This window comes from Bidens hawaiensis, unplaced genomic scaffold, assembly GCF_021521415.1.
Source record: "Bidens hawaiensis isolate Kalapana, Puna unplaced genomic scaffold, B.hawaiensis_p1.1 tig00000599_1, whole genome shotgun sequence".
Classification (NCBI taxonomy): domain Eukaryota; kingdom Viridiplantae; phylum Streptophyta; class Magnoliopsida; order Asterales; family Asteraceae; genus Bidens; species Bidens hawaiensis.
In genome coordinates this window covers 339,568-411,656 of record NW_027491036.1, presented here as the reverse complement: position 1 = coordinate 411,656, position 72,089 = coordinate 339,568, and positions in this window count along the sequence as shown.

Here is a 72,089-nt window from a genome sequence, read left to right as displayed (position 1 = left end):
TAGTTAATGCTTGAACCCACTATCGCCAACAGCTTGCACGCAAATAATGAAGTGGTAAATCTCAAACCTAAACTTCAATACATCAACGAGTATGACCCTAACGAGACATATGGATGAACTTTTCTTCTAGTAAACAAGGCGCAAGGTGATGGACATACTCTCCAATAGCCGAACAACCTCTAATAATAACTTCGACCGTGACAAGCCTTAAGTTGAATGAAACCCGAATAACCTTATCCCCATTATGCCTTCTATTTCCTCCTAGGAACAATGTTTAAGCAACAACGTATTTCTATTCTCGAAGTACCTTGTACCGACAACTGAGGACTAGATAGTTAACGTGAATAAGTCATGTCAGTTGGCTTCAGACAACTCATCATCAAAACCCTCCTCAGATCTGTAACTCACAAGGAACGACGAGTAACCATCCTTCCAAGTATTTATATGGATTCATATTGGTATATATTAGATGGAAAACATATACTCATATTTTCTTGCCTAAAGTGGAGAAGAGATATTTACCAGTTACACTTGACACTAAGAAGATACAGTTTAATTAGGATTGGTAATGAGAACCACCGAAGATGTGCTATTAGTGTGGTGAGTTAGCTGCGGTAAACCCTATATATAAATGCTAACGGTATGTTGATGTTGGGGACATCACTAACCGACTTTCCTACCTTGAGCATAGTTATATTCGCTTTAACCAAAATATGTATTCGCACCAAAGTGGAGAGACAAGAGCTACCTTACTACCTAGAAATGATTCGCTCACGTTAGGAGAGATATTTTCGAAATATGCCACGTTAGATGTTGGACTTGAACCACAATGCCCGCTAGAGCGGAGGGCAGGGGAAATCGTGTCATTGTGACTGATGATTAGTATTCCTACATAAGATACATTAGATGCCCATCTGACCTAATGACTAAACCTGCTGACTGAGCTAGTTGATGATGTCTTTTCTTTCGATACCTGGAACTAGTTAAGGCCAGTCTCAATTAAATAACCCATTGGATATGCTTTCTACAGTTTGTTAAACGTCGTTAAAGTTGAACAACGTCTCTCATTCTTAGTATTAGAGACAAACTCTTAGGCTAAAACCGTATCATGTACCTTGAGGCCAGACAAATACAAACATAAGAAAACGTCTGACTTGTTTCAAACAATCAGAATACCTCATTGAAGATAGGAGCTATTTTCAATGATCTCCATTATTAATTTATCCTGAACTCCTATCGGATGCAAAACCATTTGGGGTAATCATAATTCGTTTGCCTGGAAACACACAATCCTCTGTAATCATGGGTATTAACAATAAAGAGGAAATAAACGAACCTTTGACCATTTCTTTCAATTTCAAATATGGCAAGTCTTTGATATTTCCTGAATATTTAAAACGATCCCTAATTTTGGACTTCATTCAGTTAAAATGATTATATCACCGACTTTTTTGGTTCAAATGACATTTTATCCCTTCCGGAAGGTTAACTCCAATGTTTAGGAGTGGAAGAGCTCGTCCTATTTTTGAACCTTGATAAAGCATCAATTATCAACGAATGCATTTGACAATCACCTTGGATTTTTTTTCTTTTGGATCACTTAAAGTAACTCTTTTGGTATCTCCAAATCACGTGATCTTAGAAGTGGAAAAATTTTAACTTGAACCAAATTACTTTGATGTGAATTATGGTACGAGCAGTTTCATCAACTCTTTTTTTCGGGACAGCTGTCCTTCATCTCCACGCCATGAACCTCAAAATTTATGTTGAACAAAATCGTTTCACGAAACTTTACTACATTAACTATGTTGAGTAACGATCCAATATGATAAACCATACCCCCGTGATTAAAAGAGCGCTAGCTTCCATAGTTTAAGCATAAGCCAAAGGACTTCTAAATCGTAGTTCAATTTGGCACGTAGTATATTTTCTTAATGGTTCCTCATGTGGAATAGAGGAAACTCAACCTTGGCTAATCAGCGTAATAGTGATCTGAATCTTATGAACATTTTTGGGATGTTGTAACCTAATAAAAGCTTCCTCATTATTCAGTTCCATGAACTCAAATTACCATATTGACCAAATAGGAAACGAGACGTATTAGTATTCTTCGCTCGATAGCCGGACTTGATCGGTAAATGAAACTCTTATATACAAATTCATCTTTATGAACCACCATCTCCTTGAGCTATAGAAGCCTTATTTTCTAAATCATTAACATTTGTATCACTTCCGCAATGGTAGCCGTACCTATTACTAAGCTTACCTGGAAATGAGATTGAACTATTGAGACTCAACTCCTTTACTACTTTTGAAATTTTGCCATTTCTTTACATAAATGGATGCTTATATTATAACGGCTTCCCTAAACTCTTATAAATTCGTAGTTGAATGCATCAACTTTTACAAATATTGATCAGATATTCGTATGACAAACCTCCAGGTTTATTTTATCTTAATATCTCTAATCAAATAAATACTTGAATTATTGTTTGGTTCCCAACAACATTAAACTCGTTATCCTCAGCACTTCCTATTTGTTTATACTGTCAAGTATTCAGGCGCTTTCACTATCAAGAAACAATGGTTATAGTTTCCGTATAACATAATTAAAATTTCGAGTACAAAATTTTTTCAACAAGGGGATGATTTGACAAATGGAAAATTTTGCTTAAATACGAGTAACACTGCCTAAATATTAGTAGCACAAACATATAGACTGAAAGTCTACTGACGTACTAAATGTACAGTTAACAAACATATAGACTGAAAGTCTACTGACGTACTAAATGTACAATGAACAAACATATAGACTAAAAGTCTACTGACATACTGAATGTACAGTGAACAAATATATAAACATGATGTCTACTGAATTAACTAAGACCAAAAACATAGACGAAATTCGACTGGTGTACTTAGTAGCATATCAATTTTTGGGACGAAAATTCTTTCAACAAGGGGATGATGTGACACTCGGCATTTTTAGGTTAACTCCTTTAACTAAACACAATTAAATCTTGTGGACTATGTCTGTAAACTCAGTTAGTTCGGTTAACTACGTTAATGAACCCTCATGCATGTAGTGCCATGTATACGTACATTTAAGTTAGTCGTGTCGTTGGTGACCTAACTGAGAGTATCTAGTTATTGCTAATTAGAATAATATATTTTTCACACACGTTATAATATATGACAGGTTATAATATATTTGTCACACATGATATGTTACATGTATTATATGTGATGGGTGTAATTATGTTACATGCTACATGATTAGTTGTTGTATTTTATATGTTGCTGTAAGAGAGTTGAATAATTAAAATAACACAACACATGCTATATTACATGACAAGTAACTAAAAGAACTATTACACAACATATGGTTACTAGGAAATGTTTATATTAAAATGTAACATGTCACATGTAATAAAAATGACATAACCTAAATTTTAATAAAATTTATTATGCCTTAATGAGTGTGTAAATGATGAGTTAATAAAAATGAATGTTATATTTTTCTTTTTCTCTTCCTTTGGGACGTCCATTTCACACAAACATACACACACATCTTATTTTCTCAAAATCTCTCTAAAAAACCATAAACAACTTGGTGAATTTCGAAGAAAGAGTATTGGATTTTGAATCAAGCAATTGGTAAGTATATTTTAGTATATACTTTTATTCATATTTTGATTTTGGTTCATGAAAACCTAGTATCCAAATAGTTGAATTTGTGAAAATGAACCAAGAATAATCAAGGTTGATTGTTAAAAGAAATGTTGTGTTTTGTTATAAAAGAAAAGATGGAAACCTTTTTGTAACTAAATATTATTTTATGAATCAGTAAAATAATGAAAGACATGATATTTGATTGTATAAAAATGTTCCTTGATGATTAAAGATCATAAGGATATAAGAATCATGATTTTTGTGACTTTTGGTTTGAATCTGCTTGTTGACAGATTCTGTGTTTTAGATTGTAGATTGAATAATTTGATGATACGTTGGTCTTTCTGATTAATTTTTGATATATGATTAATTCCATTGAATCTAGTTTTCAAAAAGTCAAGAATCAAAATTTTTGGACTTTTTTTGACTAGTTTTTATTAATTTACAAAATCGGGTTGCAATCCTGATTGAAAGAGAAATTTTCTGAGTTATGTTGTAAATTGTATAACATGATATTTTAAATAGATATGGGTGTGATTCCACTTCTGGAATGTTATAAATCGAAGTAGGAATCTAACCCAATTGGTCTTGCATCAATTGGATAAATATAGAATTGTTGGCAAATATTTGTGTTCTGTTGTGTTAAAATAGAGTCTGAAATTAGGTTGTTGTAGAGTATGAATATTCTGTATATTTTGTAAATCTAAAAATTATAAGAAAAATATATGTTATACCTAATACTTGAAGGAATATGTGCGAATTATTTGGTAATTTAATCACAAGTATTGGCTGGTTGGAAAAATCAGTTTTTATGATTGAAAACTTGTTAAGGATGATTAGAATATTGGTTAGTAAAAATAATTGTAATTTGTAATAGATTGATTGTGGTAAATTGAATTTTGACTTTATGGGTCAACTTAGAACTATTTTACTAAGTGGTTAGTCTTACTTCTGAAGTGTTGAAAGTGGTAAAAGTTAGACTTAGTCATAAGATTGTATGAAAAGTTGCTAAGTGCACATTACTTGATTGCTGTTAAATTGTGACTAGGAACATCATGTAGTTATTCTAAGTCTAGAATATTGGTCAAAAGTCACCAACGAATCGACGGTCAACCTTTTGGACCATCGGTCAACATTTTGGTGATATGTCAACATTTTGGTCAATTGTCAATAAAACTCAATTTTTAGTCTTCGGTTATCAAGACTTGGACTTTTTAGTCAACGGTCAACAACTTGGAACTTTTCATCAAAAGTCAAACGAAAAGTCAAAATTTGATCAAAGTCAATAAAAGTCAAACTTTGGTCAAAGTCAACAAAAAGTCAAACTCTGGTCAAACTTCAAATAAACAAGAGAATTGTTTGGATACTAAGGGTTATAGGAATCGTTTAGCAAATACTTATAGTGCTTGTATGATTTAGGCACTAGAACAACTTTCACTTAAGCAGTTGACTTTCAATTTGAACCACATTCGAGGTGAGTTTCACTACCCCACTTTTTACTTACTCCTTTGGGGGGGGGGGGGGGAAGCATGTAACATACAAACTTTTTGGATAATTGTAGACTTTTTAATACCCAATGTGTACATAGTGCACTTAAACTGAAGTCCCCCATTAACAATGGACCGTTAACAATTGTAAATTGGCTCGGTAATGAAAGGTAGTACTACTGGGTTTGACGAACCCCTCGGGGCTCTCGGTTGAGGGAGTCGCCGGGCAAACAAACTAACAAGCCAGCCTCGGTCACAATGGAACCTACACTAATGTAACTTGATTGCTAGCAAAGTTCCTTAATGCAGTCTTGCAAAGAAAGTTACCAGAAAAGATGTCCGATCTAGGGAGTTTCACGATTCCCTGCATCTTGAGTGATGATACGGTGGTTTATGCGCTGGTGGATCTTGGTGCCAGTATTAACCTCATGCCGTATTCCATGTATCGCAAGTTGGGTTTAGTTGAACCACGTCCTACCCGGATGTGTATCCATCTTGTTGATCGTTCTGTGAAATACCCCCGTGGGGTGGTCGAGAACATGCTTGTTCGTGTCAACAAGTTCATCTTCCCGGTGGACTTTGTCATCTTGGACATGAACGATGATGATAGTGTCCCACTTATCTTAGGCCTACCATTCCTTGCCACCGCACAGGCGTTGATCGACGTCTGCGAGGGTATGTTGATTTTGAGAGTTGGGTATGAGAACGTAACCTTTGACGTTCGACAGTCACTGATACACCCCAAGTCTGCTGATGACTCCTTATACTTCATCAATACCATCATGGAACATGTTGGGGAGTTTTTCAGCGAGATCTGTGGAGGATCTGCCTCCGACCCACAGATTCTCAACAGGGAGATTCCGAAGATTGAGATGGTTGCCATGACTGATCAGTCGCTGGATGACGACACTGAGTCATATAGCCCTGAATCTGGCATGTCTGCTGAGATCATACGAGATGATCTAATGGGCCAACCTTCCGTCAAGAGTCCCCCTTCTTCCTTAGAGCTTAAGGATTTGCCTGCCCATCTTGAGTATGCATTTTTAGATGAAGAGAGGAAGCTACCGGTTATTATTACATCTGCTTTGATGGAGGTTGAGAAGGAGAAGTTGTTGAGGGTGCTATGAGAGCACAAGGAGGCGATTGCATGGAAGATTATCGACATTAAGGGTATCAACCCTTCATTTTGCACTCATAAAATCCTCATGGAGGATAATTTCAAAACTGTCGTTCAGCCGCAACGGCGGCTTAATCCGAAAAGGCAAGAGGTTGTGAAGAAGGAGATCAATAAACTCCTTGATGCGGGGATCATTTTCCCCATTTCTGATAGTGCTTGGGTAAGTCCAGTGCAAGTGGTTACTAAAAAGGGTGGCATGACTGTCGTCACCAATGAGAGGAATGAGCTCATTCCCACTAGGACTGTGACTGGATGGAGAGTCTGCATCGACTATCGCGGACTGAATGATGCCACCAGGAAAGACCACTTTCCTTTACCCTTCATTGGTCAGATGTTGGAGCGTTTGGCAGGTCAGCAGTACTACTACTTCTTAGATGGTTTCTCCGGATATTTTTAGGTTCCGATAGCTCCAGATGACCAAGAGAAAACCACTTTTACCTGCCCTTATGGAACGTTTGCCTACAAACGTATGCCGTTCGGACTGTGTAATGCTTCGGCCACATTCCAGAGGTGTATGGTCGCCATTTTCCATGTTATGATCGAGAACTCCATGGAGGTGTTCATGGACGATTTTCTATTTTAGGGAGTTCCTTCGATCGTTGTTTGTTTAATCTGGAGAGGATGATGTCCCGATGCGTTGACTCCAACCTAGTTCTTAACTAGGAGAAGTGTCATTTCATGGTTCGCGAGGGCATTGTTCCGGGGCATCGGATTTCCAGTGCAGGGATGGAGATTGACCGAGTGAAAGTCTAGACCATTTCTAATCTTCCCCCGCCCACTTCTGGGAGATCCATCCGGAGTTTTCTATGTCATGCCTGGTTCTACCACCGGTTTTTAAGATTTTTCTAAGATCGCGAGAACCATGACCAAACTTCTGGAGAAGGATTCTCCATTCATCTTTTTTGAGCAGTACATCGAGGCGTTTGATCTTTTAAAAGAAAAACTCGTTAATTCCTCGATCATGGTTGCTCCCAACTTCGTTACCATTCAAGTTGATGTGTGACGTGAGCGACTTCGCAGTCGGAGCGGTTCTTGGACAGCGGAAGGATAAACACTTCCATCCGATTTACTACGCTAGCCGGACCTTAAATGGTGCACATGAGAGTTATACCACCACCGAGGAAGAGCTTTTAGCTATGGTGTTTGCATTTGATAAATTTAGGTCGAATCTAGTTATATCCAAGACGATTGTGTACACGGACTATGCTGCTATTCGATATCTCTTCAGCAAGCAGGATGCTAAGCTTCGTCTTATCCGATTGATCCTTTTGCTTCAAGAGTTTGATATTGAGATCCGTGATAAAAAAGGGGCCGAGAATGTGGCGGCCGATAATCTTTCGTGTCAAGAGGGAGCAGAGTTAGGAGATTCGGGGGTCAGGATGATGACCGTTTTCCGTTAGAGAGTCTCACGTTCATAACGACACAGGAAGAGGGTTTTACATGGCTCGCTGACTTCGCGAACTATCTTATTAACGGGTACCTCCCGAAGATGCCTTACCAGCAAAAGAAAAAATTCTTTGCTGATGTTAAGTTTTACCTGTGGGATGACCCGCATCTTTTTCGTATTGGTGCTGATAAGCTGATTAGGAGGTGTGTAGATGTTAAAGAGAGATGGTAGATTCTGAGCCATTGTCATGTAGGACCGACAGGAGGTCATCACGGTGCAAGTTCGATGGCGAAGAAGGTGTTTGATTCTTGATTCTATTGGCCTTCGATTTTCAAAAATGCTCATGCATTCTTTAAAAACTGTGACCGATGCCAACGTGTCGGTAATATCTCAATCCGGAATGAGATGCCCCAAAGTGCGATTCAGGTTTGCGTGGTTTTTGATATTTGGGGTATTGATTTTATGGGCCCGTTCCGGTTGTTTAGAGGGAACAAGTGCATACTTGTAGCGGTTGATTACATATCCAAGTGGGTTTGAATCCAGAGCCATGCCCAATAACGACACCCGAGTTGTAGTATGATTTTTGAAAAATCTTTTCTCGCGTTTTGGAGTGCCGAAAGCTTTGATCAGTGATCAAGGTACTCACTTCTACAATGCATAGATGATGAAGGTGTTGCAGCACTATGGGGTCACCCATCGGCTTGCGACTGCCTACCACCCACAGACTAGTGGACAGGTGGAAGTGAGTAATCGGGGAATGAAACATATTCTTGAGAAAACAGTTGCTTTGAATCATCGGAATTGGTCTGACAAATTAGATGACGCTTTGTGGGCCTTCCGTACAGCCTACAAGACTCCGACCAGTTCCACGTCATTTCAGATGATTTATGGGAAGGCCTGTCATCTTCCTGTTGAGTTGGAGCATCGTGCTTCAGAGGGTTAATCTTGATTTATCTGCCACGGAGGGCACTCGTTTCCACCAGTTGCACGAGTTAGAGGAGCTCCGAGATCAAGCGTATGCACAGTCGTTTAGGTATAAGGAGCGTAAGAAAGAACTGCATGATAGAAAGTTGAAGGGAAATAAGCAGTTCAAGTGTGGGGATATGGTTTTATTGTATAACTCCCGGTTGAGGTTATTCCCGGGAAAGTTGAAATCCTAGTGGTTGGGACCGTTCACAATCACTGAGGTTTTCCTGTATGGCACTATTGAGATATAAGATCAGAGTGGGAAGTTTAAGGTGAATGGTCACAGATTGAAACACTACGTAGGGGAGCCGGTAGTTGATCAGACAGTCGAGGTGTTCTACCTTGACTTATTCACCGAGGCATAGACGTGTTGGATACATCACTCGGGAAACAGCCCGAGTTGTAGAGTGTGTATTATGATTTTCTTTATTATCTGTTTGATTTATTTTATTTTTGTTAGTTAATAAAAATAAAAAATAAAAAAAGTATTAAAAAAATAAAATAAAATAAAATAAAACCAAAAACTCAAAAATATGTTTATTTCTTATGTTTTTTGCTTTCTGTTTTGTACGCCGCTACATGCGAGCGAGTTTGAGTTATTTAAGGTATTATTATGTGCATGGTAGCTCTGATGACGTTTTCGAACTGGTTCTCCCGAGGTTCCGGCCTCGAATGAAATGCTATACGGTCGGTCGAATGATACACAGCTGATTAATATTATGCATATAAACCATGGGAGTAACCCGTTCTCTGTTTTACTTTTTGCTATTTTAAGTTTTAATTTTATTTTATTTCTTTTCTTTGTTCTCATCGAGGACGATTTTGTTCTAAGTGTGGGGATGGGAATTTATTTTACTTAGTTGTAGAAAAAAATTTAAAATTTAAAAAAAATTTGGTTTGTTCTTTCGCTGAAAATTATGTCGGCTACTTAAGTTCGAGGGATATATACTTGTTTACAAGAGAAAATGTTCGGTTTTTTAAGTCATTGGAGGTCTTTATGATCAAGTTTGAAGACTAAAACTCAAGGCCTGACCCAAGTCCACAAGATCCAAGCCTTACATGATATTATATTAAGATAATTAAAAAAAAAAAACCCTAGAAGCACCTAGCTCTTTAATATCTGACCGGAATTGGAAACCATAAAGAAATAAAGTTTGTTATGTGTTTGCACGGCTAGGAAGGAAGGAAGCAAAAGAATTTTGTCTCCTTAAAAGACAAAGTTTATTTGGTTTATGTGGTGGGAATTAATCCCACGGCCAGCAGCAACAATTCAAAAAAAAAAAAGAAATTAATTACTTCTTGGCAGTCCGATCGACCAGCTTAATTCAACAAAAAGAATCATTTTTGTAATTGTTGAGCCAAGGAAAGAAGGAGAAGGCTAAAGAGGACTCAGGACAACAGCTAGGGTGGTTATTCATCATAAAACTCAGCCATAATCGATAGTAAAACATTCATAAACTTTATGTTTTTGTTTATGTTCATAACTCTTATGATTTGATCTTTAAAGTTGGATTGTTTTGCAATTAAGTTAGAGATTGAGTTGTGCTTGATTAATATTGATTGTAGGATGAGTTTGATTATGAATTAGTTGAGTTATATGATGGTTATAATAAGTATTTTCTGCTGTCGAAAAATTACGAGTAGCTAAACTTGTTTGTTCTACCTAGGATAGATGATTATTGTTAGACTAGTTTAGTGGATTTTTTAATCAATATGACTTTATTTGCTATTGAGAGTTTGGTTTAATATTGAATTAGGTTGTGTTTTGTGGCTGTGATTTTATTAATTATATTCATAAACCCCTTGCTTTGATTGATTGAATTAGTTTTGATTGATTGTTGCTTGTTTGACTCTTTACTTTGTGTTTAGAGATTGTTTGTGGGGCGTACAACCGTAGGGTTTAGTTGGGTATGTTAATTGAGTAAATTCAGCGGGTAGTCACCTTCTTAGAGACCGAGAGGTGATAGAAAGTAAGGTCGTCTCATAGCTTTTGCTTGTTAGGATTAGGATCGCGCGAGAGCGGGTTCGGTTCTTGTCGGGTTTGGGTTTGCGAGCGATAAGTTGATCTTGTTTGACTTAAACCAAATTGTTCCTCTATCCTTGGTTGTAGTATTCGTTTCGATTAGGGTCGTGTGTCGGTGAGTACGAGAGGAGAGTCGATATTAGAACACCTTAGCAATTTGTTTCCCGGTTTGTTCTTAAAATCAATTAAGTGTAAGTTAGGGTTTGTTAGTGAGACCGAGAGGTGATCTTGATTTCTTGAGCGAACCTTAGTTGTGTCATCCTTAGATACCAGTGTCGTGAGATCATTCAATCCATTAGCTTGTTATACCTTCAATATGATTCTTACCTAGGTAGACGTTTTCTCCATTGTCAGTCACAGTCGTTGAGTTTCGTAAGTTTTTTGTTAAGTTAAGTTAAGTTAATTAATCTAGTCAAGGTAAATTAGGTCAAGTAGTTTAATTATTTAAAATAAATTTCATAAATATTATTCTTAGGAAGGTCTTGTCTAGCGTTTAGTAGTCATAGGCGTTTCACGTGTCTTTGTGTTCGATACTCAGATTTCTTAGATGTATACTACTTTTGACTGGAAAACTTGCCGATTGTGTGTGGAGTCATTAGGAGTTTCGTTTTATAAATTTAAAGCTTAGTTGTGAGTTCCACAGAAAGGGCATCATTAGACACACATCAAGTTTGATACAAGCAAAACGAGAGAGAAACTATTGCAAATTTTTTCTAGACATCTGATTCATGTTTTTAGGCTTAACTGGTCACCAAAACGGATACATAAGGTAAATACGAGTACAATGGTACTATAAATGTATGTTTTGATTCAGTTTCAAGGGCTTAAACGAACAAAACCTTAACAGACTATTGATGTATAAATTGAACCCTAAAATTAATCATTATAATCAATTAGTTGATTAGATTTTGTTTTTGATATAGTATCGATGACATTGATGAAATTTTTTGAGTAAAAACATGATGCTATATTGATTTAGTAATTCAAATTGCTAATTTGACTTTTGTGTTCTTCGTAATTTTGACTTTGATGAATTTTTGTCAAAGTGAACATTCATTTGTACAGATTCGTTTATTCAGTAACAAAAGAGTTTCTCATTTGTGTTATTGTTGATAACGAATGTACACATTCATTATGATTCTTAATGAATAAGGGTCATTTGTTATTTTATATAACAAAAGAGGCTTGATTCTGTTAACGAATGTGGTCATTTGTTTAAAATGAATGAAGTCATTTGTTAATATTACTTAATGAATGATATCCCATTCGTTATTCATTAAGGTATAACGAATGAGAACAATGTTGATAAGTTTGATGAGAATGTTAAATGATTTCACCAAGTGTGAAAATATTTTATTTTTTAAAGTATAAATACGGTTTAACTTGTTCGTTTTTAAAGATATGGCTGACGATATGCCAATTGTTCAAGTGGCTGGGGTAGACCAAGAACAGCAAGTAGATCAACCTGCTAATAATCCTGAAGCTCAACCAGTAGAAGAATCAAAAGTCTTCAAGTTATCTTATGATAAGAAGCTATTATATCTATGTGTTTTGAAATGAAGATTTGTTTTGGTGGGTGAGGTTTGGCCACATTATAGCGTTTCTCAAGCGATCGATAATACATTATGCTATTTCTACTGATGTGCCTATTTACTTCAGTATCATTAGACCTTTCTGGAATACTACTAAGTATATTTCAAACCAGAAGCACACCGAAGTCGAGATTCAGGGGAATATGATCGTTGTTGATATAGATGTAATACAAAAGGTGTTGCAGTTCACTGATACCGACGATGATCGATGTGAGTTTGACATGGATTTGATAAAAGGATTAATTGGACGGTTAAAGTATATAGGCCATTTGGAAAGGTTTCAGTACAACAACGTTAATCTTTGCAAGCATTATAGGTACTTGTAACACGTACTTATACATTGCTTTGGTGGACACAAAGGTGGATTTAATGAGTGCAAGGTCATGCTTCAATCGGCTTTTGTTGCTCTTGTACTTAACAAGCCGTTCAACTTCCATGAACTGGTGTCTGATCACCTGAATAGGAACTGTACTACTCGTCACCTGAAGAATAAGTTTTTAATGTATCCAAGATTCTTACAGTTTATCATTAATCATTTGGAGCTGAATCTGTTGAATGTTCAAGAGAATTATGAAGATATAATGGTTCTTTGGCATATGAGTGGAGATACAATGAGGTGAATCAGAACTTATCGTGGACAAACTATTGAGAACTAACCTAAGTTCTAGAGGTTAATTGGTCACGTTGCTCCACCTGATGATTCGAATTCCGAACGCGAAAGTGGGAACGATGGTGGTAGTAATTATGGTAATAGTGGACCTGGTGGTCCAGGTGGTAAGAATCACGATGCTCCTAAGCATAAACTTAAGGGTAAAGCTATTTAGGTAGATATACCGTAAAGAAGAGCCCCCATAGAGGTTCAGGTATCGAGATACAAGAACCACAACAAAAAGATCCAAAGGTCGTGGTATCTAGTATTGTCCTAGAGAGGAGATTGCAAAGTTGGAATCCGAGTTTTGGTCGTTGAAGATGGTGGGTTCCGAAATTGAAGCCTACACCACCCGTTCTCACGAGTTAGCTGTGATGTGTCCACGGATGGTAGACCCGCCGAGTAAGAGGATCGAGATGTATATTGATGGGTTAGCACCGCAAATTAAGGGCATGGTGACGTCTTCCAGACTGGCTACGATTCAACAAGCGATCCGGTTAGCTCACAAACTGACGGATCAAGTAGTGACCCAAGGTGCGTTACCACCTAGAGGTTCAACCACTAAAGCCCGTGACAACCCGAGCACTGACAACAACAACAACAACCCGAGAATAGAAAGAGAAAGTTCGACAACGTCAGGTCCTCATCCTCGAACCCCCCCACAGCAACAACACTACCGTAAGCCCGAACTCACTCGGAGCTTCAATTATCAGGGTCACAGCAATAACAACAACGGTAGCGGGCAGGGTTCAAGCGGCTATGCTGGGAAACACCCGAAATGCAACAGGTGCAACTATCATCATGCTGGCCCGTGTGACCGTGTCAAGTGTCTGAGATGCGGAAAAATGGGTCATCAGGCCAAGGAATGTAGGGGAGACCTAGCGGCAAAGGGTGCTCCTAAACCACCTATGACGACTAAAGGGTGTTTCGAGTGCGGTCAAGAGGGTCATTTTAGGAAGGATTGCCCCAAACTAAAGCATAACGAGAGCAATGGAGGCAGCAGCAGTGGCGGAAGCAATGGTAACGGTAGAGCTTTCGTCATTGGGTCGGGTCAAGCCCGCAACGATCCGTATGTGGTGACTGGTAAGTTTCCTGTGAATGACTGTTTTGCTTCTGTTTTGTTTGACACTGGAGCTGATAGGAGTTTTGTGTCGAAAGCCTTTAGTAAACTCTTAGACTTAACTCCAACCCCGTTAGATGCTAAGTTTCCTGTTGAATTAGCTGACGGTAAGTCTATAGAAACAACTCATGTTCTTGCGGGATGTAAGTTGAAACTGTCGGGTCATACTTTTGTTATCGATCTCATACCTTTTACGCTTGGTAGTTTCGATGTCGTTGTCGGCATGGACTGGTTATTCGAGAACCGAGCGGAGATTATATGTCACGACAAGATAGTCCACATCACTACCCCTTCCAGCGAGATCATTTCGATTCAGGGCGAGAAGCGCTGCATGACCACCAGCGTCATCACCCTCATGAAGGCACATAAGTATCTACGAAAGGGTCATCCGGCAATATTAGCGCATTTTGTCGAGAAACCCGCGGGGGAGAAGCGAATCGAGGATATACCGATTGTGTGAGATTTTCCGGAAGTTTTCCCGGAGGATTTGCCTGGACTCCCTCCTATTCGACAAGTCGAATTCCAAATCGAATTGACCCCCGGTGCAGCACCCATAGTCCGAGCCCCGTATCGACTCGCACCGGCAGAGCTTCAAGAATTGTCCACTCAACTGCAAGATTTTTTGGATAAAGGTTTTATCCGACCTAGCTCATCGCCATGGGGAGACCCTGTCTTATTTTTTCGAATGAAGGACGGGACTTTCCGCATGTGCATCGACTACATAGAACTGAACAAGGTGACGATTAAGAATCGTTATCCCTTACCCCGAATTGATGATCTGTTCGACCAACTTCAAGGATCGAGTTACTACTCGAAGATCGATCTGAGATCTGGTTACCATCAATTAAGAGTGCGCGAAGAAGATATTTCAAAGACGGCTTTCAGAACACGGTATGGTCACTATGAGTTTTCGGTTATGCCTTTCGGCTTAACCAACGCACCAGCCGTATTTATGGATCTCATGAATCGAGTATGCAAGGCGTACCTCGACAAGTTTGTGATTGTTTTTGTTGATGATATTCTCGTCTACTCCAAGGACAAGACCGACCACAAAGAACACTTGAGGTTAATTCTGGAATTACTAAAGAAGGAACAACTGTACGCTAAACTCTCGAAATGCGAATTTTGGCTTCGAGATTCATTTCTTAGGACATGTGATCAACGAGAATGGTATCCATGTCGATCCCGGTAAGGTTGAGGCCATCAAAAACTGGGAAACACCTAAGACTCCGACTGAGGTGCGGCAATTCCTAGGACTGGCTGGCTACTACCGGCGTTTTGTCGAGGGATTTTCAAAGATTGCTCAACCCCTCACCGCTTTATCTCTTAAGGGTACTAAGTACAATTGGGGTGACGCGCAAGAATCCGCTTTTCAACTGTTGAAAACCAAACTCTGTAGCGCCCCTATTCTAGCCCTCCCCGAGTGAACAGAAAATTTTGAGGTACATCGTGACGCATCGATACAAGGTCTCAGTTGCGTGCTGATGCAACTCGAGAAAGTTATAGCCTATGCCTCTCGACAACAATGGATTCACGAGAAGAAATACACGACCCATGACTTGGAACTCGGAGCTGTGGTGTTTGCTCTTAAGATATGGAGGCATTACTTGTACGGTACCAAGTTTACCATTTACACCGACCACAAGAGTATCCAACAAATCTACGATCAGAAGGAGCTGAACATGCGACAGCGTCGTTGGGTCGAGCTGCTTAAGGATTATGATTGTGCCATCAAGTACCACCCTGGAAAGGCCAATGTAGTGGCCGACAACGATAAACCCAGGCGAGTGCGAGCATTGCAACTTACGATTCATGCCAACATACCCGATCAGATTCGCGATGCGCAACTCGAAGCCTTGAAAGATGATAATCTTCCATCAGAACTCATGCGGGGCATGAACAAGCAACTCGAAACCAAATCGGACGGGGTCCGATATTTTGAGAACCGGATTTGGGTTCCACGATACGGAGAGTTGAGAACTCTAGTGATGGACGAAGCACACAAGTCCCGATATTCTATCCACCCTGGCTCAGATAAAATGTACCATGACTTAAAGGCACTTTACTGGTGGCCAAACATGAAAGCCGACATTGCCACCTACGTGAGCAAATGCTTGACTTGTGCAAGAGTCAAAATAGAATATCAGAAACCATCTGGCCTGCTACAGCAACCGGAACTTCAAATGTGGAAATGGGAACACATTTCAATGGATTTTATCACGGGACTACCAAAAACACCGACGGGATGCGATACCATCTGGGTGATCGTTGACCGATTGACTAAGTCTGCACACTTCTTAGCGATTAAGGAATCGGACAAAATGGAAATACTGACTCACATCTACATGAAAGAAGTGGTGTCTAGACACGGAGTGCCTGTCTCAATCATATCTGATCGAGATTCTCGTTTCACTTCGCACTTTTGGAAGTCACTACAGAGCGCACTAGGCACCCGCTTGGATATGAGCACAGCATACCATCCTCAGACGGATGGACAAAGTGAGCGCACTGTTCAGACCTTAGAGGACATGTTGCGTGCATGCGTGTTGGATTTCGGAAAAAGTTGGGAACCTCATCTGCCTTTGGTAGAGTTTTCGTATAATAACAGCTACCACGCAAGCACTAAAGCAGCGCCGTTTGAAGCGTTGTACGGACGGAAGTTTCGATCACCTCTCTGCTGGGCAGAGGTGGGTGACAGCCAAATCACTGGTCCAGAATTGGTACTTGAAATCTCTGAAAAGATTGTTCAAATCCGAAACCGCATGGCAGCAGCACGAGATCGCCAAAAGAGTTACGCTGACAAACGCCGAAAGCCTCTTGAATTTCAAGTGAACAACCAAGTATTACTCAAAGTCTCACCTTGGAAAGGTGTGGTTCGCTTTGGGAAGCGAAACAAACTCAATCCACGATACGTTGGCCCTTACCGGATAACTGAGCGCATTGGTCCGGTGGCGTACCGACTGGACTTACCAACAGAACTCAGTGGCGTACACAATGTATTCCACGTATCCAATTTGAAGAAATGCCTTTCCGATGAAACCCAAGCAGTTCCTTTGGACGAATTGCAAGTTGATGAACAGCTACGCTTCATTGAAGAACCAGTGGAAGATTTGGATTGGGAAACCAAAACACTCAAGCACAGCAAGATTCCAATCGTTAAGGTTCGTTGGAACTCGAGACGTGGACCGGAGTTCACGTGGGAACGCGAGGATCAAATGATGAAAAAGTATCCTCACCTTTTTGAAGGACTGACCAAACACAGAAAACCGCGAAACCCGACAAACCGTTAGAAATCACCGGAGCTATGAATTAAATTTCGGGACGAAATTTCTTTCTACTAGGGGATGATATGACAAACTGAAAATTTTTCTTACTTTTTCAGACACTTATCAAGACTTGACTCAAATTTTCGGGACAAAAATTCTTTAACATGGGAACGATGTGACACTCGTCAATTTCAGGTTAACTCCGTTAACTCAAACTCCGTCAATTCAAACTTAAGATCACTGGATCTATAACGCACATCTCATTACATTTAAACTAAGGCTTTAAATGACGCTTGAAAATTACTACATGTGTAGTCTTTCGGGATTGCACCGAAACGCAAACGAGTTGACGCAAACCATTGGTGAATAAACGAAAAACATCAAAACAATAATTATGTGATAATTATGTGTTAGACTTACGTGTTATGTGATAACATTGTATGGAACGTTAACTCAAGATTCAAACAACTTAAATTAAGCTAGAAAGGTAACATTTAAAAGTTGAGGGACCTATGTGTAATATATTATTATTAATTAATATTAACAAACCCTAACTCTCTCTTCCCTCTCCCTCAAACCCGACGGCTCTCTCTCTCCCTCTCTTTGCGATCGGCAGCCAACACACACACACATATCACCTAGTTTTGATCTTGTTCTTCATAATCGGAGCATCCTACACTCGTTTCTAAGCACCTCTCACGTTTCCCTTGGTTTTTTCTGCGTTTTTAAGGTATAAACATGAAACCCTAACTATTGAATATCATGTATTAAGTGTTTTATGATTGATTATTGCTAGAGGATGATTGATTATGTGTTAGTGATTGATATTGATGATCATATGTGGTTTTGAATGGTGAAAGATCATTGAATCATTGATTGTTTGTAAACCCTAGAGGTTGCCACTGATTTCTATGATTAATTATGTGTATTACATGTTTTGAGTTATGTCGTATGCTTAGGATGCATGTTAGATGATTGTTTATGCTTGCTGAGTTTTGACAGAAGTGATTGTTAAACTTGAACGATATGTAACTTGTTGAATATAAAAGCAAACTGAGCTAATTATGAGTCTACCAGGTAGTACTCTGAGTCTATTTTTCAGAAAGTCCAACCACGCCTAATTTGGAGTTGTTTTGATTAGTCAAATGATTTAAATGTGATTAAAGGTCAAAACTGGTACTGGACAGATTGTAAGTTATGTTTAGATAACTGTAACTAATTGTTAATTTGGAAATTGGTTGAGGTTGTAAACACTACAGAGTACTATAATGAGTCTAGTTTCTATAAAGTCTAAGTTTGTACTTTTGGACGAGTAAAATTTAATCTTTATGATTTTACAAAACTGAAGTGCAAATCTGAGTTGTGAGACCTGCTGTTAAGTTGTTTTGTAATTAGCATATCTCATGAACTACAAGACCAAATGGGTTGGTTCCACTTCTGGAAGTTAACTTGTTGAGTTAAGAATCTAACCCAATTGGTCTTGCATTAATTGGATTTTTCATGTGACGGGAATAACAAATAACATTCTGTTGCGCATGATTTTGACTGCTGTGAGTTTGCTGTAATGTTTTGATCATTGTGAGAAATCTATGTAGAATAAAAATACAATAAAATATGTTCTGGAAACCTAATTCATGTATGCTTTTGTGACGATTTTTGGTGAATTAATTGATATGCTATAACTGTTGAATAGAGTAATCTTTCAAGTAGAATTCTGTCTTGATGAAACTAGCTGCTGAACTTTGTGAAAATACTTGAAACGTGCTTGTTGCTAGATAATTGTAATGTTTTGACCAAATTGCCCTTGCGGGGAGAAATTACTAGATAATTGTTATGTTTTGACCAAATTGCCCTTGCGGGGGATAATTGCTAGTAATGTACACTATTAACACGTGACACGTAAATAATTGTTCACAACATGTAACGTATCACAAATGTGCTGTTAAGTCACACACGATTCACGAACGAAACACGAAACATATCTTGTGCATAGGTATTATGTGCCGAGTCTAGAGACTCGATAATAGTTTCGACACTTAGAAAATCTCCTTGTTGTTTTAGAACGCTAGTGAGAGTTTTCTTCGACGCGCATCACTTGGGTGACTTGTTTTAGGGAATTCTTCGCAAACAGTGAGTTTCACTTTCCCCTTTTAAACTTTTTAAACGCTTTTCACTTGGGGGAGATAACATACTCTGAAACGCTTTTAGATTTTGTTATTAGATTATATATCACTTGTAAAGGCTAAGTGGCAAACGAAACAACTGAAGTCCTACACACTACTCAACTGAAGTCATTGTTGAGTAGTACTACTGGGTTTGACAAACCCCACCCAACGCTAAGCTCGACTGGAGGTCGAGTGGGTGTAATCTTGGCTAAACACATTACCATGGTCGGGATAGACTTGGTGGCAAGGCACATGATAAACAGTCAGCTTCGGTGTCGAACACTTAGTAATACTTGTTGTATAGGCTAGCTACCTATCGATATATAATTGATTTAACATTATCTGGTAACGCAAAACGCTAAACACAAAACGCTAAACGCAAAACGCTGAACGCTTTATTTTATATAAACTTGTGAACTCACCAACCTCGTGTTGACACTTTTAGTATGTTATTCTCAGGTAGCCGAGGCGGGCGCGCGGTATAGGATCATGCATTATTTGATACGCTATTGTTTATGCAAACTTATTTTTAAACTGTTATTAATTGGGTTTTAAGTCGTCCCGCGTGACGCAACACTTGGTCTATGCTTTTACGCTTCCGCACTTATTTACACTTAAACGTTTTCATGGTTTGAAAACTTTTTTTCATGGTTTGATTATAACTAATGATTTCGATCCTGTTAGTTCACACCCTCTTACGGTAAAACTCCGTTAGTGGATTTTGAGGGTGTGACAGTTAACTTATCAGAGACCGACAATGACGTGCTCTTCAGGAAGCAGATCTTGTTCGAGCGCCAAGAAGATTACGACCTGGCTATGCAATTCCAACGAGTCGTTCGTGTGTGTCATGAATATGGAATTCATAGTTGCAGAGACTGGCAGTCAAAGCGCTTCAAATAAGTTAAAGACATAGAGCTCAAGACGAGGGGGTGTCTGTTAGTGCACGGTTTTGCGTCTAGAGTCTTTGTATTTAACGTTAATGTTTTATTTATTTATGATTTAATGTAATAATAGTTTGTTTATTGAGTTAGTTCGCTAAGTTAAAGGCTAGTTCGCTAGGGGATGTTAGCGAACTAGTCAGTAAATGTATTCCCTCCTGATTCGTTAGGGGATGTTAACGAATCAGGGGGTGTTTCGCTAATTTAATGTATGTAACGAAGGGGAGGCTGGTTCGCTAGGGGATGTTCGCGAACCAGATCACCTTCTATATATAGTGAACTCATGTTCACGTTTTAATATAAGTTTTGAAGTTAATTAACGAATTGTTGTCCAAACTCTCTCTCAAAGCTTCACACCTAATATTATACAATCAATCATACATACTGATAATAATTATAATAATAGATAATCACATACATATTTACACTGAATTAAGGTAATTAAGAGTTAGATCCGTATAATAGTATTAATAGTATAAACGTAGATCTGAGAATCAGATTGTGATAATTGTTATTGATACGAACTAGTCTGGGATCCAACAGGCGGCGGATAGACAATTTCAAGAACAGTTGAAAGTTGATCCAAGGCAAATGATGAGTGGTTTGCAATTTCTACAGAGATAGAACCAAGAATTGAAAGCCTGGTTACAGCTCAAGGGGAAAGGATTGCTAAACAAGATGAAATTATCCTTCAACTTACATGCAAAGATGATATTCTTAGGAAATTGAAGGATAAAGATGATGATAAAAATCTCGAGGCTAGAGAATTTAATCAGATTCCAGGTGTTGGTGCTTCATCATATGGGAATGTTGCAGCCGAAGGAGATTTTGATAAGCTGGTCGTGCCTTATAGTGATCCTACTATTGTGCAACCCGTGAACACTTTGAAGGTAAAGATGATGTTATTTGTTGATGAACGGGGGGGGGGGGGGGGTTATCATGGGTACAGGGAAAATAGATGATTTAGAAGAAGGTGAATTTGTTCACCACTCATTGACAAAGGAACAAATCGCCTTGCTTCTGGGTTTGAATGAGGAAGCAGTAGATATGTATGAACAAGAGGAGGATGTTGAGTTTATGGATACATATGAGGTAGGGTTTGACACGAGTGTTCCGTCTGGGAACATGTCGTTTAATTATGATGAGGTGAAAGTGTAAGACGTGACAACTGAGGGAATTGCATTTTTCACGATCGACCATTTTAAAGTAGCTGAAGATTGTTTGCGTAAAGATAAAGAGAAAGAAATAGGAGAGAGTAAAGTATTTGATACCGAGACAAAGACTTCTGATGATGGGATGTTCACACACAATAAGTTGAAGATGAACAAGATTATTGAGGTGTTAAGGTATATTGAACGAGAAGACGATGTGCAATGAAAGCTTGCGCAACAGCTCTGTCAGTGCAAAATGTCTAATGCTAGGTCTTGTAGGGTTAAACGAATTGAAGTTGCCAAAATAGTTTGCTAAGGGCGTATAAGTCATTGTTACCGCATATGATTTATACGGGAGTATAAGTCTTATACGCTGTAAGACTTACACGCCCATAAGCAATCTTGTATAAACATGCTAGACTTTGTCATATTTTGAAATCTTTGGAAAATACTTTGGAAGTCACTTGTACTCTCTGACATTGTTATATTCAAGAGTGATTATTACTTTGAGTTGTTATGTGTTTGATTCCTTTGCTATTCGTTTCTACCTTATAGCTTCGTATAGTGAGACAACGTATTCGGTCCGTATCATATTGCACCAACATGTATACGATGACATCATATGATCCGGCAACCGGTCTTTCAAGTGGTATCAGAGCTATAGGCTGGTGTTTACTACCGAATTAAACACATAAACTCGTATCAAGTTTATAATTTACAAGTCAAAGTTATCACCGAAACTTATTTCTCTAATTAAACACTCAAATGTGGTTCAAAATAAAATTCAACCTCAGATAATGTTCGTAAACACCTTGTGATCATTTCTGCAAGAGTCAAAACCTCAGATTCAATTAGATTATTCAAGATTCACATCATGATCAATTCACAGATAATTACACCATATAAGTTCCACTGATAAACGTATATGTTTCATGATCAGCGCATATTATACACGTATAAGTCATCTTCTACGTATAAGTGTGTTATGTGTATTAGTTCAAGCTAAAGTGTATAAATCTTAAAACGTATAAGTTGATTAACAGTGCATAAGCTACTTATACGCCGTATAACATTTTGTACAACGTATTAGACTTACATGCTCTTAATATATATACGCTCTATTACTTTAACGCTAACAAACTTTTACACTGTAGCTACTGTTTTTCTTGTTTTATGTGCAATTATGGAGATAATGAGTGCTTTCGTGTAACATCCTTAGGAATTACTTCAAAACATCAATCTAGAGAATGAGATGGGCAAGAATACTAAGCCACCTAATCTTTTGAGAATGAAAGATTATCCGAGTTGGGCGGATAAATTTGAGACATACGTGCAAGCTGTTAATTACGATACATGGGAAGCGGTCAAAGTTGAGTTCATCATTCCACGTAACGAGAACGGTACCAGCTACCTTTTATCCAAAATTCTGGAGGTTGATAGAGCCAGATTCCAAGAAAAAAAATGATGAATCTCTTTCAACAATTTATTAAGGCAGAGATTTTCCAACTGTTACAGCATAATGGCTGTGCAACTCGATCTGAGAAACTTTACTTAACAAGGACCGGCGGAATCTGAATACGAGGAAGTCTAAAATGGCTTTGTTGAAGAAGGAATTTGACATATTCACCATGGTCAAAGGAGAAAACTGGCACATTTAATGGAGTGGTATTTGGTTAATGAAATGAAGAGATTGGGTATTGAGAAGCAAGTGCACGAGTATATTGATAAACTTGTTAATTCTCTATCTGACGAATGGAGACATTCATCATGATTCAACAGTCAAATCCAATTGCATACGCCGGGTTGACTCTCGCTCGATTTATTGAAAAATTAGTAGCCCAAGAGCTCGAAGACCGCAAGAAGCAGAAAATGAAGAGTACCAGGGTAACTCAAGATATGGGGTTATACCTCAATGCATCACTATCTGTGGTGGCTCCTAGCCCGAAAATCCAAACTGCTTTCATCAATAACAATAGTTGTGGTGGTAGTTCGCAATCAGTCAATTTCAATCAACATACCACACTACACAAGCAACTACACTGGAACTAACTCCTCTCCTGATCAATCCTCATAATCCACGAGTCCATCATCTGATGCTATGAAATGCAACATAGCTGTTAACATCAAGAACATCAATGGACTTACTGCAGTGAATGCTCAATAACGTATGGCTTTTCCATGATCCGTCCTAGAGTCATAAGAATGTTTAATCATGGGGCGAATTGGAAACTATAACATGACGAAGGAGGATTATGATCAAATCGATCTAGAGGAGATGGTGATGTTGGATATCCGTTGGTGCATGGCTAGCTTTGTCAGAAGAGCTCAAAGATTTAGAGAAATTACTGGAAAGAATTGTCTTGATGGGACAACTTCCAAACTAGGAGTTGACAAGTCAAAGATTCTATGTTTTCGATGTAAGGAGAAAGGGCATTTCAAGAGGGAATGCACTAACCAAGAAGTTGGTGAAAATAGTCCTAATAGTTTTGATAGGGACTACAAAAGACAAGCCATTTATCATCAAATCTCTCATGCACCAGCTGAATCATCTAAGAAACCGAGACCCCGTCATCAAAAGCTTGTCACGCACAACTAGATGAAGGGTTCAATTGGAACCCTATTGTTCACATGGAAAATGTAGCTGAGGTAACTGGTGAGGATCAACAAGCTGGAGAACATGTAAATGTTGTGAAAGCAGGTGAAGCAGCGGAAGATGTTGAAAATTATGTTGAAGATGCTTCTGTAAAAAATGAGATCATAGCAGCTGAACTCATTGATGGTGAAAAGATTGAGTGTGATGGAATATGTGATGATCAATGATGGAAATGCCAGGTGATCTTGAGGAGACATAATCTCTTAAGAGTTTTGATTCAAATTCAAATGAATTTTTCCAATCATTTTTTCCACCTAATGTACACGTTTTGTACGATTAAACCCGTATGAAAACGGAAACAAACCCTGCAACCAATCCAGATACTGAAACCATTATTTCTTTTATAAATCAAATCATTTTGTCAAACAATATGTTTACTTAAGTTTGTGTGATCTTACCTATTAACAAAACGCGTAAACGATCAACTTGGCCAGGCATGGAAAATGGTGAAATTGAGCCAAATCTGATTGTGATCATTTCATAATGTACAACGTCACAATCTAAGACTACTGACACGTTATGGGAATAACAGCCATACCCAAACTAGTTATACAGCCCGATTTAGTTTAACCACTGTACTAGTATTAACAGTATTATATCGGTTATAAGGTTCAAGCTATAATCGAGCACACTAATTACTGATACATATTACCAGTTCAAACTACGATAATGTGAGTTTCATGACCCCACGTTTTAAATTGTTTTACAATCTTTTGGGGTGGAAAGCATGGTTACATATATCTATATATTTGGAAACGTTTTATGATGTAAATTATCTAAATACTAACACTTAAAAGGCCTCCCACACGAGTGATTAACTACGAGCCCGTGGCATGTGAATACTACTATTGGTTTGACAAACCCAATTGATCCCACCTGTGGAGTGTAGCAATTACTAATCAATTGCACTTGACCATCCAATTATGATTATAATTTGCCATGTAGTGTTAGACATGGTACTACTTGGGGCAAATGGGCCTACGGGGCCGAGGAAGTACGTGGGCAGTGAGGGGCCACGTAAAAACATGCACGTCAGAAGGGTTCACCTGTGGCTTAGTATAATTTCATCATATACATATTTACATACATACATACATACATACTAGGTACTATGATTACATATACTGAACTCGTACAAACTTATGAAACTCACCAACTCATTATAGTTGACCCGTTTTAACATGCTTTTCAGGTGAACCAAATTTGGAATAAGTTGCTTATGTGCTCGGTGCTAGAAGTGAGACTAAATAGCTGTAGATAGATACAAGAACATAATAAAGAATAAGTAGCCACTAGAACTAGTTACGTGTCTTTCGCCTAGTTTGTAAACATAGTACCAATAAATGTAATATGATGTAATTTAGTTTGTAAATTTTTTTTATAACAATGTGGTTGATACTAGAGGTGTCTGTTATATTCTCGTATTACACTTTTGCAATTACCTAGTCGGGGTGTGACATATAGTTATTATATCAGCTGAAATTCGATTTCAATTCTTTCAAATATATCGATCATAAATTTCAGTTAATTACACAACATCTATCTTGAACCATGTATACTACAATTTCAGTTATGTTGATAATTGTGTATGATATTTGATGCTTTTGATTTTAATCGATGCTCTTGATTAAGATGAAAACGGGTTTTATGATATTTTTTAAAATGTCAAAATTGAACTATTAAAGTTGTATTTTTGAATGATTTGGTGACGATAATGATGTATTCTGATTCATGTTGATGTGCGTTGATCCTTATTTGCTGATAATAATTTTCAGATTATTGAGTCAACAGTTTTTGATAAAGTCAAATTTAAGGTTTTTGAAAAGTCAAAATTAACGGTTGTATGAGAAATCTTTGCTTTTCGTTTCTTTGTCATATCATTTTTTCATTGTTGGTGTGTGTTATTGCAGATGTTGTTAGTTAATTCTAAGGAAGATGATGATCCGGACGATGATGCAGACGATATTTTTTCAAGGATATAAAAGGAAAGGACGAAAAAGATCGTCGCAAGAGTGTAATTCAAGTCTAATGTCTGCAAGATGGTAGATTGTTTCTCATAATATGATATGTTCAAATTTTGGATAGGTGATTAGAATTTATGATGGTATTCTCTTGAAAATTTTGTTCACCATCTAATGAATTTTCAGATGTCTGCGCTATTGTCAAGTAGCCATGGGTAATTTGATAGATCCAAATTTCGAAGTTTATATGACCGAGGTCTGTTATATCAACAAAATGTATAAATCGTGTAAAAAGTTTTTGGATTGTCTTGATGAAGAATTCAAGTTCTAGAATCATCCAAGGGCGAGTTTGTTAGTCAAAACGTCTAATGCTTGGTCTTGTAGGGTTAAACGAGTTTAAATTGTTAAGGGCGTATAAGTCATTGTTACCACCGCATAAGACTTATACGGGCGTATAAGCCATATACGCTGTAAGACTTACACGCCCATAGGCAATCTTATATAAATATGCTAGCTTGTCATATTTTGAAATCTTTGGAAACAACTTCGAAAGTCACTTGTACTCTTTGACATTGTTATATTCAAGAGTGATTATTACTTTCGGATGTTATGTGTTTGATTCATTTCCTATTTGTTTCCTCCTTGTAGCTTAGTATAGTGACACAACGTATTCGGTCCATATCGTATTGCACCTACATGTATACGATGACATCATATGATCCGACAACCGGTCTTTCAAGCTTATCAAAGGATGAAGTTTGTTGCTGCTAAAACGGTGAAAGGTGATATAGTATCGTGGATGTACGTTACTGATTTTTAGTTATGTATTGTAAAATGGGAGAACGATGTTCAATACTTTAAACATATTGATGATGTACTGGCAATGCCGAGATGGGACATACGAATACTTGCTTATTGACCATTCTTTAATCGTGGTAGAAATCAATTGGCGGGATTGTTCTATCAGCATCTGTTACATAATGTAAGGTATGGTTCTATCTTTTTCAAGCCGTATGTGCTTATACGAAAGCATATCAACGAGATATATCCGCTCACTGGATGGAGAAAACATGTACATAAGGTAAAAATGCCTTCCACAATGAAGAAAGCTCCTATAAAGACGTTTCCACAGTATTTATAAGAATTTCAACAGTTGGTACTAAGACAACAAGACAGATGAAGTTGTGATCGTCTTAGAAATGGACTTGAGGATTGAATTTTTTAGGGTTATCGAACCTATGTGGCTCATAAACCTGTCTGAATCTGACAATGATGTGTTATTCAAAAATCAGATTAGATAGGCGAATGTGAAAGATAACAAGCTAGATTTGCATTTCCAATGTGTTGTTCGTGTTTGTCAAGCGTTTGGGATTCATAGTTGCACATATTGGAAGACTAGTCATTTTATAGAGTAAAGACAAAGATCTTGAGACGAAGGGGAGTTTGTTGATACACGTTTTTGCATCTCGGTCGTTGTTTAATGTATTTTGGTTATTAATATAAAGTATAGGGGTATTTTGGTAAATGCATATGCACATTCGCTATGATGTAAGGCTTATCCACTAGAGCAGCTAATAATGAATGAGTCCCCGTTTATATTCGTGTTCATTCGTTAGTGATGTTAACCAATGGAACTAACGAATGTGCCACTTCGTTATAGTAATAATGTATTGGTGTTAACGTGTGATAGCGAATGACACTCATTTATTATGGCCTGTATAATGTGGTTGGTTAACTTGTCTAAATTTGACAATGATGTGTTACTCAAATATCAGATTAGATGGGCGAACATTAAAGATAACAAGCTAGCCTTCAATTCCAATGTGTTTTTCATGTTTGTCACGCATTTGGAATTCATAGTTGCACAAATGGGAAGAGTAGCCGTTTTATAAAGTAACGAAAGAGAGCTCGAGACGAAGGAAGTTTATTGATACACGTTTCTGCATCTCGGTCTTTGTTTAATGTATTTTGGCTATTAATATATGGTACATGGGTATTTTGGTAAATGTATATGCACATTCGATATGATGTAAGGCTCATTCATTAGAGTAGCTAATGACGAATGAGTCCCCATGTTTATTCGTTTTCATTCGTTAGTGACGTTAACGAATGAAACCAACGAATGTGCTGACTTGTTTAAGTAATGTATAGGTGTTAACGTATGATAGCAAACGACACTCATTCGTTATGACCTGTACTTTTTTATATAAGTTTATGCGTCTCGGTCTTTGTTTAGTGCATTTTGGTTATTAATATAAACTATTAGGGTATTTTGTTAAATGTATATGCACATTCGCTATGATGTTACGCTCATTCATTAGAGTAGCTAATAACGAATGAGTCCCTGTGTTTATTCGTGTTCACTCGTTAGTGATGTTAATGAATGGAACAAAGGAATGTGCTGATTCGTTATCGTAATGAATAGGTGTTAATGTATGATGGCGAATGACACTCATTCGTTATGGCCTGCATAACGAATGAGCTTATCTCCTATATATATCCCCTGTAAGTTATCGTTTAATTAACAGTTCTTATTATTATCGATTGAGCCTCGTTACTCTGTCTGTATACTCTCTCAACATAATATACCTAGTTAACATATTCTAATCGCATCTCATATCAATAGACTAGATCCATGATAGCAATCGATCACAAATGGTTTCTCAGTTCTCATTTACAAAGGGTTTTCAACTGCTGGTAACTAATTTTCTAGTTCTCAGGGTCTTGGTTCTCGGCAACTTTGGGTTTTTGGCTTCTAAAGATTCTTGGCATCCTTGGTTCTATGTTCTCGGCCATCATTAGTTCTCAGTCACTAGGTTCTCGGTACAAGGTTTTCGGAAATAGTTTTGGTTTTCGGTTCAGTTTGAGTATTCTGCTATGATGGAACAAAAGGATAACAATGTTTACACTAATATACAACAGGAGCTCGACTCCGCGATGGGAACCCCGACTTGTATTCCTCGTTTGTTTGCTGGTGAGGGTATTGATGAATGGAAATTTGGATTTGAGAAGTACATGAGAATGAAGGACTCTAAGGCTTGGAGAATCATTCTTAGGGGTCCAACGATCATAACTTATGAGTTAGATGACAAAGAGAAGAATGTGGCTCATAAACCATTTAAATTGTTCACAAATTCAGACTTTGATATGGTTGATGATGATGAGAGGGCTCTATCTACACTATTAGTTCACGGTTTTGTCGTCTCAAGTCTTTGTAATTATCGTTTGTGTATTATTAATATTATAATGTTAAAGGGAATTTTAGTAATTATGTCATATTCGTTATGTAAGGCTCATTCATTAAGGATGTTTAACTAATGATCCCATTCGTTACTAATTATAGTTCATTCGTTAAGGTTGTTAAACGAATGAACCCTAATCGTTATTTGTAATGGTCCATTCGTTAAGGATTTTTAAAGAATGGACCTCAGTCATTATGTAATCGATCCATTCGTTATGGAATGTTGAGGAATGGGGTATAGCGAATGAGTCATTTGCTATACCATAGAGTTAACTTATGTAATGTTAACGAATGGAGGCAACTCGGTTCGGGATATGTAACGAATGGTATCCCATCGTCTATATAAGGCGTGTTCTTCCTTACATAATTTAAGTACTGATTAAGTATTATACCGAACCGCTGTTCAAGTATTCTCTCTCAATTACTTTGTCAGCATTATTATTCTACAATTACCTAATCTATAAGCATATCATATAACTAGATCTACTATCTAATCAATACAATATGAATCGGTGTTGATTGGATCTCGCTATTTAACAAGTGGTATCAGATCACTAGTGTTTGATTGCTCGTGTATTAAGGTAATTGGTAATGGATTGATAGAGAATTCAGTACGTTAATAGTTAATTTTTTATTTAAGATTAATTTTATTAAATTCTTCTGAAATAATATGAGAAGATATTACTTGGAGATTAATTTGAGGGAAGTTGAGATCGAATTGGATTGTGTTAGGTGTGTGTTTGAGGAATTGGGTTATTTTGTAAGTTTGAGATGGATTTGGTTAGGATTTGAGTATGTACGGAACAGGGGAGTCTGTTGTTTGATTTTGTGGATTTTGGTTATCGGTGGAATGAGTTAAGGTTAACAGAATAGGATACGAAGGTTCACGAGGTGATTACGAGTAATTTGAATGTTGAAAGTAATCCATAGTTTTAATTTGTGTGTTGAAAATTCTGGATCTGGAAAATTTCCAGAAATTTGGAAAATATTGGTTGCTGGTTTGAAGATTTGAAGATCTTCGTAATTCGTTATGATGATTATTGCTCATTCGTTATGCATGTGCTTGTCATTCTTTTTCAGTTTCTAACTGATTAGTGACACGTGTAACAAACATATTCGTTAGTCATTCATTACGATCATTCGTAACGATAGCTAATTCGTTATTGAAAACTGGTCATTCGTGCTTAATGATTCATTACTCATTCGTCTTCTCATTCGTCCTTTCATTCGTCATTGATTCGTCCTCTCATTCGTCATTAATTCGTCATTGATTCATCCTATCATTTGTCATTGATTCATCACTCATTCGTCTAAGTTATTCGTTACTTATTCGTTGTTAATTCGTTCTTTCATTAGTCATCCTTACATCACTTCATTTGATAAATTAGTCGCTGGTCATTCGTTAAGTCACTGTTCTTAATTCGTTAAGTCACTATTCACTCATTCGTTACCTAAGTTTCAATTTAAACCCTTCAATTTAAATTTTGTTCAAAATGGCTGGTTATTCTGCACTGGCCTCTCAGAATGTTTTAATGCATCAAATGTTACATCTTGATGCGGAAATAGGATCTCATTCGAATTGTCCTCGTTTGATGAAATTTAGTGATTTTGCTAGATGGGAACCACGTTTTCGAGCAAATCTTGGTTCTGTGCATCCTAATTGTTCTCAATGACTTGATGAAGTCTATACAGTTCTAATGATTTGTAGTGAAACTACGGGTTTTACTCCAAAAGCTTTTTCTCAATACTCGCAAGAGGAAAAGAAAGCTTTAAAGATCGAGATTAAAGCATATTCTACTTTGACTATGGCATTACCTGAAAATATATTTCATCATTAAGATATGGGAAACACAGAAGAAAGCAAGAAAGTGATGTTGAAGTTTCAATTTTGAAACATTAACTTATTAAAAGTTGAAACTTTTAAAGAGATGCTCACTCAGTTTAATCATTTGATAGCTGAAATGTTTAAGTTGAAGATGGAACCCACTGAATCTGACAAAATTGATACAGTGAAGAATTCTCTGCCTAGTTCATATTCAACGTTTCTAATGGTTTTGAAAGAAAACAACTATTTCAAGAATGAAGATCTAACGGCTTCGGAATTCATGCAAAAAGTGGAAGCTCGAGAATATAACCTGAAATGTCAGAAATCTTCAAAACAAACTCAAGATCCAACTTTTTTATGGAAGTCGTATGTCTTTGAGTAGTACTATAACTCCTACTACTGCATTTCTTACTCAAAGTGCAAAAGTGGGATCATCTACTTATAGTGATCCTAATGTATGCTTCATGGCTTCTGGGTTTACTGATAATTCTAGGGATCTGCTACTACCAATAGCTTCACTGCACCACCAAATGTGAGAATGAAAGAAGCTGAACATAATTTTTCGTTTTTTTGTGCATTCATGACATCATATGTAAATCTGGTTGGTAGTAAGATTGCTACAAGTGAGTTGACTGATGAAGATTATGACCAAATTGATCCAGATGATTTGGAACTAATCGATCTCAAATGGAATATGGCCATTATTGTCAGAAAGGTGAAGAAGTTTATTCAACGAATTGGTAAAGACCTACCATCTCTGAACAATCGAGATGGTTTTGATAAGTTAATGGTCAAGTGTTACAATTGTCAAGAATTTGGTCACTTTGCCAAAGAATGTGATAAGCCAAAGAAGGAGTATAATGGACCTCGATATCAAGACAGAAATCCTGGAAAGAAGGGTAATGATTCTTCTGAAAAATCTTCTGGAGGTAGTTCTTCTAAACCTTAGGGATCACAAGCTTTTCTTACGGTTGATGAAACAGACTGGAATCAAAGACTGTTGTGTAATGATAATCAAGCAAATCTGGCAATGCTCGAGCTGACTGAAAGATTTCAAGATGCTAGTGGGAACGAGCTATCTTCTGACAATGAAACATAATCAGATTCTGATGATTCGTGTCAAATGCAGCCAACTTCGTGTGCTTGTATGGCTTAGATTTACGAGGTTAGTTCTTCTTCAGTTAAATTATCTGAAAATGTGCCTTGTTCTGTATGTGTAACTGCTAAGCCTAGGTTTGATTCATTGAAAGAGCATAATGACTTACTGGTCAAAGAAATTGCTTCAGTCAAGGATACATATAGAAAATCACTAGAATCATAAATGAGATCTAGGGAGAAAATAGAATCTATGTCTATAAGTAACCATGATTTAAAAGCTGAATTGTCTGTCAAAATGACAATCAATGATCAAAAATTTCAAAAGATTCTTAAACACAGAACTAAGATATCTGAACTTAAAAATGAGGTTCTTGATTTGAAAAGCAAATTGGGGAAGTTTAGAAATTCTTCGTTTTTGTTAAATGAAATCATTGAGGTGTCTGGTAAGCAAAAGGATTCAAAGAAAGGTGTGGGATTTGGTGAACTACCACCACCATTTCAAAATGATTATACTCCAATTCCGTTGGCGGGTAAAGAGGAAATCGTTAATGAACCAGTTATTGTTGAAGAAAAACCTAAATTGGATAAAAATGACAATGTTAATGTTCAAACTTTACCTCAAAAACCTCATATTAAAAGTAACAAGGTCTTTGTTGAAAATGTTGATAAAGTAATCATTGAGGATGCATTTTAACCTAAAGTTGTGCACCAAAATCAGAACATTCCAAGCTCAACTCACATTTTATGTGAACCTCATGAATTTGAGGAGGCCGTGTATGGTTAAAATGCATCTCAAGTGAAAAAGGAGAAATCTGTTACGGTTAAGGCTAAGAAATCTATAAAAACCAAAGATTAATGATGAGGATTTGATGTGTTTTGTCAATCCTATTACTCCTAAGCCAACCACTGGTCGAGTGTTTAAGTTATAAGGCATCAACAAAGTGTTCACTTAGAAAGACATTCCACTTAATCTTATCAATCCTGAATTAATTGAAAGTGTTTTTCATAATGAAACTTCCAAGGTACAAGATCTTGAACATGAGTTTGTTCATTCAAAGACATCAAAGACAAAAGACCCTTTGATAAAAGCCAAACAATTATTAAAGTATGCTAAGAAATTTCAATTCGTTAAGTCAAATGGAACTGACACACATTACATAGTTTTTCAAATTGTTCAAATCTTGATTTTTACATGAACAAGAAGTAGTGACGTTTGATGATTTGGTAAAGGTCCCGTTCCTAGTGTTTATCATCAACCTTCTATTGCACAAGTTTATACCAACCCACAATGTAAGCGTGTTGACATGAGAACGTGTTTTCTTTGTGGTGAACAAGGTCATGCAGAAATTGTGGGCTGAAAAATCAAAAAATCTTAATCCATTTATCAAGAAACAAACCAAAGATGTTCCTGTGATTAAGGAGATTTTGAGAAGACCCATATCTTTTGATGATGAAACTCATATCATGTTTTCATATATGAATCCTCGCAAAATGATTCATGTTAGTGAAAATTCGAGTACTTTAAAACCCAAATTCGTTCCAACGGAACCTATTTGCAATAATGTGAATACGAATGTAGTTCAAGCTGCATATTTGAGACTAAAGTCAAAACGACCCATGAATTATTCACAAGCGGCTAAACCACATTTGGATTCACTAAACATTTAAATATCAAGTGAAATTAAAGAGGTGCCCAAGACTGAGGCCTGGGCTACCTTTTTGAACTAATCATTTTACATCTGTGTGCAGATTTCATCCAAGACTATATCAGGTGAAAACTGGATTATGGATAGTGGATGCTCTTGTCATATTACCGGCAATATCAACCTTTTAACAAATGTCAAGAATATTCAAGGAGGATATATTGCTTTTGCGGGTAGTTCGGGGGAAATGATTACTAAAGAAGGTGATGTGTCAAATGGGTGTATTTTGAGAAGGTTAATTATTGTGACAAAGTGGATAACAATTTGTTGAGTGTGTCACAAAGTTGTGATAAGAAATATACCACATTATTTAATGATAAGGAGTGCATAATACTTAAACTTGGATACGTAATTCCAGAAGACATGGTTGTTATGCGGTCTTCTTGATGAAATGATATTTATGTTTTAAATATGACTTCTAAGGTAACTACTTCTGTTGAAACGTGTTTTGTCTCTAAGGCAACTGAGAATGACTCGATATTATGGCGCAGGCGGATGGGTCTTATTCATGTCAGAAAGAAGAACTATATTATGGCTAATGAATTGGTTGATGGGGTTTCCTTAAAACACTTCAAAATGACCGATCATTGTGCTGCATGAAAATAGGGAAAACAGAAAAAGAAGTCACACCCTTCTAAGTTAATTAATACCATTGAAACTCCTTTGGAACGACTTCATATAGATTTGTTTGGTCCTGTAAATCATGTGAGTATTGCTGGTGATTGGTATTGTCTATTTGTAACTGATGATTATTCAAGATACTCTTGGGTGTTATTTATGAGTACGAAAGATCAAACACCTATTCTTGTTCAAAATCTAATCACTAAGATCGAATCACTGTATAAACTCAAATTGAGACGGATTCGAAGTGATAATGGTACGGAGTTCAAAAATAATGTATTGGATTTCTTTTGTATTGAGAAAGGAATTCATCGAGAATGCAGTGCTCCATATGTAGCTCAACAGAATGGTGTTTCTGAAATAGAGAATAGAACACTAATTGAAGCGGCATAGAAATCACTCAAGACCATTTAAATACATAATCAGTTAGCAAATGTAAACATATATCATTAATCATACGTCATCAGAGTTGATCATGCCTAAAACTTTTAATAAGAAATTGAATCGAGTCTTATCTAGTGGCTTGGTGAACAAATCAGCCAAGTTGTCACTAGTTACAATTCAATTCATATCTATTGCACCTTTCGCATTGCAATCTCTGATGAAATGGTGTTTAATTTCAATATATTTGGTCTTTGAGTGTTGAACATGATTTTTCACAATGAACATAGCTGCAGTATTATCAATAAAAATAGGAGTGTTCAAGAAATTCAAACCATAATCAAGTAGTTGATTCTGAATCCAGAGGACCTGAGCACAACAAGCAGATGCAACAATGTATCCAGCTTCAGCAGTTGAAATTGACACAGTTGTTTGCTTTTTTGCATTGCCATGAAACTAGTCTATCTCTTAAAAATTGACAACCACCAGATGTTGTTTCCCGTTCATGTTGCATCCATCATATTCACTATTAGTGTAGGCAAGAAGATCAAATAAATTGTTCTTTAGATACTAAATTCTCAAGTATGGCTTTCCCTTTAAGTATCTGAATATTCTTTTGACAACCATCATGTGTGAAACTTTGGGATTTGCTTGATATATTGCACAAAAACACACAACAAACATGATATCTGGTCTTGAAGTAGTTAGATACATTAGTGATTCAATCTTGGCTCTGTATACATGTTAATTTACATACTCCCCCTTTTCATAAGCTACCATCTTTTCATGTGTGTTCATTAATGTATCTAACTACTTCAAGACCAGATATCATGTCTGTTGTGTATCTAACATACTCCCCCTTTTCATACTTCCCCTTCTCAGAAGCAGTCTTCAAATCTTTGCATTTGAAATTGGTTAAGATGTCTTGCACATACTTGGATTGATTTAGGAATATTCCATCCATTTTCTGTTGAACTTGCAATCCAAGAAAGACATTCATCTCTCACATAGAACTCATACTGTACTTTGATTTCATGACTTCTTCAAACTCTATACATATAGTCACATTAGTAGAACCAAAAATGATATCATCAGCATACACTTAAAGTAGAAGTAATCTCTTCCTCTTTCTGGTAGAATAAGGTTTTGTCAATGGCTCCCCTTTGAAATCCATTGGCAAGTAGGTTATTTGACAACTCATCATACCAATTTTTTTAGAGCTTGTGTTGGTGCATAATGCCAGTAGTTCAGTAACTCGTGTTTATTTGTGCCTGTAATTGTTTACGTTGCTCATATTGTCTTGAAATTGTTCTTTTATGTTCGATATATGTTTCAGCAAACTTGAGTTGAGCGAAGTTAGGACAACTTTGCCTGGGGTGTTAGGCGAAGTTGTCGCTAATATATAACTACTAACTTCGGTTCATTAGAAACTACTTTTGAAGGCTGTTTTTGTGTGATTCTCTGTGTCACGTGTTTGGTTTTGGTTATTACCCTTGGGAATATAACTAGTATTCTCTTATATACTTGTGTGTTGTGTGTGATTTACGTGTTCATCGTCTTAGAACTCGTATCGTATATGTAGGGGATTCCGCACCCTCGTGTTACGAGATACTCCTGTGTGGATCCGGCTGGGAACCTACAATTGGTATCAGAGCATTTGCTCATGATTGTGTGGTTCGGGATTATCACATGTATGTTAAGATTGTTCCGTTAGGCTATTCACGGAACCGTTTTACGTTGAGATACCCCTCTTTTGTCAGTTTCTCTACAATACTCATCCATTGAACCTTCCCAACACCCTTGAAACCTTCAATTACAGCCTTGTCAAACCTGCAAAAACCATCAAATCCTTTGGCGAAGTTGTCGAACCCAAACTAGGGTTTTTCAGCGAAGATATAGGTTTTAGGCGAAGTTGGTGGATAAGAGAAGTTAAGGATAGAGAAGTTAGTAGCTGCAAAATTAGTAGGTGTGCGAAGTTATTATCTAGGGAAGTTAGTAGCAGCGAAGTTGTCCTATAGCGAAGTTAAGATTAACTTCGCTCAACACTGTTCACAGAACACTATTTTTGATTCTAGGTCTCGTTTTGTTCAAGTATGACTTCGATAAATATCACCGAACCGGTAAAGATGGAAGTTGAAGCTGGTTTGGCAACTAATGCTCCAAAACTTCCGAAAGGAACTGAGTTTGTTGCATGGAAAGATAGGTTTGAACAATATATGAAGTATCAAGATGCAAAGATGTCGGTCTGCATTTAAGATGGGTACATTCCACCGACTATTGAGTTCGAAGGTCGAGAGAAAATTAAGAAGTACAGTAAGATGGAGGATGATGAAAAGAAAATGTATGAAGCAGAAAGTAAAGCACATGCAGCCATAACTATGGCACTTCCTCAAGAGATTCTACATACTTTCAAGAAGTACAAAACTGCTCGAGAATTATGGGAAGCACTTGAGAATCGCTATGAAGGAAATGTTGGGATTCGTACCTCTAAGACGAAGCTGCTGAAAACTCAATTCTCGGTATTCAAGTATCTGAAAAATGAATCACTTGATGATATCATCACTCGATATTATCACCTGATGACCGAGTTGAATAACTACTCCATTGAATACAAGGAGAAAGAGATAGTGGAAAAACTTCTCGATGCTCTCCCACCAAAATGGGAGATGTATACAGTTCTGATGAGAGAAGATAAAGATTTTGAGAAAATTGACTTGGCGACGGTGGTTAATAAGTTACGTAATTTTGAACTTAATATGGCTTGAAAGGAGACGCCTACTGATCAGGTTCAGGATCCGGGAATGTATGGTGCTAAAGTTTCTCCAAACTCAAGTTCAAAAACATAATCGACTTCTTACTACTCAAGGGGAAACCAAACTCCACTCAAGATGGTCATGTGGTACTAAATATGGATGGTAACGTATATTTTGTAGTGGGTGGAACTAGTTCCTCAAAATCTCTGTCCTCAGGTGGTAATTTCTCAAACAGTACACCTAGTGAGAATCATACACAGATGCCGATGAGTGTGAAATCAGCTGAACAATAATTTGCTCTCTATTCCTCTTTCATTGCCACTTATGGGAATTACATCAAAGGAAAAATAGTCGACCCTGCAACCTTGGATGAGGACTACGGTCAGATCGACGCTGATGGTATGGAAGAAATGGATCTGCAGTGGTAGATGGCTATGATAGTGAGAAGGGAAAAGAGATTTATGAAGAAAACTGGTAAAAAGTTTGTTGGAGAAAGACCGGGGTTCGACAAGTCAAAGGTTCGTTGTTATAACTGTCAACAAAATGGTCACATTGCTAAAGAATGTACAAATGAGAGAGTCGAATGAAGTCAGAACAGGCCTGCGCAACAGAATGGAAGTGGAAGTGAAAATAAGGCTATGGTATCTCAGCAGAACAGTGGATACAACTGGAATATACAAGTTGAGGAGGTGTTTGAACAGGCAAATCTAGTAAATATCAAAACTGGAAGATGTGACAAAGAGACGGGGGAGGATCAAGCATAGATGGCAGAAGTGAACGATCAACTCTTAGAGGTATGTTCTGAATCTCATTGTGAACAATGTGAAAAACTGTCGGATCAATTGAAAGCATTAACTGATCAGTTTGTTAGTTTGGACATTGAATTTAAAAATTAAAAAGAAGAACATCACTATTCTAAAACTAAAGAAAATAGCTACTCAGTAAAAATAAAAGATAGTGAAAAAGACATCAGAAGTTTTAAAGCCACCCTAGCTAAAAAAATACAAGTAATTGATCTTAGCTATGAAGTGTTAGAAGAAAAGACCAAACTAATAGCTGAAAAGGATAAACAGATAGCTGATTACCAGGTAAAAGTGGTGGAACTGAACAGGAAAATTGAACAATTTAGAAATTCTTCTGCGATGCTAGATCATATTCTAAGTGTTAATGTTCCCCGGTTAACAAAGGGGGAATTGGATTCACAGAAGTCCCACCACCATATAATAGTAACTATACATATAATCCTAGTAATCAGCAATCCGTGAATGTTGAAATTAGTCAGATAGTTCTAATCAAAGTCTCTACTAAAGAAACTAAAGTTAATGAGGGTGAAGAACTTCAATTTTGAAGACCAATGTGTGTCATGCAAGAAAGGAAAACAGCACAAGAAGCCACATCACTCCATGAAGGTTAACTCAATTGTCAGCACCTTGGACTTGCTTCACATGGATCTTTTTGGTCCCGTGAATGTAAAAAGTCTAGGAGGATCGTCATACTGTTTGGTGGTGACTGATGATTACTCGCGGTACTCTTGGGTCTATTTTCTGAAGGCAAAAGATGAAACGGTTTAGTTGGTAATTAACTTGATTACCAAGGTGGAAAATATTGTTGGGAGAAAGGTTAAGTACATCAGAAGTGATAATGGTACAGAGTTCAAGAACTATCAGATGGAGATGTTTTGTTTGCAGAAAGGGATAGAACATCAGTACAGCGCCCCATATACTCCGTAACAAAATGGAGTAGCTGAAAGGAAGAATAGAACTCTAATCGAAGGCGCCAGGACCATGCTGGCAGATTCTAAACTTATCGTGGTGTTCTGGGCTGAGGCTGTTGCTACAACCTGCTATATCCTTAATCGTGTTTTAAGAGTTAAAAGATTAAATAAAACCTGTTATGAACTTATGCATGGTAGAAAGACAAATTTGAAAGGTCTTGAACCTTTCGGGTCCCCATGTTCGATATTAAGGACAAACCCTAAATTTCGTGAGAAAGCTGACGAAGGTATCTTAGTTGGCTATGTTGTTGGGACACCCAACAGAAGAGTCTTTAATCTATCAAACAACAAGGTTGAGGTGGTCTGTAACACTGACATTACTAGTTACAAATCACCAAGGCCTAGCATGGGACCAGCAGAGGCTTTCGACTATGATAAGCTATTCAAATCTTTTAATGTGCCTTACTTGGATTTTGTAGACATAGATGAGAAAATAGCCACACAGATTCTGTATGTCAAAGAGGAGGCCATTGTACAACGTCCGCAATATAATGAAAATCAACCAACCTCCTCAAGTGCGATTGAAACTCCAGCTGTCTTGAATGAAGATGAATTCTACAATCCATTTCACACTCAGCATCACTCTGATGAACTCTCTTCAAATCTTGAGAATGATTTGGAAGTCGGCCCGGTACAAACCACCAAAATTCACAAGAATCATCCTTTAGAAAATGTGATCGGTAATCCTTCTGATGGTGTACGTACTAGAAGAAGTTTGGATGAATACACATTTGTGTATGCAAACATTAAAGACACAGGTATTATAAATGAATGCTTGTACGCCTGCTTCATCATTCAGATAGAACCAAAGAATTATCAAATGGCACTGAAGGATAGCTCGTGGGTTGAAGCCATGTAGGAAGAACTGGCATAGTTTGAAAAGATGGAAATATAGCAGTTAGTTGAAAAACCACAAGATGTGAACGCTATCGGTACAAAGTGGGGATTCAAGTGTAAGAGAGATGATAAGGGGATAATTATTCGCAACAAGGAAAGATTGGTAGTCAAAGGGTTTAATCAACAGGAAGGAATTGATTACAACGAAGTGTTTGCACATGTGGCAAGATTAGAAGCAATTCGACTATTTCTGGCATTTGCTGCACACAAAGAGTTGAAAGTGTTCAAGTTGGATGTGAAGAGTGTGTTTCTTAATGGAAAAGTCGATATTGTGGTATATGTCGAACAACCTCCGGGTTTCCCTGACCCAGATTTACCTGATCATGTGTATAAACTGAGCAAAGCATTATATGGGTTACATCAGGCACCTCGAGCCTGGTATGCAACTTTGTCAAATTACTTGCTGGAGAATGGGTTTGAGAGAGGGAAGATCGACAGTACTTTGTTTGTAAAATGGAAAGGGGGTGATTTTCTACTCGTTCAGGTTTATGTGGACGATATTATATTTGCTTCCTCAAGAGTTTCTATGTGTCAAGTGTTTGAAGCAGTTATGAAAAAAAGGTTTGAGATGAGCGCTATGGGCGAATTAACTTTCTTTTTGGGATTACAGGTAGATCAGAAGAAATATGTCATGTTCATCCATTAAACTAAGTATGTCCATGATGTGCTGAAACGCTTTAAGATGGATGATAGTACCCCGTTTGACACTCCAATCTGCGTCAACCACAAACTGGGTGCTGATTCCGACCATGATGAAGATGTGGATCCCACTCAATATCGGGCAATCATAGGTTCTTTAATGTATCTAACTACATCTAGACCTTACATTATGTTTGCAGTTTGTCTTTGTGCTCGTTTTCAGGCAAACCCGAAGTAATCACACATGAAGGGAGTGAAAAGAATCTTGCGGTATCTTAAAGGAAAGCCTAAGTTGGGACTATGGTACTCGAAAGGGGGAGAACTGGATCTAGTAGAATACACCGACTCTGACTATGGAGGATGCAATCAGTATAGGAAGTCGACAACCGATGGATGTCAATTTCTCGGAGGAAGATTGGTGTCGTGGCAGTGCAAGAAGCAGACCTCTGTAGCCATATCCACCTGCGAAGCAGAATACATGGCAGCATCTAACTACTTCTCCCAGGATTTATGGATACAATAGCAAATGCGCGATTATGGTCTGAATTTCACTCAAACTCCTATTTGCATTGATAGAACTGCTTCTATCTCAGTAACTAACAATCCCGTTAAACATAGTAAACTAAACATATTGACATTCATCATCATTTCATACGGGATTTTGCTGAGAAGAAATTAATTTTACTTGAAAAGGTTGCTTCACTGGATAATTTTGCCGATCTTTTTACAAAAGTGTTTGACCGATCCCGTTTTCAAAACCTTGTTGAGCTAAATGGGATGATCAATCCCGAGTAACCTAATTTTCTTTTTGTCTTAAAAAAAGAAAAAAAAAAACATCACTATCGCTTAAAATTATGTCGGTTTCTCAAGTTTGAAGGACATATTCCACGAATATGTTTGATCCTTACATCTATGTGTAGATTATAAGGATTGCCATTAGCCAGACGACTGAAAGCAACCGGGGCGGTTTATGATGGGTTTTTATTCTTTAGCTTAAAATTAGTCGTTCATACTTAGTCAGAGGGACAAATATTCGTATGTGGTCGGTCCGGCTGATCCACTGGATCTTCAGGATAGCAGTTTACCTAAATACTTTGACTTGATCGAGGCGTCTGAATTTAAAATTTTTTTAGGGAAATGATATAATTTTTCAGTCTATAACTTCACAAGAAGTTTCCTTATTGGTGATAAAAATGAAAATTGATCCAACCTTGGAAAATGATAGATAAACTGATTTTGTGTGCTTAACCGGTGAAGTAATTAGGCCTAAAAGACTCTAGAACAGTCATTGTATATTATGGTAGCTTTCTATGGTGCGTAAAAGTAGAAGTGATACAAACTAAATCTTCTCGATTTACTGTGGAGAGTCATTTTGAGCTGTGCATGTCTCCACATACATCTATTCGAATGATAGGCAGAAAAGTGATTACCTAGTCATACACGAGCCCGTAAGTGTTCTGATTCCCGCGAAGATAGTGTTACGTATCTGCAGTGATCCAGATTCGGGACTTGCAGTTGTATTAGACTTGCATTTGTATTTTTATCATAAAAATAAAAATCCTCATTATTATCCTTAAGCCTTATGAAGATTATCTTATTACAAATATCAGGGAAGAGGAAAGAAAGAATATTTCAAAGTATATGAAAGTTCGGGAAGACCAATCGAAAGGTCGACATGTGAATATTGATTGATTAGACAATACGGGTCGAAGTCAACTCAGGGTGACTTGGGGAAAGCCAAATATGCCTTGAGAATAGATAGGAGGCATCAAAATCTCTCAAGTGATGTCCATCTAAATTTTGAGCTTAATTGAACCTAATCCGTATCACAAAAGCAATGAAAACCATACTAAGTTTTATACCTGCCTACAACCTGTTTCTCTATGTTATAATACCGCTGAACATGAATATGTGTGACAGCCTATTAATCAGTATGATTCCTGTTAGGATCTTTTCTAAAAACATGCTGGGTTTCTGTAAGACTGAAATTTGATCCCGTTTATTTAACTTTTGTTATGTATTTTGTCGTTTGGTTTGACTTCATAAGCTCTTGGCTTCTTGTTTTTGATCGTTTATTTTAAGCGAAGTTTCCTTTAAGCGAAGTTGACTTTAAGCGATGTTGTCTGAAGGGGCAAAGTTGCCTAAATGGCGATGTTATTTTAACTTCGCCCCTTGATTTTTCAAAATTATATAAAGTGAAAGTGTGGTCAAACTTGGTCAAACGTTTCCAACAACAAACCCTCGGCGAACTTACCTGTGTATCATCATCTTCTAAATCCATTTTACATCTGCTAATAAGGTGTCTAATGTTCTCTTGATACATAATTGGGGTCACTCGGGTATTAACGTGTTATACAATGTCCGTTTTCTTTTGTCAATTTGTGTTAAGATTGTTTTGATGAAAATATGTGTTTCAGAATCTTTATCAGACTACCATATTCATGGTATCACACTCTGATCAGTCATTCTTCGTCTTAACTGGGTATTGTTGATACGCCGATTATTGATTCGAAGATTGGGTTTTAGCGAAGTTATATGCAACTTCGCCAATGTACTAACTTCGCCTGGGTTTTGCAATTATGCTTAAGTGTTACAGCTCTATTCAATCTATGTTTGGACTCTTCTAATCCAGCGAAGTTCTTTACCCAGCGAAGTTAACAACTTCACTACAACATAACTTCGCTTCTGGTAAACAGCGAAGTTATGACCTGTTGATGCAGAGATCTGACTTAGTTCGTTTGTTTTGCAGATATGGCTGCAGTGGCAGGTGCTGGAGGTACCGGTGGTGACGAAGGCGGAGGTGATAAGAGACAGTTTTTTCCGGGTCACAACATTTATATCACCTTGGATCCGGATGGTCGTGGAACTAATGACTTCCATGAGATCATTACGTTTCTCATTCGCTCATGTATTTTTCATGCCATTACTACTACTCTTACTATCTCACTACCGAACATTGAAGATTTCTGGAACACGGTTGAGTATGACTGTCATGTTGACCCACCTGTGTTGTGTGCTACTGTTAAAAATCAGGTGGTACAATTCTCTGCCAATCAGACCAGGGAAGCTTTATAGTTTGGGGTTGAGACTACTGACGACCCTACTGAATTTTCGGCCACTTTCCAAATTGGTGCGTTTGTTCGTATGGGGTATTCAGGCCCATTAGCGGACTCTCAGAGAAGGAAGGGGTTTCTGTTAGATCAGTGGAGATTTATGATGCACGTGATGATTGTGTACATGTCTGATCGCAAAGCTGGTACAGATGGTATGGGTGCGACAATGCAATCGACGATGACTGTGTTGACTTACAATAAGGCTTACAGTTTCAGTCAGAAGATAATCTATGAGATCGATCGTCAGCGACGCGTAGTGGTAAGGGAAAGATTTTTGATGTACCCGAGATTCTTACAGATGATTCTAAATCATGTAGCTCCCAATCTTCCACAACGACGTCCTATTTCTTATGTGGAGAGTGTTTCTAAGAGAATTTTTGCTCAATGTCGATCATCGAGTGCACGTAGCAGGGAAGAGCTAAGTCCAAGGCACTCTGCATTTTTGGGTACTTAAGGAATCCTGCTTATGATGCTCCTCCAGGAGATGAATTTCTTGATCCGGCACCGCAATAGGCTGATATCCCTCAACCACCTCTTGTGGTTCAACCGCCACCCGTGGTACAGCAAGCACCTCCTGCTGATCTTGTTGTAGCTCCTGAAGAACAAGTTGATCTTGAGATTGCCTTTGTAGGGCAAGGGTTCTTTGATATGGAAAGGATTGATCCGGCTAATAAAGTTCAAGCCTCAGTAGTTGATGTGTCTGGTGTAAATGTTTTCATGGTCGGTACATCTGTGGCGGATTCTGAGGGAACTGTCTCTGATTTCTTGCCAGACAAGAAAGAATCCATTGTAAATGAAAGAAAGACTCAGATGTGTCACACCCTCAAAATCCACTAACGGAGTTTTACCGTCAGAGGGTGTGAACTAACTTGATCGGAATCATTAGTTATAATCAAACCATAAAAACCTTTAAATGAAAATAAGTGCGGAAGCGTAAAAACCAAAAGACCAAAAGTTGCGTCACGCAGGACGACTTAAAAACCCAAGTAATAATATTTAAAAACATGTTTGCATATCAGAATGTTCAAAAAACCATGCATGATCCAATACCGCGCGCCCGCCTCGGCTACCTGAGAATAACATACTAAAAGTGTCAACACGAGGTTGGTGAGTTCACAAGTTTATATAAAATAAAGCGTTTAGCGTTTGCGTTCAGCGTTTTGCGTTACCAGATAGTGTTAAATCAATTATATATCGATAGGTAGCTAGCCTATACAACAAGTATTACTAAGTGTTCGACACCGAAGCTGACTGTTTATCAAGTGCCTTGTCACCCGGTCATCCAAACCATGGTACGTGTTAGCCAAAATTACACCCGCTCGACCTCCAGTCAAGTTTAGCGTTGGGTGGGGTTTGTCAAACCCAGTAGTACTACTCAAAGTGACTCGCTATTATCCAAATATTAACAGGTTCGATGTGTAGGACTTCAATTGTTTCGTTTGCCACTTAGCCTTTACAAGTGATATATAATCTACTAACAAAATCTTAAATGCGTTTTCGGAGTATGTTATCTCCCCCAAGTGAAAAGCGTTTAAAACAGTTTAAAGGGGGTAAGTGAAACTCACTGTTTGCGAAGAATTCCCAAAAATAAATCACCAAGTGATGCGCGTCACAGAAAACTCTCTCTAGCGTTCTAAAACAACAAAGAGATTTTCTAAGTGTCGGAACTATTAACGAGTCTCTAGACCCGGCACGTAGTACCTATGCAAATATCACGTTTCGTGTTTCGTTTGTGAATCGTGTGTGACTTAACAAGTACATTTGTGATACGATACATGTGTGAACAATTATTTACGTGTCATGTATTAATAATGTACATCACTAGCAACTATTCCCCACAGGGGAAATTTGGTCAAAACACCACAATTATTTAGCAAGTATTCCCCGCAGGGGCAATTTGGTCAAAACATAACAATTAACTAGCAATTATCATGTTTCATGCGTTTTCACAAAATTCAGCAGCTAGTTTCACCGAGACAGAAATTCTACTTGAAAGATTATACTATAACACCGATCATAGAATCTCAATTAATTCATCAAAAATCATCACAAAAGCATACATGTCTTAGGTTTCCAGAACATATTTTATTTTATTTTTATTCCACATAGGTTTCTCACAATAATCAAATTATTACAGCAAACTCATAACAGTCAAATTCATGCGCAACAGAATGTTATTTGAAATTCCCGATAAATGGAAAATCCAAAAAATGCAAGACCACTTGGGTTAGGTTCCTAACTCAACAAGTCAACTTCCAGAAGTGGAACCAACCCTATTGGTCTCGTATTTCTTGAGATATAACATTTACAAAACAACCTAACAGCAGGTCTAAACAACTCAGCTTTGCACAACGTTTTTGTAAACTCATAAAGGTTAAATTTTACACGTCCAAAAATTGCAAATTTATATTCTTTAGAAACTAGACTCAACCTAGTTTACTGTAGTATCAATATTCTCAACCAATTTTCACATTTACACCCCGATACAGTCAATTGAACATCACCAACATAATCTGTCCAGAAACTGTTTGCAACAAAACTCAACATATTAACCATCTATAGACCACAATTCATTCATATAACATTCTAGACACCATAACCACTATCCATGCATATCAATTACACCATACATACATGGTAAGGGTTTTATTTGATCTCAAAATCAAAGACATAACAATTAACATGTAATAATATCAATTCTAGTTATCAAATCATCATCAATACATCATCAAATCAAACGAGTCATATGAATACATTATATGGAGATTTTCGGAATCTAGGGTTTGTAATTAACCCATTAAAAATCAAAATTAAGTATAAAGGATGCATAGGATAGTCGTTTATACCTTCCTAGCACCTTAATCTTCAATCAAACTTGAACAATCTTGATTGTATGTGTGTGTATGAAGGCCGATCGCAAGGGGGGGGGGGTAGAGGCTGCCGTCGGGTTTGGGAGAGAAAGAGAGAAGAGAGTTTAGGGTTTTATAATATTATTAATAATTATAATGTTACATCTAGGTCCCTCCACTTCCAAATGTTACTTTTCTAGCTTAATTAACTAGTTCTAGCACATTGAGTTAACGTTTATAACAATGTTATCACATAAGACGTAAGTCTAACACATAATTATCAAATAATTATTGTTTTGACGTTTTTCGTTTGTTCACCAATTGTTTGCGTCAACTCGTTTGCGTTTCGGTGCAATTCCTGAAAGACTACACATGTAGTAAGTGTTAAGCGTCATTTAAACCCTAGTTTAAATGTAATGAGGTGTGCGTTATAGATTCAGTGATCTTTAAGTTTGAATTGACGGGGTTGAGTTAACGGAGTTAACCTGAAATTGACGATTGTCACATCATTCCCATGTTAGAGAATTTTCGTCCCGAAAATTTGAGTCAAGTCGTGATGAGTGTCTGAAAAAGTAAGAAAAATTTTCAGTTTGTCATATCATCCCCTAGTAGAAAGAAATTTCGTCCAGAAATTTAATTCATACCTCCGGTGATTTCTGACGGTTTGTCGGGTTTCGCGGTTTTCTGCGTTTGGTCAGCCCTTCAAAAAGGTGAGGATACTTTTTCATCATTTGATCCTTGATTTCCCACGTGAACTCCGGTCCACGTCTTGAGTTCCAACGAACCTTAACGATTGGAATTTTGCTATGCTTGAGCGTTTTGGTTTCCCAATCCAAAACTTCGACTGGTTCTTCAATGAAGCGTAATTGTTCATCAACTTGCAGTTCATCCAAAGGGACTGCTTGGGTTTCATCAGATAGGCATTTCTTCAAATTGGATACGTGGAATACATTGTGTACGCTGCTGAGTTCTGTTGGTAGGTTCAGTCGGTACTCACCGGACCAATGTGCTCAGTTATCCGGTAAGGACCAACATATCGTGGGTTAAGTTTGTTTCGCTTTCCAAAGCGAACCACACCTTTCCAAGGTGAGACTTTGAGTAACACTTGGTCATTCACTTGAAATTCGAGAGGTTTTCGGTGCTTGTCGGCGTAACTCTTTTGGCGATCTCGTGCTGCTGCCATGCGGTTTCGGATATGAACAATCTTTTCCGAAGTTTTGAGTACCAGTTCAGGACCAGTGATTTGGCTGTCACCCACCTCTGCCCAGCAGAGAGGTGATCGACACTTCCGTCCGTACAGTGCTTCAAACGGCGCTGCTTTAATACTTGCGTGGTAGCTGTTATTATACGAAAACTCTACCAAAGGTAGGAGAGGTTCCCAACTTTTTCCGAAATCCAACACGCATGCACGCAACATGTCCTCTAAGGTCTGAATAGTTCGTTCACTTTTCCCATCCGTCTAAGGATTGTATGCTGTGCTCATATCAAGACGGGTGCCTAGTGCGCTTTGTAGTGACCTCCAAAAGTGCGAAGTGAAACCGGAATCTCGATCAGAAATGATTGAGACAGGCACTCCGTGTCTAGACACCACTTCTTTCATGTAGACGCGAGTCAGTCTTTCCATTTTGTCCGATTCCTTAATCGCTAAGAAGTGTGCCGACTTAGTCAACCGATCAACGATCACCCAGACGGTATCGCATCCCGTCGGTGTTTTAGGTAATCACGTGATAAAATCCATTGAAATGTGTTCCCATTTCCACATTGGAAGTTCCAGTTGCTGTAGCAGGCCATACGGTTTCTGGTATTCTATTTTGACTCTGGCACAAGTCAAGCATTTGCTCACGTAGGTGGCAATGTCGGCTTTCATGTTCGGCCACCAGTAAAGTGCCTTTAAGTCATGGTATATTTTATCTGCGCCAGGGTGGATAGAATATCAGGACTTGTGTGCTTCGTCCATCACTAGAGTTCTCAACTCTTCGTACCATGGAACCCAAATCCGGTTCTCAAAATATCGGACCCCGTCCGATTTGGTTTCAAGTTGCTTGTTCATGCCCCACATGAGTTCTGATGGAAGGTTATCATCCTTCAAGGCTTCGAGTTGCGCATCGCGAATCTGATCGGGTAAGTTGGCATGAATTGTGAGTTGCAGTGCCCGCACTCGCCTGGGTTTATCGGTTTCTTTCCTGCTGTGAGCGTCGGCCACTACATTGGCCTTGCTAGGGTGGTACTTGATGGCACAATCATAATCCTTAAGCAGCTCGAGCCAACGACGCTGTCGCATGTTCAGCTCCTTCTGATCGTAGATATGTTGGAGACTCTTGTGGTCGGTGTAAATGGTAAACTTGGTACCGTACAAGTAATGCCTCCATATCTTAAGGGCAAACACAACAGCTCCGAGTTCCACATCATGGGTCGTGTAGTTCTTCTCGTGAATCCTTAGTTGTCTAGAGGCATAAGTTATGACCTTCTCGAGTTGCATCAGCACACAACCGAGACCTTGTATCGATGCGTCACAATGTACCTCGAAATTCTCTGTTCCCTCGGGTAGGGCTAGAATAGGGGCGCTAGAGAGTTTGGTTTTCAACAGTTGAAAAGCGGATTGTTGTGCGTCACCCCAATTTTACTTAGTGCCTTTGTGAGTCAAAGCGGTGAGGGGTTGAGCAATCTTTGAAAATCCCTCGATGAAACGCCGGTAGTAGCCGGCTAGCCCTAGGAATTGCCGCACCTCAGTCGGAGTCTTAGGTGGTTCCCAGTTTTTGATGGCCTCTACCTTACCGGGATCGACATGGATACCGTTCTCGTTGATCACATTTCCTAAAAAGTGAACCTCGCGAAGCCAAAATTCGCATTTCGAGAGCTTAGCGTACAGTTGCTCCTTCTTCAATAATTCCAGAATTACCCTCAAGTGTTCTTCATGGTCTGCCTTGTCCTTGGAATAGACCAGGATGTCATCAATAAACACAATCACAAACTTTTCGAGGTACGCCTTGATACTCGATTCATGAGATCCATGAATACGGCTGGTGCGTTGGTTAGGCCAAAAGGCATAACTGAAAACTCGTAGTGACCATAACGTGTTCTGAAAGCCGTCTTTGAGATATCTTCTTCGCGCACTCTTAATTGATGGTAACCAGACCGCAGATCGATCTTCGAGTAGTAACTCGATCCTTGGAGCTGGTCAAACAGATCATCAATTCGGGGTAATAGATAACGGTTCTTGACCGTCACCTTGTTCAACTCCTGGTAGTCGATACACATGCGGAAAGTCCCGTCCTTCATTCTAACAAATAAGACAGGGGCTCCCCATGGCGATGAGCTAGGTCGGATAAAACCTTTATCCAATAAATCTTGCAACTGAGTGGACAGTTCCTGAAGCTCCGCCCGTGCGAGCCGATACGGGGCTCGTGCTATAGGTGCTGCACCGGGGGTCAATTCGATTTGAAACTCGACTTGTCGAATAGGAGGGAGTCCAGGCAAATCCTCCGGGAAAACTTCCAGAAAATCTCGCACAATCGTTATCTCTTCAATTCGCTTCTCCTCCGCGGGTTTCTCAACTATCTGCGCCAAAATTGCCGGATGACCCTTTCGTAGATACTTCTGCGCCTTCATGAGGGTAATGACGCTGGTGGTCATGCCGCTTCTCTCACCTCGGATCGAAATGATCTCGCCGGAAGGGGTAGTAATGTGGACTATCTTGTCATGACATATAATCTCCGCTCGGTTCTCGGATAACCAGTCCATGCCGACCACGACATCGAAACTACTAAGCGTAAAAGGAATGAGGTCGATATCAAAAATATGACCTGACAGTTTTAACTTACATCCCGCAAGTACATGAGTCGTTTCTACAGACTTTCCGTCGGCTAATTCTACTGGAAACTTAGCATCTAACGGGGTTGGAGTTAAGTCTAAGAGTTGACTAAAGGCTTTCGACACAAAACTCCTATCAGCTCCAGTGTCAAACAATACAGAAGCAAAACAATCGTACACAGGGAACTTACCAGTCACCACGTACGGTTCATTGCGGGCTTGACCCGACCCAATAACAAAAGCTCTTCCTTTACCATTGTTTCCAACACCACTGCCACTTCCATTACCTCCATTGTTGTCGTTCTGTTTCAGCTTAGGACAGTCTTTCTTAAAATGGCCCTCTTGACCACACTCAAAACATCCCTTAGTCGTCATAGGTGGTTTAGGAGCACCCTTTGCCTCCAGGTCTCCTCTACAGTCATTTGCCTGGTGACCCATCTTTCCACATCTCAGACACTTGACACGGTCACACGGCCCAGCATGATGATAATTGCACCTGTTGCACTTCGGATATTTCACAGCATATCCGCTCGAACCCTGCCCGCCACCATTGTTATTGTTGTTGTGACCCTGATTGTTGAAGCCCCGAGTGAGTTCGGGTTTACAATAGTGTTGTTGCTGTGGGGGGTTCGAGGATGAGGATCTGGTGTTGTCAAACTTTCTCTTTCCATTGCTCGGGTTGTTGTTGCTGTGTCAGTAATCGGGTTGTCACGGGCTTTAGTGGTTGAACCCCTAGGTGGTAGCGCACCTTGGGTCACTGCTTGATCCGTCAGTTTGTGAGCTAACCGGATCGCTTGTTGAATCGTGGCTGGTCTGGAAGACGTCACCATGCCCTGAATTTGCGATGCTAACCCATCAATATACATTTCAATCCTCTTACTCGGCGGGTCTAGCATCCGTGGACACATCACGGCTAACTCGTGAGAACGGGTAGCGTAGGCTTCGATTTCTGAACCCACCATCTTCAATGACCAAAACTCTGACTCCAACTTTGCAATCTCCTCTCTCGGATAGTACTCTTCTCGCATCATGTTTTTGTGACATTCATGATAAAACGAGGTACACTATATTCATTACGTAACAAGTAAACGGTAAATCGGTTAATTCGTAGTGCTTAAACGAGTAACCGACCGATACTAATTATGACCCGTATACATACTGAGGGGTCATATACGAGTTATATATATGTTATAGAGACTAACATATTGATATTTAGGCCTCGGTACGTTTAAAACTCTTTAAACGAAAAAGGTTTCGTTTATCGATACGCTATAAGCTTAAACGCAATCGTTAATATCAAAACAAGCATTGTAGCATCCGTTAAGCCGAAAAAGATTTATAAAACACTTATATGACATGTTCTAAGCCATCCGTGAAAATATTTTGGAATTTTACAACGAGTCAGTACGTTTTTCTTATTTTACAAGAATAAGCTGAAAAACACTCGTTTTTACGTTATTTCTCATACCCGAATTAATTTTCTTGCGAAAAACCGAACCCGAACTAAACTTAAAATGGGCTTTTCATGTTTGGGCTGGTATATATAAATTAATGGGCTAAAACAGCCCATTAAGGTCCCATTGAACATTCCGATCGGACAAGCCATATCACCCACATGTTTTTTTTTTCTTTTATAAAGCTTACTACACAAGCTTTGCCATTCATTTTAGCTCATAAAACTTTGAAGTCCAGCAGCTCCAGCCCCTGTTCTCTTAACTCCCTTTCAAAAACCCTAAGGTATGATTCAATTTTAACAAGTTTTAACAAAGTTTGATCCATATGATTATCATATAAACATGTTTTGATTAGTGTTAAACATGTTTAACCATCCAAAAGCCCTAAAAATCAAGTAAAATTATGTTTTGATGTTAAACATGTTTACAAACCTGGAACATATACTTTTTTGGTCAAAAACACGGATTAGAACATGAATACAACGTTTTTACGGTTAGAAAGTTCGGTTTGAACCCAAAACCGAAACCCTAATTATCAAGGCTGTTACATGGATGATTTATGCTTGGTTTGATGTTATATGATATGTAGATATACTGAGTTTGCAACCCGAGACCCGGAAAGTCGTTTAAGCTAGCAAAATTCATCGAAAACCGACAAGGTAAACCCGTAATACTCGTTTAGGGGCTGTTTAGTATTAGGTTGTGACGTGCTTGTTGTTTGTCACACCCCGATCGTGATGGCGGAAAAATCGAGGTGCGGCGACTAAGTCGTGATTGTTGAGCACAATAGTATAAAAGTCTAAATGCATAAACATAACCAAAATGTCAAATATTACATCAACCAGGTAACATGAAACAAATTGTTTTAATACAAAATATCAAGTTTCCAACAACTCCTAGTCTAGCCTTCATCTTTCTAAGGCCTCTAAACTTGCTAGGGATTTCTTGCTGCATTATTTCCTGAAAACATGTAACAAACTGTCAACTACATAAAGTAGATGAGTGAATTCATAGGTTTAAAGAAAAGAGTTTTATACACAAACATACTAGTATAGGTTGTAGGGGTTTATATATAGGGTGTACCTGCGGCTAACCCACCACTCCTACAACTTATACTACTATGTTTGGGTATAATTCCCAGTTTTTAAAATGGTTTGTAAGAAAAGATCTCTTGGTTTTCCCACAGAGGTTTTTGTAGTAAGTCAAACATGAAATGTTCTCCTGGGCTCCCAACGGGCTTATCAATCTCCCATTAGAGTCGTATGTGATAAGATTACTCAAAGATTTGCGGTCTCCCAACGGTACATGTAGCACATAGCAGTTAAGCATAAACAAGGACATATAGATTTGAGCATGCTAAGTTTACTAGATAAACCAACACCAGAATCCCATTGTTTACTAGTGTCCAAGATGATGGTGAACAAATGATGATGATGAATGATGATGAAACCCAATGATCACACAAGACTTGATTGAACTCACGCAAGACTTAAACCAAGACTACCTCGTTCTTGCCATCCAGGACTCAGCTAGGTTCTACCGAGAGTAGGATAGACACCCCAAAGAATCCTGGGTTCCCTTGGTCCCTACCGAGAATAGTATAGGTCCTCAAGAGTTATGGATTTCACCGAGACTAGTATGAAATCCCATGAGTTACGAGTGCCACCGAGAATAGAATGCCACTCATGGTCGTGAGTTCTACCGAGAGTAGAATAGACTCTCGCGTCCAATTCAACTCATGATGTTTTGATCTCTAGATTTCCATGCTGACACAATGACTATGATGATATGAATTTGATTCCCGTTCCCATGATGTCAATGTTCACAGAATTTCCCATACTCATTGATTTCCAATGTTCTTAGATCTCCATGAGTTAATGGGTTTTCCCCATGTTCATAGATTTCCAAAGTTTATAGATTACCAAGAAGCTCGTGGATTTCCGCACGTGTGTAGAAATCCAAATGTTTATAGTTTAAAGAATATTTGCATAAATGATTTTATCCAAACGTGTAAAGTTACCATGTTTCCACCCCATAGTTTTGAAAAGCTTAAATAGGGGCTATGAACTCACCTTGATCTTGGGTTAGGATGGTGCTACAATAGATCTCCTTAGCCTAGAGTTGGACATATATATAAGGTTAACAACGTGCTATAAGTCTAAGAAAACGAGCTTACGCGACCTCGAGCAAAAACTGGGTTTTAAAGACGAAAACAGCTTGGTTCTGGCTTGATTCGATCGAATAGGAACACGTTCGATCGAATAGGAACTTGTTCGATCGAATAGACACACATTCGATCGAATCTGAGGCACACTCGATCGAACTAGAAACACATTTGGTCGAACCAGTTGGGAAAACTCGTTCGGTCGAACATGGAACTTGTTCGATCGAATAGACACTCGTTCGATCGAATACGAAACTCATTCGGTCGAATGAGTTGGAGACCATTCGGTTGCTTTCCTATTCGGTCGACCGGACTGGTTCGATCGACTGGTTCGATCGAATGGGCTGATTCGATCGACTGATTCGATCGAATGAGTCTGATTCGACTCCTTCAAGCTGGGCGACGGAGAAACCTACGGGTTTTTCAGATTTTCCAGATTTTTGACCCAAAATCGAAGTTTTTGACATGGGAATGCTCGGGATTGAAGGGACTATCGATTCCCAGTGATTTTAAACACAAAAGCCTGCATTTTGACACCAAAACAAGACGGTTTTTGACCCGAAAACTCAAGAAACGAAAATGGGTGTTTTTGCTCGATTTGAGGCCGAAAATGGTTATGAAAATGGATGATTTTCAAGAAGATCTTACCAAGAACAACAACAAACAGATTTGTGGACTCGGATTTGAAGTTTGAAGACTTTCTCTCTCTAGTTTCTCTCTCTAGAATGAGAGTGTTTGGGTGGGAAGTGTTGGTGGAAATGAAAGAGGTGGTGTAAGAATACTTGATTTTCCGCTTAAATACTCGGGTGACTCGGGTTCGGGTTTAGGCTACCGCCGGGTCAAGACTAGTCGAGTTCATAAGTTTTTAAACAAACTAAAACTTTTTCAGCAAAACTTTTATAAAAACCATTTTCCGAATAATTATTTGAAATCTTTTTAAATAAGAATATTTAAATTTTTCGAAAGCATAAAAATTAATATTTTTCAGGCGTAAATGTCGTTTTATAAAATAAACATTTTAAATGATAAAAGCAGATTTTTCCAATGATATGGGTTCCGAACTTATCGTCCAGAATCCCAAAGTCTATAGTTTCCGATGATTTCACGATCCTAGTTTACCAATCGAATTTCAGGGCGTTACATCCTCCCCAATTTAGAGGAATTTCGTCCCGAAATTTAGAATTTAGTATAGTTGATGCAATGATGTTTTAGATTAAATGATCCCATGATGACCACTATGCGCCACTACCCCTAATATTCGTCTTGGATACCACCCAAATCAAGTTGAAGGGGTTTATATATAGGGTGTACCAGCGGCTAACCCACCACTCCCTCAACTCCACTTGGGTGTTTCTTTCGACTCCTATTAGTTCAATGACACACAGGACGACACACTATTTTCCACTACAAGGCATCACCTTCAAGCTTTACATCAGACATATTCATTTCGGATTGAAGGGGTTTATATATAGGGTGTACCAGCGGCTAACCCACCACTCCTTCAATCTCCAATGAATAATTCCCTCAATAATTCTTGAATTTAACGCCTCACAGCTGCCACGCTAACTATGAGTCCCTAATTCCAAGTCTCGCTTCAGACATAATCAACTTGTGCCGAAGGGGTTTATGTATAGGGTGTACCAGCGGCTAACCCACCACTCCTTCAACATTCATTGATTAATTCCCTACACGAAGCTTGAGTTCACGACTCATAGTTACACAATAGCATATTGTTTATACACGTATACACCTGTGAACTTGATGTAATTATATTCCGGACTATAATTACGAGTTCACCTTGTATCAATGTATAAACTCCATTGTGTGCGGCTAGAAAAATCGACACGACACCACACACACACACACAACCATGCTTCATGAATGCTAGAATGATGACAAATTTTGGCTCAATGATACATAGTTTACCCCAATGTTTACATGATTAAGTATGCACAACTTGTGTTTTCCAGCACGAGTCATGGGTAGCCAAACTTGGTGTTATGCAAATAAGAGAATATTTATAAGCAAATAGGAACAACATGATACTTCATTGATTGATATTGGTCCCTGATTACATGATTACGATTACATAGACTCCAAGATTTCTAGAATTACAAAGATGATGACTATGCGAACAGATGAGGGTATTCCTCCTTCATCTTATCCTCTCGTTCCCATGTGAACTCGGGTCCACGATGGTTGTTCCAACGTACCTTGACTATAGGTATCCGGCTTCGCTTAGTCTTTTTGACTTCTCGATCTAGGATCTCGACAGGTTCCTCAACAAAGTATAGTTTGTCGTCGATGTGAACCGTGTCGATCGGGATTTGAGCGGTCTCGTCAACGAGGCACTTTTTGAGTTGCGACACATGAAAAACGTTGTGAACACGGCTGAGTTCTGGAGGCAATTCCAAGCGATAGGCTACGGGTCCGACCTTTTCGATGATCTTGAAAGGTCCTACGTACCTTGGAGCAAACTTTCCCTTTTTCCCGAAGCGAACAATGCCCTTCCAGGGGGAAACTTTGAGCATTACGTGATCGCCTATTTGGAACTCCAGAGGTTTGCGGCGTTTGTCAGCGTAATACTTGTGTCGACAGCGGGCGTCCTTAAGTCTTTGCTGGATGATGGCGATACTGTCAGTGGTTTCCTGTATCAGTTCCGGGCCGAGGATTTGAGAATCTCCGGTCTCGGACCAACACAGTGGAGAACGACATTTCCTGCCATAGAGTGCCTCGAATGGTGCGCATTTGATGGTAGCATGATAGCTGTTATTGTATGAGAACTCTGCAAGAGGAAGGTGAGTCTCCCAGCTACTACCGAATTCAAGGATACAGGCTCTGAGCATATCCTCCAGGGTTTGTATGGTCCTTTCGCTCTGTCCGTCCGTTTCAGGATGATAGGCAGAGCTAAGTTTCACACTTGTCCCAAAGGCTTTCTGAAATGACTTCCAGAACCTTGACGCAAAAGAGGGGTCACGGTCTGACGTGATGCCCTTAGGCACACCGTGACGGGTTACGATCTCACGAATGTAAATCCGCGCCAGCTTCTCCGTAGTGTAGTCATCGCGGACAGGGAGAAAGTGGGCAGACTTGGTCAAGTAATCCACGATAACCCAAATCGTGTCATAACCGCTGGGTGTCCGCGGGAGTTTGGTAATGAAGTCCATAGCGACTTCGTCCCACTTCCACTGCGGTATGATCGGTTTTTGTAACAGGCCAGATGGTCTCTGATGTTCAGTCTTGATCCGCGAGCATGTTAGACACTTACCGACGTATAAAGCTATGTCTTTCTTCATACCCGGCCACCAGAAATGAGACTTGAGATTCTGATACATTTTATCACTGCCTGGGTGAATAGAGTATCTGGATTTGTGCGCTTCGCTCAGGATAAGTTCTCGAAGTGGTTCAGAGTTTGGAATCCACATGCGATTTAAGTAGTAAAGTATACCATCAGACTTGGTTTCAAACTTCCGTTCGGCACCGCAAGATAGCATATTTTTGAGATCACCACCAGCAATCGCTTGCTTTTGAGCTTCAAGAACCAAGGAGGGAAGATTGGACTGAATACGAATCGCATGCAACTGGGTCCTTTCCTTGCGACTTAACGCGTCAGCCACTACGTTAGCCTTTCCAGGGTGGTAGCGGATTTCGCAGTCATAGTCACTTAGGAGTTCAACCCATCGACGTTGTCGCATATTTAGCTCCCTTTGGTTGAGGATGTGTTGTAGGCTCTTGTGGTCGGTGAAGATGACACATTTCGTACCGTATAGGTAGTGTCTCCATATTTTTAAGGCAAAGACCACAGCACCCAATTCCAAGTCGTGAGTGACATAATTCCTCTCATGACTCTTGAGTTGACGCGAGGCGTAAGCGACGACCTTACCGCGTTGCATTAAGACGCAGCCTAGACCTTGGCTCGAGGCGTCGCAATAAACAACAAAATCATCGTTACCCTCAGGAAGCGACAGGATTGGTGCATGGCAGAGTTTATGTTTCAATGTTTGGAAAGCCTCTTCTTGCTCTTGGTTCCAAATGAATGGTTCCCCTTTTTGAGTTAACATTGTGAGGGGCAACGCGATCTTTGAAAAGTTCGAGATGAATCGACGGTAGTACCCAGCTAAACCAAGAAATGAACGAATTTCGGTTGGCGTTGTAGGCGCTCCCCAATTTTTGATGGCTTCAATCTTGGCAGGGTCGACATGAATGCCTTCCTTGTTAATGATGTGACCTAAGAATTGAACTTCCTTTAGCCAGAATTCGCATTTGGAGAATTTGGCGTAGAGTTGCTCTTTCCTCAGCAGATCCAAGGTAAGCCTGAGATGAAGCTCATGGTCGGCTTTAGAGCGGGAATAAACGAGAATATCGTCAATGAAGACGATAACAAACTGGTCCAGGTATGGACGACAAACGCGATTCATGAGATCCATGAACACCGCAGGGGCATTCGTCAAACCAAAAGGCATGACTAGGAACTCGTAGTGTCCATAACGAGTTCTGAAAGCGGTTTTCGCGATGTCGTCCTCCATGACGCGTACTTGGTGATAACCTGAGCGTAGGTCGATCTTGGAAAAGTAGGTGGCTCCTTGCAGCTGGTCGAAAAGATCGTCAATCCTCGGTAATGGATACCGATTCTTGACTGTGAGTTTGTTAAGCTCACGATAGTCTATGCACATCCGGAAAGATCCGTCCTTCTTCTTGACGAAGAGGACTGGAGCTCCCCATGGAGACGAACTAGGGCGAATAAAACCCTTGTCCAGTAGTTCCTGCAGCTGGCTCGATAATTCCTGCATTTCAGACGGAGCCAAACGATACGGAGATTTTGCCACGGGGGTTGCACCGGGAACTAACTCGATGTGGAATTTGACTTGCCGGCTAGGAGGAAGTCCGGGTAAGTCTTTAGGAAAAACGTCTGGAAATTCACGCACAACGGGGACATCAGAGAGCTTCTTCCCCAAAGATTTCTTGATGGAGACATGAGCTAGGAAGGCGAGACACTTCTTTCGAAGGCATCGCCGAGCTTTAAAGCAGGAGATTAATTTCAGACATCTACCTGATCTTTCTCCTTGAATAATTATGGACTCGCCAGAAGAACAAGGAACGCGAATGAGCTTCTCAGCACACACCACTTCCGCGTGGTTGATGGACAACCAATCCATCCCAACAATTACATCGAAACTTCCCAAATGCATAGGGATGAGGTCAATGTTAAGAGACGTCTGATCAAACGTAAGCGTGCAATTGCGAACGATTTTGTTCACTTGGGTAGACTCTCCGTTTGCCATTTCGACAGAGAAAGCGGGGTCTAAGACAGAGGTTCCTAGATTAAGCAATGGGACCAACTCGCTAGAAATAAAACTCCTATCTGCACCCGTGTCAAATAGAATAGAAACCCAGAGATTGTTAAGGATGAACGTACCAGTAATGACGTCAGGATTTTGGCGAGCTTCAGCAGCGCCAATAGTAAAGGCTCGGCCTCGGGCCGGAGGAAGATTTGCAAGACGAGGACACCTGCTCCTGAAATGGTCCATGGCTCCACACTCGAAACAGCTTCGAGAGTTGCTGGGTTGGGAACTGCTGCTCTGTATCGCCAGTTGATTACCTTGAAATCTGCAGCGTTCCGCTAGGTGCCCCAAACGTCCACAGTTCGTGCATTTCCAGCACGGGGTTCCGGCAGGATGATGAAATTGGCAAGTGCCGCACTTGGGGTGAACCCCAGTGTACTCCCTCTTTGGCCTTCCTGAAGGGGTGGGAGCAGGAGCGACAGAGCTGATTGGGGTTGCGGGAGTAACCATCGCGTAACTGCTAGCCTTACGCTTTTTGATGCGGTTGATCTTTTTGGATGAGCCCTCAGCGGCCTTGCCCGTACCTTTGGCTAGGACCCCAGTCTTAACCTGGTCCTGGGTCAGTCGGGCAGCTAGTTCAATGGCCGCTTGTAGGGTTGATGGGTCAGCCCCGATAACGATTCCACGGACAGTGTCAGGTAGGCCATTGATGTAAAGCTCAATAGCCCGGGAGGAAGGGGTGACCAAGTGTGGTACGAGAAGGGAGAGCTCGTGAAAACGCTCCGTGTACCCTTGGTGATCAGCGCCCTTCATTCTGTGCACCCAAAACTCAGCTTCAAGTTTCTGCACCTCACTGCGAGGTACGAACTCGCGGGTAACCAAAGCTACAAATTCCGACCAGGTCATGGCCAAGGCAGCCTCACGCCCGCGGGTTCTTATCTCGTTGTTCCACCAGGTCAGCGCGCGTTTAGACAACATGCTTGCCGCGTGCGTGACTTTCAGTGTCTCAGGGCACGAGCTAATAACAAAGGCAGCCTCCATCTTTTCGATCCACTGGAGGAGACCAACGGCGCCTTCTGAACCGCTGAAGCTGGTGGGTTTGGTAGCCATGAAGTCCTTGTATGGCTTATTTGCTGGTTCATTTGCGTTCTGAGCTGGAATTTGGTTGGCCCCAGAGGTTCCTTCTTGCCTCAGCCCCTGGCTGATGGCTGTTACCATGCCTGGTAACACAGCCGCGATCTGCTGGGCTATAAGGTTGGCTAGATCAGCGGAGTCCAAGGGGGCGGGTGCACGTCTGGGAGGCATTCTTGACAAAACGAAAAAAAGAAACGAGCGTTAAATAGAATCAATGACACGCCAAAGATTAAGAATAGAGGACATAGATTATACCAAGAACACATAATGACATGACTCAAGAGATTAACAGTTAATATGCAACACATAAGCACGTAGCACGTATATAAGTGTAGACATGTGATTGTGATGCATGAGCTATCTAGAGTCAAGGATCCTAGGTTATAGTCTAGGTCGGTTTCCTAATTCCCTATAACCACTGGCTCTGATACCAATCTGTCACACCCCGATCGTGATGGCGGAAAAATCGAGGTGCGGCGACTAAGTCGTGATTGTTGAGCACAATAGTATAAAAGTCTAAATGCATAAACATAACCAAAATGTCAAATATTACATCAACCAGGTAACATGAAACAAATTGTTTTAATACAAAATATCAAGTTTCCAACAACTCCTAGTCTAGCCTTCATCTTTCTAAGGCCTCTAAACTTGCTAGGGATTTCTTGCTGCATTATTTCCTGAAAACATGTAACAAACTGTCAACTACATAAAGTAGATGAGTGAATTCATAGGTTTAAAGAAAAGAGTTTTATACACAAACATACTAGTATAGGTTGTAGGGGTTTATATATAGGGTGTACCTGCGGCTAACCCACCACTCCTACAACTTATACTACTATGTTTGGGTATAATTCCCAGTTTTTAAAATGGTTTGTAAGAAAAGATCTCTTGGTTTTCCCACAGAGGTTTTTGTAGTAAGTCAAACATGAAATGTTCTCCTGGGCTCCCAACGGGCTTATCAATCTCCCATTAGAGTCGTATGTGATAAGATTACTCAAAGATTTGCGGTCTCCCAACGGTACATGTAGCACATAGCAGTTAAGCATAAACAAGGACATATAGATTTGAGCATGCTAAGTTTACTAGATAAACCAACACCAGAATCCCATTGTTTACTAGTGTCCAAGATGATGGTGAACAAATGATGATGATGAATGATGATGAAACCCAATGATCACACAAGACTTGATTGAACTCACGCAAGACTTAAACCAAGACTACCTCGTTCTTGCCATCCAGGACTCAGCTAGGTTCTACCGAGAGTAGGATAGACACCCCAAAGAATCCTGGGTTCCCTTGGTCCCTACCGAGAATAGTATAGGTCCTCAAGAGTTATGGATTTCACCGAGACTAGTATGAAATCCCATGAGTTACGAGTGCCACCGAGAATAGAATGCCACTCATGGTCGTGAGTTCTACCGAGAGTAGAATAGACTCTCGCGTCCAATTCAACTCATGATGTTTTGATCTCTAGATTTCCATGCTGACACAATGACTATGATGATATGAATTTGATTCCCGTTCCCATGATGTCAATGTTCACAGAATTTCCCATACTCATTGATTTCCAATGTTCTTAGATCTCCATGAGTTAATGGGTTTTCCCCATGTTCATAGATTTCCAAAGTTTATAGATTACCAAGAAGCTCGTGGATTTCCGCACGTGTGTAGAAATCCAAATGTTTATAGTTTAAAGAATATTTGCATAAATGATTTTATCCAAACGTGTAAAGTTACCATGTTTCCACCCCATAGTTTTGAAAAGCTTAAATAGGGGCTATGAACTCACCTTGATCTTGGGTTAGGATGGTGCTACAATAGATCTCCTTAGCCTAGAGTTGGACATATATATAAGGTTAACAACGTGCTATAAGTCTAAGAAAACGAGCTTACGCGACCTCGAGCAAAAACTGGGTTTTAAAGACGAAAACAGCTTGGTTCTGGCTTGATTCGATCGAATAGGAACACGTTCGATCGAATAGGAACTTGTTCGATCGAATAGACACACATTCGATCGAATCTGAGGCACACTCGATCGAACTAGAAACACATTTGGTCGAACCAGTTGGGAAAACTCGTTCGGTCGAACATGGAACTTGTTCGATCGAATAGACACTCGTTCGATCGAATACGAAACTCATTCGGTCGAATGAGTTGGAGACCATTCGGTTGCTTTCCTATTCGGTCGACCGGACTGGTTCGATCGACTGGTTCGATCGAATGGGCTGATTCGATCGACTGATTCGATCGAATGAGTCTGATTCGACTCCTTCAAGCTGGGCGACGGAGAAACCTACGGGTTTTTCAGATTTTCCAGATTTTTGACCCAAAATCGAAGTTTTTGACATGGGAATGCTCGGGATTGAAGGGACTATCGATTCCCAGTGATTTTAAACACAAAAGCCTGCATTTTGACACCAAAACAAGACGGTTTTTGACCCGAAAACTCAAGAAACGAAAATGGGTGTTTTTGCTCGATTTGAGGCCGAAAATGGTTATGAAAATGGATGATTTTCAAGAAGATCTTACCAAGAACAACAACAAACAGATTTGTGGACTCGGATTTGAAGTTTGAAGACTTTCTCTCTCTAGTTTCTCTCTCTAGAATGAGAGTGTTTGGGTGGGAAGTGTTGGTGGAAATGAAAGAGGTGGTGTAAGAATACTTGATTTTCCGCTTAAATACTCGGGTGACTCGGGTTCGGGTTTAGGCTACCGCCGGGTCAAGACTAGTCGAGTTCATAAGTTTTTAAACAAACTAAAACTTTTTCAGCAAAACTTTTATAAAAACCATTTTCCGAATAATTATTTGAAATCTTTTTAAATAAGAATATTTAAATTTTTCGAAAGCATAAAAATTAATATTTTTCAGGCGTAAATGTCGTTTTATAAAATAAACATTTTAAATGATAAAAGCAGATTTTTCCAATGATATGGGTTCCGAACTTATCGTCCAGAATCCCAAAGTCTATAGTTTCCGATGATTTCACGATCCTAGTTTACCAATCGAATTTCAGGGCGTTACATTGTTAGCTTGTGAAAATTTGCAGGGACATTAGGGATCATATAAATGAGTCCCTGTTCAAATTTGGTAATTTTTCGATAAACGGAGAATATTTGGTGAATTTATTCCCGTTTATGGGCGTTTATTTGGGAAAAATAGCAAAACATATTGAAAAATTATGAAACTTGGTTTTGGAGTTTGATATGGGATGGTAAGATCACTGGTAAAGTTTGGGAATCATTGGAAATGTCTAAGTATGGTTTGTGCAGCCATGGTTGAACCGAGTTTTAACAGCCGAAAAACGCACAAAAAGGCATTTGGTCAAAAGAGTTAGGTTCTGGAAATTTTACAGGGGTTATGTAGTCACATTGAGACCATTGGTAAAAATTATGGGATTTTTCGGAGGTCGTTTGATATAAACGGGCCATTTATTACATGATTATAACCTATTAAATGAATTTTTATAAATAAATAAATAATCATAAAATTACTGGAAATATTTTTATAAAATTCTCCATGTCTTAATGTATTTTTACAAAAATTTACATAATTTATATGTAATTACATATTTAGTTATGATTTATTAAAGATTTAAATTATAATTGTTTTAACGAAACCGGCAGTTTTGTGTTTAACGGACTGACTGGTATGTCAAAATGTCAAAAGTGGTCAAATATCATATTTTTGAATGATATTGATAAAAACGAACTTTTTACGAGAATTCCGGACAATTCGGGTGGATTGTACGCGTTTTGTATAATCAAACCCGTGTGAAAACGGAAACGAACCCTGCGGTCAAACCAGACACCGAAACCTTAAAATTCTTTTATAAATCAAATCATTTTATCAATCAATAAATTTACTTAAGTTTTATATGATCTTACCTAATCCCGAAACGTATAAACGATCAACTGAGCTAGGCTCGGAAAACGGTGAAACTGAGCCAAATCCAGTTTTAAACTTTTCATAGTATACAACGTCACAATCTAAGACTATGGTCATGTTCTGGGCTTAACAGCTATACCCAGATTATCTATACAGCCCGACTTAGCTTGAACACTGTACTAGTATTAACGATACGATACCGTTTATAGGAATCAGGCTATAAACGAGACATCTGACTATCTGACACGTAATTTCTGTGCGAACTACAATAAGGTGAGTTTCACGACCCCCACTTTCTAAACTGTTTTACGAACTTTTGGGGTGAAAAGCATGTTTACATATACTGATATACTTGAAAACGTGTGATGATGTGGATTATCTAAGTACTAACACTTGACAAGTCCCCACAAACACAAGTGATTAACTTTGTGCCGGTGGCGTGTGGATAGTACTATCGGTTTGACAAACCCAACTGACAGAGCCGGTGGGGTATGCCGGAACATATGTAAACCCAGTTGCACATTGTCATTATATTTTTACATACTGCTATGTGGTGTTAGACATAGTACATACATGGGGCAAAATTGGCTGTTAAATGCCAACAGGAGTGCATGGGCAGGAGAGGCCATGCAGTATAGCTCGTTTCGGTTTCACTTGTGGCTTAGTATAATGCATCATACACAGACATATATACATACACACTGTAAACTTTACGAACTCGTGTACTGATTTCATTGAAACTCGTGAAACTTGAAACTCACCAACTAGACGTAGTTGACCCGTTTTACATGCTTTTCAGGTAAAGCAAAAGTGGAATGATTTGCTTACGTGCTTGGTGTTAGAAAGACAAGTTGAATAGCTGTGAATAGACGCTGATATAATACTGTTTAAGAAGCTCGCAACCGGTTATGTGTTTTTCACCTAGTTTGTAAACATAGTACCTACCCATGTAATATGATGTAAATTAGCTGTTGAATTTTCTTTATAAACAATGTTGTTGATACCAGTGTTATCTGTTACATTCCCGTATTACGCTTCCGCAACTACCTAGTCGGGGTGTGACAGAAGTTGGTATCAGAGCCATTGGTTATAAAGAGTTAGGATGTCCCTTAGGATACCCTAAGATAACCGTAGGCTCGATTAACTCTGGGAATAAAATAATATTAAATAATATACACGAATGATTCTTGTGATGAACACGAATGGACAAGTGGGTTATTATGGTCCGGAACGTAATAACGGACTTGTTTGTACGAGGAAATTCGAGAAGAAGTCGATAAACAATCGAATAGGTAAAAACAGCAACATATGTGTATAAAATGTAATAATAGATGAATATTTGTGTATATAAACGATTATTTGTGCCTATGTGTATAAATACCTGCACGTATTTTACTATAATTAATATAGAAGGATATTATTCTTATCACTAACCATTGTGCAGGAATATGTCAAGATCCACTGATCGTGTACCTAACACTCTACCAACAAGGCCTGAGGAGGAAGAGGAGGATCCGGAGGAAGAACCAGAAGAGATACAAGAAGGTGCAGACGCGGTAATTCCTTATGAGGTACCCCCAAACCAACCCGACTTATCGGGTTATCGTTGTGACACCTACCCCCCTAGGGAATCCCCTAGGAATGTAGTAGAACAGGGAGCTACTAGTGCTTATCGTTCACCTGTTAGAGCACCCAGATCCCCTACTCCACCCGTACAGCATACACCAGTACCTCCACCCACTATTAGAAACCGTCGGACTGCTCGCATTTCAGTGCGTCCACTTGAGCACACCTTTTCCCCACCTCAATCTACGTACCATAGGGGAGAAACATCGCGTGTCCGGGTAACAGAGATACCTGTTCCTACTTGGGGTTTACCCGCCCCGGTACCCGAGTCACCCCGTCATTCTGATTCAGCATGGTTTGGTCTAGCAACTGATCAGCTCTTAGAACACTCACACATGATAAATAGTCTAAACCAGCATAGACACGATATGTATGATCACATGAGGTATATGCAGCAGGAAATCAGAATTGTACAAAGATCCAGTGCTGACAGCCACGGGCGTCAGGATCGAGCGATGATACTACTGGGGGCGTGTTTAGCAGTTAATGCGGCCCTAGTGGCTGCTGTGATTTGGTTGTGGTTCCATGTTGCAAAGAATGGATAGGACCTAGTAGTCTGGTCTTATGTATATAGTCTTTTGATATCCCAAGTAGCATTTTGTACAGCGTGTTGGGCTGACTTGGGAGTTGTTGGTGGTTTAGTACTATCTCAAGCACTGGCCCTTATCGGGTTAAGTCTACTTGTCACTTGGTGACAAATTTTGATACGCATATACAAGCGCTGGCCTATACCAGGTTAAGCCTATGCGCTAATTTTGGATGCATATGTACAGTAATGATTATAATTAATACAAACGTGTTTTCTTTGGCATAGTTATGTGTTGTGAAAGTGTGATATCGTAAAGTTGTGCTGGTCATGGTGAAACGATGTTGATTATTACATAATTGATTATTTTATAGAATGGCCCCAAAGAAAACAAACACTTTGTCTGAGGCGGAAGTGGCCGCAATGATTGCTCGTCAACTACAAGCAGTGATACCAACCATTGTAGCCCAAGTCACTGCAGGCATACGTGCTAACAATATTGTTAATCAACCTACGAGCACCACCACGGCCACTGTTAATACACCTCCGCCGGACACTAATGTAGCCCCGGGTGTTACTATCCCGGTGAATACTGATAATGTCATAAATAATAATAACACTCTCCCAACTATGAATGTCACTGGGAACCCGGAACCTGTTGTGCACCCTGATAATATCCCGAACCCGAACCCTGTACCGGTTGTTAACACAACTAATAATAATAACCGAGAACCCCCGCGTCAGGAGTACTCATACAAACAATTTACATCATGTAAACCGATTGAGTTTAAGGGTATTGAAGGACCTAGCGGGCTAGTCAAATGGATAGAAAAGACCGAATCAGTAATTAATATCAGTGAGTGTCCATCGAACCGCGTAGTCAAATTTGCTACCAGTATGTTTCTAGACCAAGCGCTGATGTGGTGGAATACAGTAGTCCAAATAAGGGGACAAGATGCCATTAATCGTATGTCATGGACTGAATTAAAAACCCTCATGCTAGAGCATTTTTGTCCTAAAAGTGAGATTCAGAGGTTGGAACACGAGTTATGGAATCTGGAAATGAAAGGAGCAGACCATGTGGGATACACGAATCATTTTAACGAACTGTCCCGCTTAGTTCCATGGTTAGTTACACCGGAAGCGAAGCGAATTGAACGTTATATCTGGGGACTGACCCCTGCTGTGAGAAGTATAGTAAATTCAGTTGCCCACCCGACATTAGAAAGTGCTGTATCTCAAACGGGTGTCGTTACTTTTGATTTGATGAGAAGTGGAGTGATAAGGATGCCAGGTGAAACAACAAGTTTAAAACGAACTGATTATGGGACAAGAATACAAGGAAACCCTCAGAACAAACGGGCTTGTCCGAATACCCGAAGTTATGCCATGACCAGTTCTAATGTAAAACAAGAGGCCTATAAAGGGACGTTACCGAAGTGCAGAAGATGTAATCTTCATCATGTGGGTGATTGCAAACCGATCACCTGTCAAAAGTGTGGAAGAACGGGACACTATGCCCCCAACTGTAGAACCCCTACCAACATTGTTAACCGTCCACCGCAATCAACTCAACTCCCTCGACCTCAACCAAACTGCCCACAACTCAACCAACAAACCCCACCTACCACGAACCTCCGTGCCTGCTATGAATGTGGCAGTACGGAACATTTTCGGAGGTATTGCCCTAATTTGAACCCGAGTACGGTGAAAAGGCAGAACCAAGCACAAGCATCAACCTCCAACACAGCTAAGGGACGCGCATTTGTATTAGGACCGGGTGAAGCGCGTCAAGATCCGAATGTGGTGACAGGTACATTCTTAGTTTCGGGTCAGTATGCTTCAGTTTTGTTTGATACGGGTGCCGATAGAAGTTTCGTATCTGTTAATTTCTTACCTTTAGAAAATATGCCGGTTAGTGAACTAACAAAACCATATACTATAGAACTCGCTAACGGTAAGCCTATACTTGTTAACCGAATAGTCCGAGACTGTTCCCTTATCCTAAACGACCACCCATTCCTTATTGATTTACTCCCAGTGGAATTGGGAAGTTTCGATGTTATAGTCGGTATGGACTGGCTATCTAAGTATAAAGCTGAAATTGTCTGTAAGGATAAGACCGTTAGAATACCTCTTTCGAATGATGAGGCTATAATTGTTCAAGGTGAGAAATCTGGTACGGTACTGCCTCTCATATCTCAACTTAAGGCATTGAGATACTTACGCCAAGGTTGTACTTTATACTTGGCGAGCATAACAGTTAAGAAACCCGAGGAAAAACGAATGGAAGACATCCCAGTGGTACACGAGTATTCAGACGTATTCCCCGATGAGTTGTCTGGTTTACCACCGACCCGACAAGTTGAATTCCGTATTGACTTGATACCGGGAGCAGCACCCATTGCTAAGGCACCTTATAGACTTGCGCCTTCTGAAATGCAAGAACTGTCCAACCAGTTACAAGAGTTACTGGACAGGGGTTTTATTCGCCCTAGTTACTCACCGTGGGGAGCACCAGTGTTGTTTGTAAAGAAGAAGGATGGGAGTTTTCGAATGTGTATTGATTATCGGGAATTGAATAAAGTGACTATAAAGAATAGATACCCCTTACCTCGAATTGATGACTTGTTTGACCAGCTCCAAGGTGCGAAGTATTTTTCAAAAATTGATCTTAGATCTGGTTATCATCAAGTGAGAATTCAGGAAGAAGACGTACCAAAAACAGCCTTCCGAACTCGGTATGGTCACTATGAGTTTTTGGTTATGCCATTTGGGTTGACAAATGCACCTGCAGTGTTTATGGATCTCATGAACCGAGTTTGCAAACCTTACCTTGACAAGTTTGTGATAGTGTTTATCGATGATATTTTGATATATTCGAGAAGTAAGGAGGAACACGAACAACATTTGAGGGAAATCTTAAAATTATTGAGGCAAGAGAAGTTATACGCAAAGTTGTCCAAATGTGAGTTTTGGCTGCAAGAAGTACAGTTTTTGGGACACATTGTGAACCATCAAGGGATCCAAGTAGACCCAAGTAAAATTGAGGCCATTAAGAATTGGCAAGTGCCTAAGTCACCAAGAGAAATTCGTCAATTCTTAGGACTAGCGGGGTATTATAGAAGATTCATTGAAAACTTTTCAAGTATTGCACAACCTTTAACTCTCCTAACTCAAAAAGATCGAGTATATGAATGGGGAGAAGAACAAGAAATGGCCTTCCAAACGTTAAAACAGAAGTTATGTGAGGCTCCAATATTAAGCCTTCCAGATGGAACTGATGAATTGGTGGTATATTGTGACGCATCTCGTAAAGGTTTAGGATGCGTACTGATGCAAAGAAAGAAAGTAATAGTATATGCTTCCCGACAATTAAAAGTACATGAAAAGAATTATACGACCCATGATTTGGAATTGGGAGCAGTTATCTTTGCATTGAAGATTTGGAGACATTACTTGTATGGCACTAAATGTACCATCTATACTGATCACAAAAGCTTACAACACATATTTGATCAGAAAGAGCTAAACATGAGACAAAGAAGATGGGTAGAACTGTTAAATGATTACGATTGTGAGATTAAATACCACCCGGGTAAGGCCAACGTAGTAGCTGATGCTTTAAGCCGAAAAGACAGAATCAGACCATTGCGGGTACGAGCACTCGGAATGATTGTTCAAAGTAGCCTAACCGAACAAGTTCGCATTGCACAAGATGAGGCCTTGAAGACAGATCAGCTAGAAAAAGAAGAACTACATGGAAATGAAAGGAATTTTGAGAAGAAAACCGATGAAGTATATTATTACAAAAACCGGGTCTGGATTCCAACACTTCATAAACTCCGAAAGCTGATACTTGATGAAGCACACAAATCCAAGTATTCTATTCATCCAGGTGCTGATAAGATGTATAAGGATGTCAAAGAATTTTACTGGTGGCCTGGTATGAAAAAGGATATAGCCGTGTATGTAAGTAAATGTGCAACATGTGCAAGGGTAAAGGCGGAATATCAAAAACCTTCGGGAATGTTACAACAACCTGAAATCCCACAATGGAAATGGGAACAAATTACCATGGACTTTGTGACACACCTTCCTAAAACCTCAAGAGGACACAACGCAATTTGGGTAATTGTAGACCGGTTAACCAAATCCGCACACTTTATTCCCATCCGTAACAACTACACCACCGAAAAACTCGCTCAAATTTACATCGATGAAATAGTATCTCGACACGGAGTACCTCTTTCGATTATTTCCGATCGAGACAGTCACTTTACTTCACATTTCTGGCAAGCAGTACAAGAAGCCTTGGGAACCCGAATCGACCTAAGTACGGCTTACCATCCCCAAACCGATGGTCAATCTGAACGAACCATCCAAACCTTAGAAGGTTTACTTCGTGCTTGTGTACTGGACTTCAAAGGGAATTGGGATCAACACCTCTCGCTCATTGAATTCTCTTACAATAACAGTTATCACAGTAGTATACAAGCAGCACCTTATGAAGCTCTATACGGGCAAAAATGTAGATCACCACTATGTTGGACAGAAGTGGGTGATACTCAAATTTCAAGATCCGATTTAATTCAGGAAACCACCGATAAGATTCACCAAGTTAAACAAAAATTGAAAGCTGCCCGTGACCGACAAAAGAGTTATGCCGATGTTCACAGAAAACCGTTATCTTTTGAAATAGGTGATAAGGTATTTCTAAAAGTATCGCCATGGAAAGGTGTTATAAGATTTGGAAAGACTGGTAAACTGGCCCCGAGATACATCGGACCTTTTGAGATTGTCGCAAAAATTGGTCCCGTAGCTTACCGATTAAAACTACCCTTAGAACTGAGTACTATTCACGACGTGTTTCATGTATCGAATCTGAAAAAGTGTTTGACTGATGAAACGACAATAGTACCACTGGAAGATGTTCAGATCAACGAAAAACTCAACTTTGTAGAGGAACCGGTAGAAATTGTAGACGGGAAAACCAAACAGTTACGACACAACAAAATTTCATTGGTAAAAGTTCGGTGGAATTCAAAACAAGGACCCGAATATACTTGGGAACGAAAGGACGAATTCCGAAAGAAATACCCACAC